The 59,597-nt window shown below is 46.6% G+C and overlaps 2 protein-coding genes across 2 annotated transcripts; one reads left to right on the forward strand and one right to left on the reverse strand.

Moving 5' to 3' along the window:
* Window positions 1-2,179: 2,179 nt before the first annotated feature.
* On the reverse strand, window positions 2,180-2,953 carry LOC103191200 (transmembrane protein 100). Its single transcript, XM_007912164.2, has one exon. It carries the CDS (start codon window positions 2,951-2,953, stop codon window positions 2,573-2,575), a length of 381 nt encoding a protein of 126 aa, XP_007910355.1. The 3' UTR covers window positions 2,180-2,572.
* A 10,016-nt stretch (window positions 2,954-12,969) lies between these two features.
* LOC103191444 (ankyrin repeat and fibronectin type-III domain-containing protein 1-like) lies at window positions 12,970-55,754 on the forward strand. Its single transcript, XM_042342575.1, has 20 exons — window positions 12,970-13,238; window positions 15,009-15,128; window positions 15,235-15,369; window positions 22,751-22,917; window positions 25,739-25,950; window positions 33,576-33,616; window positions 45,096-45,297; window positions 45,645-45,855; window positions 46,878-47,072; window positions 47,249-47,362; window positions 47,804-47,901; window positions 48,122-48,212; window positions 48,427-48,534; window positions 49,092-49,191; window positions 49,841-49,973; window positions 50,651-50,767; window positions 50,883-51,098; window positions 52,076-52,242; window positions 55,144-55,291; window positions 55,512-55,754. The coding sequence occupies exons 2-20, from the start codon at window positions 15,025-15,027 to the stop codon at window positions 55,752-55,754; spliced, it is 2,802 nt and encodes a 933-aa protein (XP_042198509.1). The 5' UTR covers window positions 12,970-13,238; window positions 15,009-15,024.
* Window positions 55,755-59,597: the final 3,843 nt, after the last annotated feature.

Consider the following 59,597-nt stretch of genomic DNA (forward strand, 5'->3'; position numbering starts at 1 on the left):
TGGGCAGGCCAATTTGGATGTTCTATGTGATGAGTCCCTCTCTATGTATGTCCCTTTTTATATGTGCTTAAATGGAGAGGAGGTTATTCATCTGAAGGTAGTTATAACAATTTTTGTATTTGATAAATTAATATTTATGTTAGGATTCAGAGAATGTCATTTTCGGGCTCAAAAGACCCCTTTAGCCACGCTCATTGATTTTACAATGTGAACAGAATGTGGGATAACACCAGGGGAAGAGTTTTGTTTCCCTCATTCTCAGGAACAAGTCACGATTCAGCATTTTCAGTTCAAGTAGGAGTACCAGTGGAGTCCTGTAGCGTAGTGGTTAGAGCATGCACCTTGCAAGCGAGAGGACCTGGGTTCAATTCCTGGGCAGAGTGAAACGTTAGGCAAATTTCATTACTCCACATACCTCTGTTTCCCTGGCAGTAATAGGAACCTGGTTGTTAGTCGATTGGTGTATCGCTTTTCTGGGGACATGAGGCACAGTGGCTTAAAAGACTCACAGTAAGCCCACACCCATTCCCACATGGCATGACTGCTCCCATACTGACTGAGGAATCTGCTCACAGGGCACCACTACCACCTGTAGTGGTGTTTCTAACTATTATAGCATTTCATCCCATACTGATCAATTAACAGTGTGCAACACTTGTCAGTCCTCTTTCAGTATTATAGAGATATTGTAGCAGTACAGGAGGCTAAACTAATCCAAACTCATCCACTGGATCTGGCTATCACAAATATCTTGCCCATGGAGTTCAGTAGAGAACCCAGGTTAGTGATGTCAATATACAATACAAGGCTTAGAGTAAGCCAATCACTCTGTATAGTAATATTCACAGAATCATGTCTCCTTCCTGCACAGGTGACATTGCAGTGAACATTTTCCTGCCTTATACTGGCAACTGGTCTATATGTGGACTCGTCAATTGTTTTCATTGCAGAAAAGAAATCCATGGCTGAGTCTTATGGGTGAAAAGGATACAGAAGGCATTGCTTCCTAGCAATGAAACTTTTATTTAGTGAGACTGTGTACCGTTTAAATGGAAGCTATTTACAAAATACTAGTGGAGCAGAGAAACATCGATTCCCATTGCCCTTTGAGATACAGCAGTCTTGAACCTCACAGGTAAATATGATCAGACAGAGTGAGAGAGCGAGGAGCCACTCAAACAATATCCGCTGCTGCAAGTCTAAGAAATGCTTTATTTTATAGATGTATTTCTCATTTTCCTTTCTCACAAAAACACAGCCTACCGGGTCAATGTGTCACAGAATTGACAACAGTAAGTGATACTGTCAGTCTGGTAGTCACCTGGTCCTCAGTAATCCACTTTTTTTCTTAATTTAGTATGTTAAAAACAATCATCTAATTAGCATTTTTTTCCTAAAGATCTAGCTTGTTTGTTAGCTCGGGTCATGACCCAACTGTGCAGCGCCTTGGGACGTCCTCCTGACGTGAAAGGCGCTTTATAAATGGAATCTTGTTGTTGTTTGCTCTCTATACATTGTTTGCACTTTGTTTTCAGAAATAGTAAATTACCCATTTTGCGAATATCGCAAATTAACAAGCTTTCAATAATTGCAATTGGAAGTCAGAGTTAGCACATCCAGTCCCAAAGTCTCACCTTCACACAAACTAATTTAGCAAAATACAAAATATCTGCTGATGGGCAGGGCTTTGTAGAATGGAAAGAATAAAACTCACGCTTGCACACACATACACACCAACACACTTACCCATGCAGGAACACGCACATGCATGAACGAACACACAACTATAAATACAAATTAAGCACAACAAAAGCCAACAAGAAACGCATGAAAATAATTAGTAAAATGGATGATGGGCATGTGTAAGAAATAATCTACACTGAAGGTAGTACAAGGAACTATAAAATGTTTGACAATGCAACTAGACAAGTTCCTTTAAATGAAGATGATCCCGGGTTATTAAGTGATGACACAGACGTGAGGAAAGAATGGTTTAGGTTTGGATGGGTGGCCAGGTGGACCAGTGTCCAGTGCTGCCTGAAGCTGTGTTAGAAACTCTTACATCACAACTCACATTCACACCTTCACACGTATGTCAGAAACTCTGATTGACAAGCTGGAAGTGAAGAGATTCATGAGATTCGTCCAAATGCGGTAATGTTGCTGATGGGAGCAAGCAATGGCTCATACTCCAGAGTTGGTGCATCAATAAATTAGTACACAACAGGGTTCCTTCCTTCCAGACGCCCGAGTTCAGGTGCCCGTGCCCTCTCTTGGCGGCTCCAATGCTGAGACGATCAATAAACCTCCAATAGCTTCATCCAAGCAGCTCCAGATATCCCATCCACAGATAGTGGTCCATAGTGAATGTCGGGTCGGTCAAGACCAGATAGATAGATAGTTTTGTAGGTATAAGAATCAAAGATCAAGCGATGTTGAACGCATCCCATCAATCAGAGGACAGATGCGTTTGCTGCAGCCGTGAGCGCTGTGTGAGCGCTTAGGCTCTTTTTACACTTTCATTCTCCTTAGATTCGGGTGAAGTTCTTTCGAAAGTTTGAAGTGTGTTTTTCTAGACTAAGAGCCCTCTGTTCGCCATGAGTGCGGTCTGGCTTTCCCTGCGCTGAGCCTGCTTTCGGCACTGGCGGGTTCTCCAGCACACGGCGCTGGCCCCCAGCAGCAGCAGCCCGGAGCCGAGCAGCACCAGCCCGAGGATCGAGATGATGGAGCCGTGAGAGTTGAAGCTATAAGCGACGGCGGTGACCACCACTCCAGAGATCAGGATGACCAGCCCGAAGGGGATGGTGCAGCGGGAGCAGGAGGTCTCGGCGCCGCCAGTAGCTGCACTCAGCTGCCCCTGACTGGCGAGCAGTCGGGCTGCAGCGGGCACCGGGCAATCACAACCCTTCTCCGGGGCAATGGGAAGGGCTGAGACCCCCGACTCCTCAGTCATCTTGTCCCCGGCAGGTCCCCTCTGTCCCGCCCTTCTCGTTTATTTCTTCCCTTGAAATTATTTTCTCCTTTTATTCCGAAGCCTCAGTTTGCACAGAGCCAAACACCTGAATCAGACAGAAAATCGCAGTCAGTGTGAGTGTGTGTGTGTGTGTGTGTGTCCGGCCCCAGCAGCAAACAACCAAGGCCCATTACTGGGTATCGGACTGAGAGTCGGGTTACTGAATAATATTCATAGCACTAACTACATTTAGCAATATTATTTAAGAGACGATTTTAATATCGACACAATATACCATCAATATTATTTTAAAAATATCGTTATTATCTATTTTAAAGTCATTTATAGGTAATGGTGATCAATAATAGGCAAATAACGAGAATATTAAAATAACATTGAGTACAGCAACCCCTATACATTAGCTCTAACACCTTATGGCTGGTGAACAATGTTACTAATTTAAAACCGAAATAATTTATATTTAATACAAAAATTGATACGATTAATAACCCCAATAATATTCATAGCGATAATGATATTAGCCAAAGTAAACAGGTTGATAGCGTTATATCAGTAATAATATAATTGGTGTCTGTCATGACATTCGTAATTTTAAGAATAAGATTAGTAGCAATTAAATATCAATCAATTATTAACATCAATGGTCATATCAATAAATTCAGTAATAACGGGAATTAGAATAATTTCGGGAGAGGTTCGTAGAAATTGAGCAACAAAAAAAGCTATTAGATGTCAATTGTTGAAACATTTGCAATGTTTCAAATGAAAACTTTTTGCGACTGTGAGTGCGGACAGTGATCTCCTCTCCGCTGCCGACATTAACCGTCCTTTTGAGAAGCACTGTGACTGGAGGGCTCGTAAACCTGCACCAGCACTGTATTCTGCACAGGAAGACTATGGTGTCTGGGTTGCAATGCAGTGTCAGCTCTTACCTTGATGGGACCAAGTCTCTCTGCAATGTTGCTTTGCTGTCAGTTCCTGCAGCCACGGAAGCTGTGTGTTGCGCTGAGGGTGAAGAGACGCGGCTGAGCGCTTAACGCAACAGGCGCTCAGATTTGTTTCAGGTGCATTGAACCAGAGGAGAGCTCCTCGCCTCCCCTCTGAGCACAGGCACAGCCGCCCTCCGCACCGAGGAGTCTCAGTCAGTGCGGTGCGAGTGAGAGCGCACAGCGACCGCTGCACTGGCGCCTCGAACAACAGTGAGCAGTTGGGACGGCAGTCCCCAGAACTTGCTCTTTCCTTCATTGAGAATGCAAATATTTTACAACTATTTAATACACGTTTATTGTTATTTAAGATAAGATTCCGGTATTAATGCTGATTTTACAATATTGACCAATAGAAGAATCTTTTTCTGCACTCATGATCCTGGAGGTCAGTTCCACTGGGATTTGGAGTTAGGTTCCTGGGGTCTCAGGATAGAAGAGGAAAGTTCCGGGGTCATTAGTGATATCAGGGCAGAATTCCTAATCGCGGGCTTTCAAACCTTTCGCGCAGTCGGTGCCCAGAAGGGCATTAATATCACGTCTTTATTTACTCACCCAGCAAGAGGCTGGGATCATGGCTTCTCATCCACCCATACCATCAGAACTATCAATCTATACTGAACAATCACTGACACATACCCAGTCAGTCACTCAGTTACATCCATTTATCATACACACCACGTCCTGCAGATTGCTGTAACACTCAGGCAGAAAGAGACACGTACACACAATAAGACTTATGGAATCTCACATAACACACACATTCATCCACTTGACACGTATCCACTTATTTTCACTCACAGTCGTTGAATTACTTGCATTCACATAATCGCACACTCTCTTGCTGAGTCAGGCACAGACACGCAACATATTAAAGACACTTTTTTTTGAAAATATATATTTATAAATATAATATTTAGTGCAACAGAAATCCAAAACAAAAGGCACAAGCAGGACATACACTCACAGGGAAAAAAAAATCCACAAATCATGTAAACATAGCCATACAGTATATCCCATACGCACTAATATTAATTCACCATAGATACTCTGTCATCCTGTTTGACATGACAGGTAATTGCTGTTAAGTGTAGTGACTGTGTATCTGTAGACAATGATAAGAACCTATTTGTTCATCTCAAACTCCCGCAGGCAGCCATGAAGTGAATGATCAATTTAGCTGGAGGATACAATACAATACAAAATTACATTTGTAAAGCGCCTTTCACATAGGAAGGACTTCCCAAGGTGCTGAACAGTCAGGGATTAGGACCTGAGCGTGGTGGGGTGGGGCGCGGAGGTGGGAGGTTGGGATCAGGGAGGGTGGAGGGCAGAGAGGGAAGGAGGGTGGCCGAAAACACGGTCGAAACCCTTGAAGTGTGCCTTGAAGGAGGCAAGGGAGGGAGCAAGGCGAAGGTAAGGTGGGATAGAGTTTCAGAGGTTTGACAGCATCAGCATGTAAGGCTGCACTCTCCACCTCTCAAAGCCATCAGGAACCTCGGCGTTCTGTTCGACCCTGAGCTGTCCTTTCTTCCTCATATCTGCGCCACAACCGGCACCGCCTTCCATCTCCTCCGGAATATCGCCAGACTACGGCACTACCTCACCCCTCACGCGGCTGAAACTCTGGTCCACGCCTTTATCAGCTCAAGGCTGGACTATGGGAACTCTCTCCTCGCCGGCCTTCCCGGCCCTCCCTCCACACTGCAGGTCATTCAGAACTCTGCAGCTCATGTACTGTCCCGCACCAGACACCGCGCCCACATCACTCCCACCCTCACCCTCACCCTCGCCCTCGCTCGCCTCCACTGGCTCCCCATCCCCCAGAGGATCGATTTCAAGATCCTCATCCTCACTTACAAGGCCATGAATGTAGATAAATGAAATCTTGTTGTTGTTGTTGTTGTTGTTTGTTGACCAGGACAAAGTCCCTTTTCATATTGCGTCATAGGATCTTTAATATTCACGTGAACAGGTAGATGGAACCTAAGTTTAATGTCTCATTTGAAGATGGTAATTCTGACAATTCAGAGCATCCCAGAACTGTACTGGAATGTTAGCTCAAGTCCCTGACTCAGACAAGAGTCCTACCAGCTGAGCCAACCTAAACCTTATATTCAATATCAGTGCATATCAAAGTCACTTCACCCAGCAATGGGAGAATTTACCCCTTTAAAATTAAGATTCACATCAAACATTGAAACAGAAATTGTGTCCCAGCTTCTTAGCTCAGTGGTTAGAGCACTCGCTTTGCAAACGAGAGACCTGAGTTCAATTCCAGGCAGAGGGCGAAATCTTGGGCAAGTTTCCTTACTCCACACAGAGCCTAATAATAATCCCTCCAAAAAAAAAACAATGATAAAAAATTGGTCACTTTCAATCCATGACTGTTTGTGGGACATTGCTGTGCGCAATTGGCTGCCGCGTTCACCCACAAATATACAGTCAATGCACTTTACAGTATATTCTGTGAAGCGCTTTGGGACGTCCTCCCGACGTGAAAAGCACTATATCAAATGCAATGATTATTATTATTATTATCATCATTTACCTCTGTAGCTGACTGAGTCTTTGAAAATGAAGTGTTGAAACCAGTGACTTTTAGGATTGTATTTATCAGTGTGACAGGCTAAGAATGTATATGTCAAAATCTTGGAATCTTCACTCTTCACTCACACATTATAAGACAGAAAAGTAAACAGCAAATTGAGTACATTCTAAAAAGAGAGACATGATCAAAGAGACACGACTTCCAATATGCCATGCCTGAACTGGGAGAGCCGGTTGGACAGTGAAGAGGGGGCTTTACGCTGTTTATAATCTTTGATGCAGATGACTGAGAAGTACTGGATGGAAAATCTTTCCTTTTGATGACCTCAAAAGATTGCAAGAAATCATCTGCTGAGAGATTTAGAAAGTGCCATCTCCATTTTGTCTCCACAAAAGGTTTCTCCTCCCGCCCCCACACCGTCTTATGCAGTGTTCCTCAGGGCTCTGAACTTGGTCCTCTCCTCATCAACTTGCACATACTCCCTCTCGCTGACATCATCCGCAGACATGGGGTCAACCTGCACATGTATACGGATGATACCTAACGCTATCTCTCTGCCTCCACCCTTGACTTCAGGACAACTGCTGTCCTGACATAATGTTTGTCAGACATCAAGTCCTAGATGAGAACTAACTTTCTACAGTTGAACTTTAACAAGAATGAGGCGAACGTCAGCACCTCCACACCTCAGGCACTGGCAGCATCACCATCCATGGGTGCACACTCCACTTCACTGAGCCAGTCCAGAATCTAGACATCCTGTTTGACCCTCAACTGTCCTTTTACCCACACATCCATGCCTTCCCCCACCTCCGCAACATCACCCAGCTGTGAAACTGCCTCACCCCTCAAGCTGCTGAGACCCTCATTTACACTTTCATCTAGGCTGGACTACATCAACTCTCTGCTTGTCGACCTTCCCAATTCTTCCCTCCACAAACTGCAGATATTCCAGAACTCTGCAGCTTGTGTCCTCTCCTGCGCCAGGCTCCGTGACCCCATCATCCCCACCCTCGCCCAGCTTCACTGGCTCCCCATACCTCAGAGGATAGAGTTCAAAATCCTCATCCTTACCTGCAAGGCCCTCCATATCTTATAAGAAATTTCTTCCAAATTAGGTGAATTTAAGAATTTTCCACAATTCTGTGTAATCTACATTTTTAAGCCAAAATAGTCTTACAGGCTAAATCAAGGTGGAATTTGGGGCCTGGAGGACCCCAGGCGAGATTCTGGGAGGGAGTGGAGTGGTTGGGTGCTTCCCCTCCTGAGGCTTTGTCACAGAACTTCAGTTAAAAATCAGGAGGGAAAAAGCAATTTATAAAACTATGAGCCAAGGAGTCACTGGGTGGAACTTACATGTTTCCTGTAATAAAACCGGGAGTTACTGCAGAAATCCTCCTACATCAAACTCTCCACAATTCACTGCCGTTATACCTCCATCGTTACCTTTTTGATGTTAAAATTAAAGAACTTTACTCCAGATCAGCAGCACCCTTGTATCAGTTCTGCACCTTGTGTCCTAAATATCTTGCTTTGTGTCATCACTCCTACTCCAATCACCTGCCTGATTCCATTATTAGCTACCTGATTCCGTCCCCATATTACCTTCCCCCCGTGCCCCTGGTTTGCGAAGGGGTAAATCAGTCAGGGTTCCTTCACCTGATCTATAACCAGAGACCCTTTGCTGGAAGTTATGTGTATGAAGACATATGAGTTGAAGATCATGTTTGGCTATGGTGCCCCTTTGGTCAAATATCCCTGTAATAGAGTGGTGTGAAATTATATTTGGAGAATGGTCACTTGAACAAGAGAATGCCAGTGGAACTGTGGCCAATCATGAGTCCACACTGTTAGGAAAAGAAGAGGATAAAAGTAAATGTACCCTGGAAAATAGATGAAATAATTATTTTCTGTTGTGAGACCGAGTCAGATTCTCCAGTGAAGACAATTCTGTGTTGTCCACTTGTAACCAAGTGTTTCTTTAACATTGCCAGTAAAATCTTGCCGTTCGAATATTGATATCAGATGTGACTTGTGTGTCTCAGGAACCAGTGGCAGCGTGTTTCTCAGGCCCACTGTAGACATGTTTGAGGAGTTTGAGCTTGCTTTGTGCCTCTACTTTTTCCCACACTCTGTTTGCCTGATTGACTTGTCAAGAACCTCCTGCCCCATTAGATGCTGGAGCATGGAGCAGATGTTTCCTGCCAGAGACAGCTATGGCTTCCTTGTGCTGATCCATTGGAAGACACTGTGACTAGTGTTTATAAAACATCTGTTTGTGAGGTTGCTGAGAATCATAGTACACTCTTACTGAGCCCTGTGGAACAGTCAGGTAATGCAGCAATTAGGAGCACAAATTCACTTTCCTCTCCCTGGGGCAGGGGAACGCAATAGGGTGGGGAAAGTCGCAGCCCCAGGATGGACGGAATGTACTGAGGAAGAAGTGGTGATGAGTGTTAATCAACAATAACAACTGGCAAATGGAGTCAATAATAATTCTTACACTTATTATAGCGCCTATAACGCTGAAACACTTCTAGGATCTTCACAAGTAATTGCAATATTTATAGGCAAATACAATAGCTAATTTATCCACAGCAAATCTAACAAACGGCCATGTTCCCCAGGACATGGGAAAAACTGCCTTCTCTTTTTGAATAGTGCAATGAGATCTTTAACAACCATCTGAACTTAGCTTAATGTCTCATCTGAAGGACAGCCCTTCTGACAAGCTAGTGATCTTGTGTACTAATTTATTTTTGGACAAGGAGTCTACAAGAAGTGGGCCTCATTCCGTGTATGTGGGAAGGTGTGTGGAAGCAGGTAGGTGTGAATGAGAACTATAAGATCAAAACCAAAAACGCAAAGGTAGTTTAGTAGACTTACACAAAGTTATTAAGATTTACAAAGCCAAAATAAAAATGGTGGTTGATGCAGAATCCATAACAATTAGATAAATTAGACACCAATAACAAAAACAACTTTTATTTATATAACGTCCTTCACGCAGAATAGCGTCTTGGAGCTCTTAACAGTGTCGGAGCCTGATCCCGAGCCAGGGGAGGCAGGCGGTGACCATAAGCACAGTCAAAGAGGAAGGTCTGCAGGCATGATCTAAAAATAAGGAAGGGCGGGGCAAGGTGGAGGGAGTGAGTTCCTAATTTTCAGGGTGCCGTGGCTGAAAGCATGGTTGTTGACGGCAGAGCAGAGGGACGAGGGACTAGCAGGAGGTCGGAGCCAGCCATGAGGAGGCGACAGGTGCTGGAGTGGGGAGTAAACAGATTGGAGAGGTAGGGGAGGTGACAGGGCATGAAGGGATTTGTAGACAAGTGTGAGGATCTTGAAGTCGATCCATTCGTGATCAGGAGCCAGTGGAGCCGGGTGAGGACTGATGTGATAGGTTATGGAGTTTAGAACAGGTAAGTATATGGGCAGTGGAGTTTTGAATTAGTTGGATGTTGTGGATTGTGAAGCTGGGGAGACCAGCAAGGAGGACATTGAAATAGTCGAGGAGGGAGGTGACAAAAGCGTGGATGAGTGTTTTGGCTGCGTTGGGTGAGAAGTACAGTCGGGGTGGGGGGGATGGGGTGGGGTCAATGTGATGGAGGTGGAGGAAAGTGATCGTGGTCAGGGACCAGATGTGGGGGGTAGGAAGTACAGTTGAGGATCAAAGTCATCCGCCTAGGTGGCAAAAACAGTAGAGCAGATTAGTTTTTAGAAGGGGAGAGACTAGATAGTGTTAGTGTTCAGAGGGACTTGGGTGTCCTATAGAATCATAGAATCATACAGCACAAAAAGAGGCCATTCAGCCCATCGAGTTTGTACTGGCTCTTTGAAACGAGCAATGTAATGTCTGTCCCACTCCCCAGCCCTTTCCTCATAACCCCACAAACCCGTCCTCCTCAAATACCCATTCACGGCGTTTTTAAAAGTTGTTATTGAATCGGCCTCGACCACCCTTTTTGAGGTACCCCTGTACACCAGTCACAAAAAGTTAGTTTGCAGTTAGGAAGGCTAATGGTATGTTGGCATTTGTTGCAAAAGGGTTAGAATATAAGAGTAGGGAAGTCTTACTGCAACTGCACAGGGCCCCGGTGAGACTGCACCCAGAGTATTGTGTGCAGTTTTGGTCTCCTTATTTAAGAAAGGATGTACTCTCCTTGGAGGGGGTACAACGTAGATTGGCAAATAATCCTTGCATTTGATATAGCGCTTTTCACGTCGGAAGGACGTCCCAAAGCGCTTCACAGAACACACTGTAAAGTGAATTGACTGTATATTTGTGGGCAAACGCGGCAGCCAATTGCGCACAGCAATGTCCCACAAACAGTCGTAGATTGAAAATGACCAATTTATTATTGTTTTTGGTTTTGGAGGGATTATTATTAGGCTCTGTGTGGAGTAAGGAAACTTGCCCAAGGTTTCGCCCTCTGCCTGGAATTGAACTCAGGTCTCTCACTTGCAAAGCGAGTGCTCTAACCACTAAGCTACAGGACAGGAGTTTATGGAATTCTCTACCGCAAAGGGCTGTAGATGCTTAGTCCTTGAACATATTCAGGACTGAGATTGATAGATTTCTTGTGGATAGAGGGATTAAGGGATATGGGGATATGGTGGGCAGGTGGAGTTAGAATAGATCAGCCATGATCTTATTGAATGGTGGGGCAGGCTCGAGGGGCCGAATGGCCTCCTCCTGCTCCTAATTCTTATGTTCAAACCTGACGCCTAGATTATGCATAGTTTTGTTAACTCTTAGGGATAGGCTAGAAAAATTGAGGAGGTCAGAGCCGCAGGAGTGAAGATGTTGAAGGGAGCCCAGGAGTCTTGTTGACAAGGAAGTTTGTGCTCATCTAGCCTTGATATCTTACAAACAAGTTGCCAGAACATCAGCAGCTGAAGAAGTTGGGTGTCATCCACGTACATGTGGAAATTGACCTTGTGTCTGTGGATGACATCACCGAGATGGAGCATGTCAGTAAGGAAAAGAAGGGTTCAAGGATGGAACCTTGGGGTACCCCACAGGTTACTGGGCAGGGGCAGGAGGTAAAATTGTTTGCGGAGATGAAGTGATGTCAGTTGTTGACAAATATTTTTAAAGGGAAAGTGTAAAAGGGTGTGGGATAGGCTCGGAGAGTGGAACTAAATAGATAATACTTTTAGAGAGCCATCACAGGCACGATAGCCAAATTGCCTCTTTCTGTGTTGTAAAATCCTGCAAATCCCAACTCAGCGTTCATGGAATCCAGATTTAGGAGAAAGAAAAGGTGATGTATTTGTGCCCTCTGCTGTACAACATGGTATTAAGCAGCTTCCACATGACTAATGAAAAGCAGATCAGCTGGTAGTCAATACCAACACATGTCTATGTGGTTGTGGAACCGGCAATGGTCCAAACCTCCCACTCCCTGGAATTCCAACTCCTAACCTGAAACAGCTGCATGTTCAACAGGGCTTTCTTAGCAAACCCATGATTGGAATTGTGTAACCTAAAATGGAATTTCGGTTACAGGGCTCCACAGGGTTTCAATCAAAGATTATACATCGCAATTGGCTGCCGTGTTTCGCCCACAAAATATACAATCAATTCACTTTACAGTATATTCTGTACTTCGAAACGTCTTGAAGATGAGATAAGGCACTATATCAAATGCAAGGATTATTATTATTATTATTATCCTGGAATTAATGTCTGAATGTATTTATTAGAAGGATAAGGAATTCTTTAATATTTTAACCTATAAATTCACATCAATATAGATGTAGATGCAGTAATCTGAATATTAAAACTGATAATTCCCACAGCTCTTATTGCAACACTCTCTGATATGCCCAGGGGCATGACTATCAGGAGTAAACCTTCCTTGTACTTGTGAATGGAACATTTTTTGGTTTCTATGGGTTCTAATAATCTTGTATTTGGTATAGCGGCAATAACACATTCTAATGTGTATATGAATGCAAGTTGTTTTTGTACAATGTTGACGGTGTCTCAAAGTGTTTCATAAAGTTCTTGTAAAGTGTAGTGACTACATATTTGTAAGCAAATGCAGCAACCAGTTTGGGTATAGCAACATCCCACAAACAGCTATGAAGTGAATGATCAATTTTATCTGGAGGATTGTTGGCCAGGACGCCTGGAGAAACTCCCTTCTCTTTTCAAATCATGCTATGGGAGCTTTAATGTCCATCTGAACAGACAGTCAGGACCTCAGTCTCGTTCAAGGCAGTTGAAGGAAGAGGAGAAAAAGCAAACCAGTATGGGTTAGTGAAGTCTCTACTCTGAAGTAAAAATGCATTTGCTTAAATCGGGATTACTCCTGGAAACAACAGTTTGTCTTGGGCTCAGATGCTGAACGTCTGCTTTAGTCTCAGCATTTGCCATTTTTATTTCAGATTTTCAGCATTTTCTGATGATCAGACTCTGGCAGCGTTACATGTTGTTAATCGTGACTGCAGAGGAAGCTGAGTTTGCAGAAAAGAAAGATGCAGTCGGTCGCTTCGCCGCAAAAAATCATGATGCAATCGCACTTTAAATTGAAATCAATGTGTCAGGACCTCACACTGACTGACTGACTGACTGACTGACTGGCAGAAGGATGTAAAGAAAGCGCCGCTTTGCTCATTCAGTCTCTGTTAACCAACAAACTAAATGGAATTTCAGTGACAGTATTCCGGGGAAGAGCACAGGAGACGCGGTTGGGATTGAGTGTGTGGAGCAGCGGATACGGTCAGTAAACTTTCTCTCTCTCCCCGGTCCGGGCGCCGTTGACAAATAAATGTCTTTCAACTCGAAACCATTTGCTTTAAACCTGAAAAGTAGACATCCCTCCCCTATGTATATCTCTTTTAAAAATGACTTGTTTTCTGTTTGTAAAATAAATGCTTTGAGCCCCGATCTCCCCAGGAAAAGGGCGTTCACCCAATGAAAGTTTTCCACATTTGATCAGAACAACAACTTTTTTTTTGCCGAGGAATCGCTCTGCTCATCATCTCGGCGGTCAGGGAGTCCGGTTTAAGAGCAGAACAGACATATCTTTAGTCCATTCTAAAGGAGATCTGCCCTCCCGAGCAGCACTGGGCGTATCTGAGAGGCGCTGTGAAGCAGCAAACTGCAAACTTTCTCCAGCACCGCTGACACAACATAAGGCGTACATCACTGTACAATAACAATATCATAATCATTATTGCCGTTGATCTGCCACCTTTAACTTGGCAACATCTCAAATCGCTTCACAGGAAACTAGTCAAGCGTAGTGACTGTTTTTGTAGGCAAACACCAATTTGCGCACAGCAGAGTCCCAAGAAAAGTCAAGAAGTGAATAATGGAGTTTCTCTGGCAGGACACTTTATGGGCGAAACTCCTTTTTCGAATATTATTGTGGGATATTTGATATGTACCTAAACAAGCTGATGTGATGTAGGTTAATGTCTTGACTGAAGGCCGATGTCAGCACCCAGTGGATGGCAATAAATAATCATGCCCTGTCTGTTAACAGTGTATGTTACACAATATACATTTACTCCCCAAACCAGCTAGAGACCCTCAAACATAACCTGACCTTATTAGGGAGTATAATGGCGCAGACCATGTGTGACTGTGTATATTACATAATAGCATGCTGTGCATTGCTGGATATAATACTAGTGTGTATACTATGTAAATCTGAATAATCGGAATCACTGGAACCACCTTTGGGAAAGGAAGAATATGATTTCCAGGAGATATGTTGAGCTTTGTACCTATTTGAATAAGATTTTCCTTTTTTCTTTTGTTAAAGTTGAAGTGGAAAAGTTTGCCTTTCAACTCTTTTGATGTGCAGCGTTAGGGTTCTCCAGGTAGCACTACGTGTGTGCTGTGGGCATTATGCTCATATATGTTGAAGCTGCTGTTTTTATTAAGCAAAAGCTGAGAGAGCAAGGCTTGTGTGTCAAAGTGTGTTTGAGGGTCTCTAGCTGATTTGGGAAGTAAATGGATTAGCAGACTCTCTTCAGTAATCCGTCTCCTCATTCATCGCATATTCCAGGCACTGCTGATGATAGCACAGCCAGCCTGCTCATCAAAAGGACCTGGAAGGGCAGGGAATCCTCCCGCTCAGCTCCTGTTAACCCTGCAAGCTGAAGCCTTAATGTGTAGGCTGGTCCTAGCTGGACAAGCAGTGGGAAAGCTTGCCAGACACCAATATCAATGGCAAGCTATGCGGTTTTAGCTGGTTAGACTCTTAACCCCAACACATACACTGATTTCCCCAAGCCTTGGCTGTTGCCAACCTGTGCCTGATACTTTTTGGAATTAGGTAAACAGGATGTGTCCCTGCAGGGAGAGAGAGCACATTCCATTCCAACAATCTATATCTGGGATTTCTATTTGTAGGTGGATGCATGGAAATCTCAGCTTGGTTTGGAAACTCTTAAGCACAGTCATAGGTTTCCACGGGTGTCGGACAGCTGGTTGACCAAAACAAAAAATTAATTGATTATTGTTCTCCTGTTTATGCAGCTGATGTGTTTCAGGAATGTCTATCAAGACGACAGCGAGGCTATGTTCGTTGAAGCGAGGAAACTTTGGCCATGACCTGTCAGACCGGTTCAGGGACCATGGCATGCTGAGGGATGAAAGGTAAATATGAGTATAAATGCCAAGAATTGGTGTTTTCTTGCTCAGCGCATGTTTATCTCAGCATGGTGCATCACTACACCAGTCTTTCCTTCTGTTTTATTTGCAGGATGCTGCAGATGCTGAGCCAGTTCAGACTGGCCGAGCTGGAGACTTGGCTGTGCACACCAACACCAGTCTTACCGCGGAGTCGCCAGGAAAGCAGACCAACATACGGTTCAGCATTTCACTATTACTTAGACAGGTAGGCACTAGCAGGAGTACAAATTATGATTGTTTATTTGTTGCTGTATCCTCACCTGCATGGTGTGTTTAATAGCAAAACACGAACACTTGTGACCACTTGTGAGCTTTAAACTCCTCCATGACATATCACCGGAGAGGTATAAAGAGCAGCACAACATCTCAATGGCAATTCATAATTGAAACAGTGAAAATCTGGAGTGAGATCCTTGTTTGGGGGTGATTAAGCACCAGCCTTGTGTTGTCTGCCTCAATTATTAAGGGACCTTTTTAGATTTGAAGTTTGCATGTAGAATAATAGATCCCATCAGTAAATTAAAGGTAGGAATTTTATCAAGCAGATCATGGTTTATATATAGACTAACTAATCCACAGACTGAGTTACAGGCTGGAATCTAATTGAAAACTTTGGGGAGGAACTGAAGGATTGTTGAGAGGAAGAGTCTCCTCCATCCAGGTGAAGACACTGACTGGCTGGTGCTCACAGCTACAACACTGCCTTCCACTCAGCCAGTTCAATCATTCCTCCTACACCAACAATGTAAATACCATTAAATATTTCCACTCGACTGAATCCTTTAGAATTATCTAAGGTTGTGACAGATTTTGTAAATATTCTAACAAGCCCATTGATTCATACATTTGAGTTGAACGGTGTAGTATGAAGACATTTCTGTACCCATAACACCTCTCAGTGGGATGGCTTCCTGCACAGCCACTGGAATGTATGCAGTGCAGTTTGTAGCCTCTGGGTAGCGCTGTGGTAACATGGATTTCTTTGGAGTTTGCAGCCAAGATGGTTGAATGATAAATAAAACCAATGCTATATTCCAACTAATTTATTTACCTAGTGATGCAAACTGAAATACTGAACTTTATAAGTAAGAAAGTTTTGAAATAAGGAAAGTATGAAACACGATCCTTCCATCCAAGCTCACACAACCCTGTGCCAAAACCAGATACATGGTACAGCGAAAGGTACCTAACACTTCATCTCCACACATGGTTTCTCCTCCAGCCCCCACACTGTCTGTGTGGCGTTCCTCAGGGCTCTGTCCTTGTTCCCCTCCTCTTCAATATCTATATCTTGGTGACATCATCCGCAGACATGGGGTCAACTGCCACATGTATGCAGGTGACATACAACTCTCTCTCTCTGGCCCCACCCTCGACTCCAGGACCCACTGCTGTCCTGACAGAATGTCTGTCAGACATCAAGTCCTGGATGAGAGCGAACTTTCTTCAGTTGAATGCCAACAAGACCGAGGCTCCTGATTGGCTCCGGTCAGCACCTCCTCACCTCAGGCCCTGACAGCATTACCATCCATGGGGCTCACTCCCCCTTACTAAGCCAGTCCAGAACTTGGCTTCTTGTTTGACCGTCAACTATCCTATCTACCCCACATTCGTGCCATGATCTGCTCTGCCTTCCCCACCTCCGCAATATTGCCAGACTCCACCACTGTCTCACACCGCAGGCCATCGAGACCCTCATACACGCATTCATTACACCAAGGCTTGACTATTCAAACTCCCTGCTTGTCGGCCTCACCAAATCCTCCCTCCATAGGCTGTAGACCATCCAGAACTCTGCAGCCCGTGTCCTCTCCTGCACCAGGCTCCGTGAGCCTATCACCCCTATCCTTGCCCGACTCCACTGGCTTTCCATCACACAGTGGATACAGTGCACGATCCTGATCCTCAGCTTCAAAGCCCTTCATGTCCTTGCTCCGCCCTACCTCTGAGACCTCCTAACCCCCTACCATCCAGCCCGCTCCCTCCACTCAGCGGGCTCTGGCCTGCTTCACATCCCCCACCTTCTGCCACTTTGCCCCCACCCTCTGGAACTCCATTCCGCAGTCCCTCCGCCTTGCCTCCTTCAAGACCCATCTCAAGGCCCTCCTCTTCGACCGTGCTTTCGATCACCTTGCTTCACCCCTACCCTCCACCCTCCCCAATCCCAACCCCCAGCTCAGGTCCAAAACTCTGACTGTCCAGCGCCTTGGGACGTCCTCCCGATGTGAAAGGCGCTTTACAAATGTAATTTTGTTGTGGTTGTTGTTGCCAACCCATCTCTTGAGTGTGGAGCACCTACATGATGCAGCTGAATTTTGAAGAAATTGTAATCTGTAACATATGAGTAAAGGCCTGGATGTGGGGCTCTGGCCTTTTGCTGTTCTACAAGATGTTAATGTCTGTCAAAACGACCAGATCAGGCAGTCAAGATCTCGGTTTAACATCTCATCTAACAATGCAGCACTCCCCCAGTACTGTGGGGTAGCATCAACCTTGACTGTAAGATCGTGGCTTAATTTGGGTTTCCAAAGGCAAGAGTATTATTAACTGAATCTATATTCTTGTGTTCAGTATTGAATTCAAGCGGTTGGAGAGAAAGAACATGAGTTCCACAGTGCTCTAACTTTGGGTTTTGGAGTATGAGAAACTCCTAAGTGTGTCATTCTTTATAAATATGATTACTTTCCATTTAAAATCCACCACAACATTTGTACAGAGGGCGTGCTCTGTACATGAGGAGTAATAACTGGAGAAAAACTGCTTCCCTGACTGTATAAATGAAAGTTTTTGTTATTGTTGCTGTTGATTGTGTAGATTTCTAATTCTGTAATTACTTTTAATACCAAAATAGATTTAAAATCTCTTTTTCTGAGAAGGGAGTTGATGGGTGGATTGGTTGTAATCTTTTGATTGTGGGGTTGCAGTGTTCCAGATCTGTAGCTTCTGTCAGTCTCTGGGTAGGCAGCAGATCAGGGACCCAGGAATCTCATTGTGCTTTTACTGCACTCCTCACAGCTCGGTCTGATGTTATTGATCGCTCCAGGGACGGTCGCAGCCTAAAGCCTAATCCCAGTAACTGGATCAGGGAAAGACAGGATATTATATACATCATAGTTTTTAAACCGTTTTTTTTCTGCTGTGGAACGAAAAAACAGTTGGATTGTTATTTTCCCACGGAGTATCCTTCCTGCTAATGGAACGCTGCTTCTCCCACCTGCATTGCGCACCACGAGGAGTTCCTCCCTATCCCCGTTTCCCATCAATTTTAGCACAATTGTTGTGCTAAAAGATTTCAGTGGATGACGTTCTTTTTGGTCACTAATTGTAGCATTTCTGGGATCCCAATTTAACTCACTCAATATCCTGTGATGTAGTCGCAATAACAATTCCAGCTGCTAAGCAAGAATCCAAGATGGTAGCGCATAAGATCTTAGAACTGGGTTTGTCATAACCATTGCGGCCAAAGTCAAATCTGCAATCAAATATCCACATTTTGGAGTCCTGTAGCTTAGTGGTTCAAGCACACGCCTTGCAAGCGAGAGGATGTGGGTTCGATTCCTGGCAAAATGTTGGGCAAGTTTTCATACTCCACATGTCTTTGTTTACCTAGCAGTAAATAGGAACCTGGTGGTTAGTCGATTGGCTTTTCTGGGGGTAGTAATCCCTTCCAAAAAATAAAAACAAAATAATAATAATTTGATCATTCAATTCACGCCTGTTTGTGGGACGCTGCTGTGTGCAATTCGTCCACAAAATATACAGTCAATTCACTTTATAGTATATTCTGTGAACCGCTTTGAGACGTCTCAAAGATGTGATAAGGCTCTGTATCAAATGCAAGAATTATTATTTTTCACCCCATGGCTTCAGAGAATTATACTAGGAGACAAGTAGACATGGAAAAGAAATACTGCATTGAGTTCCAAAGTGTTCAGAGCTACACGGTGCTGGTCTGAACCCTGCAGGTCAGTGTGAGGCGTCTCACTGTCTGACTCACAGTGAAATGGAGAGGACCTGAACACCCGATACACTGAGCAAGGCTGAGCCTGGCCTAATCTCCCCAGCATGCTTTCCACCAGAGATACACCAGACCCGGGTATAATACACTCCTTATTCTGTACTGTCTATGAGGCCGTGTTAATGGGAATACAGGGGCAATATACTTCTTATTCTGTACTGTACGTGAAATTATATATTTTAAAAGGGAATTAGACAAATATTTGAAAAAGAAAAAATATGAGAATGTATGGGAATAGGGCAGGGCTTGGGCATAATGGAGGCTCTTTCAGAGATATCGCAACCACAATAGGCCAAATGGCCTTGTTCTGTTCTATGATTTTAAGAGAACCCTGAGACTTCAACACAGACACAGCAATGTTATGCTGAGACTGAAAGTAGTGCTGAGCTCAGTTCTGTTGGCAGCATGGATTACCCTGGGCTGCTCAGCCGTAGTACAACAGTGCTGGAATGGTTGGGTATGAAGTGAGGGATTAAAAAGAATGGGCTGATGTAGATAAATGGAACTGGTATCTGATTACTTTGCTGTTTGCTGATCAGATGGTGTGTGGCTTGCTGAGCTGGAAGTTGGGACGTGCCTCTGATTGCACTTCCCGTCCCCGCTCTCACACTATGATACGCTCACAGTCCTGTCTGAGGTGCTGCTTCTCACGTGTCATGTTCAGGAATACTTTACCATTCCCAGTATCATAGAATCTTTGCAATTACACCATCAGAGGTGGCAATTTGGCCCACCGAATATATTCTGCAGTAAATTTACAGCAGTTATCGCTCTTGTTACCCCCCTTCCAATATTTTCTTGAGTGATTGTTCTCTCTCCATCTCCATTTCTATCCATTTCTCTTACTTTTCTTGACACATTTGCCTAAGTAACATTTGCTTAATTTCTAATCAGTTGCATTTCATAAAACGATTAGTTGTTTGTTTTTATCTGAAAGAGCCTATGTAAATGCAAATTATTATTATTTTCCTATCTCTCTGTCTATTTCTGTCAGCATCATCTCTCCCTGTCTCTGTTTCTCAGTGTTTCTCTGCAATTGTCTATCCTTTCTGTCTCTTTCTGTGTGTGTCTCTTGCTCCTTATCTGTCTCTCGATAGAAGTGATGTTACCTTTAGAGAAACTTGTTACGTTTTTTCAACGGAGATGGAGAAGAGGGCCAGGCACTTACAGGAAAGGATCGTGGAAAAGTCGGAGCTATACAGTGACTGAGGGCAGGTACAGTAGCTGTGGATACACAAAGTCTGTATTGTATAGTTCTGTGCAGACTGTGATCATGACACAAAAATCCATTTAAAACGATTATGCATATTTATTACATTTCAGTGAGGAAATGGTTGCAATGCCATTAGCTGCAGTTTCTTATTTTTAGTGTCTCCCCAGAGTGTGATGAAATTCTGCTGTAGATGTATTATTGTGACTTACTGTTCATTACAATGGAATGTAGAAAATGTTTCAATTTCGAGGAATACAGAGAAGCAAAGAGAGTGTTGGTTACACAGGTTCTGATGCCCAGAGAGACCAGGGAGAAAGGGAGGAACAGATACAGGTGCTCAGCTGGACTAGTTGTGTCATTAATTGATCACTAATAGTAAATATTTAAATTCTGTGCATTAATTCTTCATGTAAATGAATGCAAGTTGATGTTGTACATGAAGATGCTGGTGTAAATTGGGAAATTAAAGGGAAAGCAAGTATTAATTTTATGCCCTAAATTCCTATGTGGAGTCCTGTAGCTCAGTGGTTAGGGCACTCGCTTTGCAAGCGAGAGACCTGAGTTCAATTCCAGGCAGAGGGCGAAACCTTGGGCAAGTTTCCTTACTCCACACAGAGCCTAATAATAATCCCTCCAAAACCAAAAACAATAATAAATTGGTCATATTCAATCTACGACTGTTTGTGGGACATTGCTGTGCGCAATTGGCTGCCGCGTTCGCCCACAAATATACAGTCAATTCACTTTACAGTGTGTTCTGTAAAGCGCTTTGGGACGTCCTCCCGACGTGAAAAGCGCTATATCAAATGCAAGGATTATTATTATTATGAGTTTTTAAGCGCCTGTTTTGGAGAGATATGTTGGGAAAGTCCTTCTGAAATACATCACTGAGAGGTTGCTTATTCTCTGGAGCTCAGGCTGCCACACTCCTCACAGCTCTGTGATCTTTGTACTTTGCGTTCTTTGTACTTTGTACTTGTAGTGGTGTTCATAAGTCTTCATCATGTCCAGAGGGCAGTTATCACCTCACTTTGCTCTGGGGTTAGAACCTCTCTTTGCAGATACCCTCTGATTGTTTATGGCCCTGTGTCTGATTTTTACCCTGTTAGAGACTAACACTGACAACTAAAACTCCATTACACGTGTGAAGGTTTTCCTGTAAAACAATGGGACCAGTGTCAAAATCCCTTTAGTGAAGTAATGTGTGGCCATTAGAATTTCAAACCCATAGCAATCGATTTTTCTGTTATAAAGATTTAATGAAAAGGTTGCTATTTTAAGCAATCAATACAGGAGTCCTGTAGCTTAGTGGTTAGGGCACTTGCCATTGCAAATGGGAGGACCTGGGTTCGATTCCCCGCAGGGCAAGTTTCCTTACTCCACATACCTCTGTTTACCAGTAAGTAGGAACCCGGTAGTTAGTCAATTTGGATGATTTCTTTTATGGAGATAATAATTCCTTCAAAAAAAAATACTAATTTGGTCACTCAATCCACGACTGTTTGTGGGACGCTGCTGTGCGCAATTGGCTGCCGCGTTTCGTCCAAAAATCCACAGTCAATTCCCTTTACAGTATATTCATGATAGATATCAGTGAGAGAGAGACATAGATACAGTAGAGCAAGCAGTGTATGTTTAGTCCGGATACTCTGAGCAATGTCCAGTGAAAATTTATTGGAGTTCTTTGGCTTAAGAAAAGAAGAATCATAAAATGAAATTCTAAAAGTGATTCAGCTTCACTGATCAAAGCTCTGTAGATGGCATGTACCGTCCCACTGATAATTAAATATGTTCAGTTTTTGTGCATTATAAATCATGCGCTTTGGATGGATTGCGGCCCTCTCTCCAGTAAAGGAGAAGCAAACACAGGATTGGACCTGCAGAAATCCAGAAGTGATCACTGGAGCTGAGGACCTGGGAGGGATTAGGTTTGGTTTGGGATTAAATTTGGTTCTGTTCTCTGCTATGTTGTGCATAGTTTCAAAAACTGCCAGGTAAGCACATGGAGCAAAGTGTACAGAAATGTGATGAGTGATAATCCCATTTAATGATGAAAGAGTATTTACTAGTTTATTTTTTGATGTGCTCAAAAAACTTGTGTTTTATTTTATAACAAAAAGTTGCATTTTTTCCATTAAAAAAGGTTTCTGTTTCCTCTCAGGCATGGAACCCTCCACCCTGGGTTCTCTCAGGCTTGCACTTGCTCTGGTCAATTCTTTGTTGAGCCTGTTTTCTTTCAGGTCTAAGTTGTCTCAGCAACTGAATAAGTCCCTTTAACATGTGTTCTTATGTTCAATGTTCATACATTAACATTTCAGCTGCTCTTTTCATGTCTGTCGCTCTCACCTTTATCAGGTCGACAGAAGGAAAGGTGATCTCCAGGAAGTCTCGTACCTTACCCTCCGTTCCTATGGGCTCTGCATTACCAGGCATCCTGCAGAAAGCACCATGTGAGAGCTCTACTGGAAAAAAGAGACGCCGTCTCCCTCCCACACCTGGAGGTCTGCACTGGAAAAATGCAGGTAAAGTACTGGACTGGGCACAAAGGCAGAAGCAAATAAATATAATAAGATCCTGAGGGAGCTGTACTCTGCTTCTAACAAGTGCTATACCTTAAATTTGATATAGTGCCTTATCCCATCAAAACATTGTAATCTGACGTGGGGATTTGGCGACAGACAGTGCAGAGGGAGCTTTACTCTGTGTCTAAACCACATTTTATCTAACCTAGGAGTGCTGGATGCAATAGTGTGAAGTTAGGAAGATGATCAAATTGTTTGATGCCTGCTCGCTGGGTCTCTCCAGGCTACAATAAGAAATCATTCCAGTGCTTTGCAATTCACGCGCTGGCTAGACTGGACTTAGCTGAGGGATTGTTTCCTTGGTGACGATTCAGTGGCAGGAAAAGGAGCCATTATTGGTATTTAACATATTTGTGACTCATTTACCAAATGGCTTGAAGCTGTAAGAGGAAGGCATGGAGGTTGGATTCTGCAAGGATTAAATTAGATGAACTGAATGTTCACTTTCTGTACTTCCTGTGCCAGGCGGTGGGACAAGGTATAACTGGGGATTTGGTGAGCTGTATTCAAGTTTATGTCCAGTTGCTGTGGTGACAAAGTAAATAGTTAATGTGTTTGGGTTGGGTTTCTGCTGCACTCGGGTAACGTTGACCCATGTGTGGGAGCAGAGCTCAGGCTCCAGCCTCTGATTGTTACTGGGCACGAGCCTATCTTGGAGCCACATTATAATTTAATAGCAGATACTTAAGGAATGTGAGCGTTGAACTAAAGCGGTTGCATCATTGTGTGACAGCGGGCACAGTGGTCACCCTTTCGCCTCTGAGTCAGAAGGTTGTGGGTTCAGCACCTTGGGATGTCCTCCTGTGGTGAAAGGCACTATATACAAAAGGTCATTTGTTGTTGTTGTTGTTGTTGTTCAAGCCCCACATCATCTGACACTCTGATGCTATTGGGGATTGTTGCATTGTTGGAGGTGCCATCCTTCAACTGAGACGTTAAACCAAGGTCTCACCTGCCTGTTCAGGTGAGCGTTAAAGACCCCTGGCACTATTCAAAAAGAGAAGGGAATTTTTCTCTCCCAGTGTCCTAGCCAACAATAACTCCAAATAACAACAACAGCAAGATTACATTTGCATCGTGTCTTTCACGTCGGGAGGACATCCCAAGGCGCTGGACAGTGTACAGCATTTCAGCTGGAGTCAGGGGGGAGAAGGGAGGGGAGGGGAAGGGGGTGTCCGATGGCATGGTCGAAGAGGAGGGTTTTGAGGCTGGACTTGAAGGAGGCTAAGAAGGGCGTGAAGCGGAATGATTGGGGGCTAGAATTCCAGAGGTTGGGGGCAGAGTGGCTGAAGGCTCTCCCGCCAATGGTGGGGCGGGTGGGTCGGGGGACATGGAGCAGGCCAGAGCCGGCTGAGCGGAGGGAGCGGACGGGTTGGTAGGGGATTAGGAGGTCATGGAGGTAGGGTGGGGCGAGGCCATGGAGGGCTTTGTATGTGAGGACCAGGATTTTGAACTGGATCCTCTGAAGGATAGGGAGCCAATGGAGTCGGGCGAGAGTGGGGGAGATGGAGTCATGGAGTTTGGTGCGGGAGAGGACATGAACGGCAGAGTTCTGGATTATCTGCAGCCTGTGGAGGGAGGAGTTGGGAAGGCCGACATGCAGGGCGTTTGCATAGTCGAGCCTGGAGGTGATGAAGGCATGAACAAGAGTTTCAGCGCCTGAGGGGTGAGGTAGTGGGGGAGTTGGGTGATGTTACGGAGGTGAGGGAAGGCTCACCAAGCTCCGTGACCCCATCACCCCCCACCCTCGCCCGGCTGCACTGGCTCCTCATCCCTCAGAGAATAGAATTCAAAATTCTGATCCCCACCTTTAAGACCCTCCATGGCCTTGACCCTTCCTACCTTTCCGACTTGCTAACCCCTTATCAACCTGTCCATTGCTCCGGTCAGCAGGCTCCGGTCTACTCCATGTCTCCCGCCCGGCCTGCCCCACCATCGACGTTCGGGCCTTCAGTCTCTCTGCCCCACCCTCTGGAACTCCATCCCACCTCCCTTCGCCTCACTCCCTCCCTTGCTACTTCAAGGCATGCCTCAAGCCCCTCTTCTTCGACCGTGCCTTCGGCCACCCTCCTATCCTCTCAGCCCTCCAACCTCCCTGCTCCCAAACCCCCCCACCTCCCCCTCCCGCTTGGGTCCTCATCACTGACCAGTACCTTGAGATGTCTTCCTGATGTGAAAGGCACTTTATAAATGTAATATTGTATTGTATTGAGAGACGCATTTTGTGAAAAAACACAGATTAAAACTATAGGCATATACTTCCTGAACGTGTAGTTACGTTTAAAACACTAAAATGTTAATGTGAATAGTACAGCACTTACCAAGAATGTATCGCAGGAACTCAGGTTAGGGGGTGGCGGGGGGTGTTTGTGGTGGATTCTGTGGAAAAAGTAAGGCAGCACTTTTCTAGTCGCCCACGTTTAAAGCAGTTTTACAGCAGCTGAGACTGTAGTGATTCCAGTTTATGGCCAAAATACAGAGCAGAACACATTGAATGCTGCCAGCCTTCAATAATAGTTATCCTTGCATTTGATATAGTCCATGACACCCGCATCTATTATGAGATGAAGTATAGCATTAAGCATAGAGTAGTTTACAACAACAAATTGCATTTATATAGCGCTTTTCATGTTGGTGGGGGGTGGGAGGAAGAGCAGAACAGAACAGAGTGTGAAACACTCCGAACCTGCGTTGACAGTCCCCAGGGTATCAAGATGCTATCAATTGCCAGTTGCTCATCTCATTGTTTCTTTACTCACAGATGCCTGGCAACTGGGTGAGCAGCCCAAAGATTGGTCTGCGTCGGCAGATGAGAAGGATTCAAAGCAGCAGCTGAAGCTGTGGGCACACTCGGGCAGAGCCACACTGAGGAAAAGCATCTCTGCTGACGAGTCCTTGTTTCAGCGGCAACCAGAGAGACAGAAAACCGCCAGCAGGACAGGAAAAGGCAAGATCCAGTTTAGGTGCAAGCATGTGAGTCTGCTGTTTGGCTGTCAGTTACACATTTCATTCCGAAGCCTCTCACAGGCTTAGCATTTAAGGTCATGCAGAACTTTAGAAAATTCTTAAATTCAGTCTTAATTTGGAAGACTGTTCAGGATTCAGTGTCAGAACGTGAATCTCCTCCACGCACCTCATTAATATTTAACAACAAGATTGTCTTGTTTAGAAGTTTTTCAAAATATGTTGTCTGCCCATTTCTCTTGCTGCCGCTCTTGAGGCCATTGACACATGATAGGGAGACTTCCCCAACTTCCCTCGGTCCAATGTCTAATCCAAGCTGCCTGGGATCATGTTGAAGTCCGGACAGAGAAACTGGCCATAGCGCATCGTTCCTGTCCTCAACATGAGCTTCCAGTAGAAGTCATGGGTCATCTTCATTCCGAGTCCAGTGGTGGGGGTGGGGATGAGGCCAGTTGTGCTCACACTGCTGCTCTGGTCAAACTCAGTAACTCAGCACAGACTGGGCTGGAACAGGAGATCACTGCTTGGTTTGGGTGAATGTGACTGTGTATGGGAGTAGATGGCCGGACCATTTCTGTAAGATATATTCTGGATATTTACTTTAAGTTATAAATAACTTGGGTATTGAAACTCACATACTTTCCCTTCCGTTTTTATTGCCTGCCATAGTTGCATTCCTTGGAAGGTGCTTGGTGTTTACTTCATGACTGCACTCAGACTCTCTGTCCCGGTTTCTCTTTCGTGGTCTCTGGCAGCCTACGTAAAATGCTTTTGTGTCTCTTCTCTAATTCAGGAATTCACTGCTGCTGCCAGTTTGATAGGCACACAACACAAACAAGTTCCTTAAAAGAGCTTGCATCATGTTCGGACAGGTTTAAGAGAGATGAGTTGCAATTCCAGGTGGTGTTGATAATGGGCTTCAGCCACCAGATGGAGCTAATGTGCTGTCTCGTTGGCCACAGCATCAATGTTTAAACCAGTGATTGCAGGGAAACTGCTCGCAGTTTGAATAGTTTTCCATCTGAACCGTAAAAGTAGCAATTACACTGTCTCACCGGAGGCCAATGTGACTGTGAGCTGTGTATTGTTTATTCAGAATCCATATTCAAGAAAGTTGACCGACTTTACCTGGCAACTGCAGACCCTTCAGCCTGACCTCAATAATTGGAAAAGTTATGGAGTCAACCATCAGAAAGTAAATGGAATATTACCAAAAATAACTGAATAATTGATAGACAGCATGAATTCTGATCTGGTGAGACTAATCTCATACACTTTTTGGAGGAGGTGACACGCCAAATTGACTGGAAAATCCTATGACGTTGTGTTCATGACTTAGCAAAAGTTTGCATTTGACAATGTCTAACATGAAAGATGCCTTCAAAACCTTATGTCACTGTATACAAAGGCCAAGACATGGACAGTTGGAAAATAGTTGTCAGAAGATCTAGAACAAAAGAGTAGAAGTATTAAATGTGGTGACTCAGCAGCTGCTTTTGCGATCCCTTTTGTGTTCCTGTATACATTGAGGACCTGGGTTTGCAGAGCCAATATAAAGTAGTAAATTTGCAGATGACACCAAATTGGGGGAAACTGTGAATCAGAGGAGGCAGCAAAGGTCCTACAAACAAAGCTTGATAAGGTATGCACATGGGCTGATGACTGGAAAATGAAGTTCAATACAGGTAAAGGAATGCACTGCAAATAGGAAGTAAAAATAGGAGGCGTGTGTGCTTCTTGGGTGGGTTAGAACTTGCCAAGGGGGAAGCTGAAAGAGATCCTGGCAACTTAGATGGCTCATGGCTCATGCTGAGAGTGTGAGGCAGCAATAAATAAAGCAAGCAGAATGCTTTATTGTATAATTAGTTGAGTTCCGATCCTCAGAAGTCATACTTGAGTTGTATAGTGCTCTGCATGGCTGACTCAGCTACTTACTGAGTCTCTTTGAAGTATTATAAATGCAGAAGATTTTTCTAAAAGTTCCAATTGCTGCATGTGGAGTCCTGTAGCTCAGTGGTTAGAGCACTCGCTTTGCAAGCGAGAGACCCTTGGGCAAGTTTCCTTACTCCACACAGAGCCTAATAATAATCCCTCCAAAACCAAAAACAATAATAAATTGGTCATTTTCAATCCACGACTGTTTGTGGGACATTGCTGTGCGCAATTGGCTGCCGCGTTCGCCCACAAATATACAGTCAATTCACTTTACAGTGTGTCCTGTGAAGCGCTTTGGGATGTCCTCCTGACGTGAAAAGCGCTATATCAAATGCAAGGATTATTATTATTATGTAGCGAATTGTGAGCAATGCTCTTTGCCGATGAAGAAGTTGTCTATTGAGACAAAAAAGGATTGTGTGTTCGTCACGACGCTGCCTTCCTCTGTACGTGCTTGCTTTCTTCACTTCATTGTGCTTCACCTAGACAGCGAACACCTGTTGCTACCAGTAGCCAGTTCACAATGCCATGAATCATTGAATGCCTGTAAGCACATGTTCTTGCCATTAACTGCAATCTCTTCCTCTTGCAAGTCACCTCTCCTATCAAGGTTGTAAGTCATTAGCCAATCAATCCTGTTCATTCATTAAGTCTCACCATTTGTCTTCTCTCTGTGAACCAATTCAACCAACCGCCTATGACTATAAACCCATCCAACCGAATATGGAACATCCAAGTATTCCTAATTCTGATAGCTGCACCTGCCCTCACTACTGCCATAGCCGAGTTTAGTAACTCAGCACAGTGATTGTCCATCGTTTATTTAAATATCCATCGTTTTTCCACTTTCCAAATCTTACGATCTCCCACTCCTCCTGGTAACTAGATAAAATGCTATCAATTTCATTTTCTACATTTTAGCTCATCTTATAGTTCACAGATGTCTGTCTGTGTGTCTGTGTGTGTGTGTTTTTTGAGGAGGCAGGGCTGGAGCCTGGCTACACTGGCTATAAGTACAAACCAATATACAATTCTCTCTCAAGCTGGTATGTTGCTAGCTCATGGTACAGAGCTTCTCTTCACATCAACTTTTATTAAATATAATGTTTTAGGACATTTCTTCAGCCCCTTAAATACTTGGGACTGTTCTATTACATTCAAGACACAGGGCCTGTGATTCCTGTAAACACAAACCCTGTGTCGTGTTTATGACTTGCAGGGCTGCACTCTTAATTATCCTATGTTACTAGCTTGTTGATGCTTGCTGAGTGCACCTCCTACAGGTAATGCTGTGGTTCATGAACTCCAATAATTTTTACTTGTTCTGTTCACAGCCTTTTCACAGTGTGCCTGAGCTGTCTTGATCTAACTGAGATGTGATTCTATAAATTGTGACCAGCAGCAAACACTGTGCTGTAGTTTTGTTCTCACACCTGATTAGAGGAGCAATGAAAACATTCAGACTATATCTGGAGTGTAGGGGTCGAAGTCCTGTGTTTGCCTCGCTGGCGAGCCTACTGTGCTGAGTTAAGCTACTGCTCTGATTTACAGGCTTTAGCAATGGATGTGATTGTTTAAAACTTTTTTTAAGCGTGTTCATACCATATTTTACAACAACAATGAAAGTGATACACTGTTGGAGACCTTGGGTACAAACATGTCTGGCACACAATAATGAAACTATTCAAAGATTATACTAGCATTGTTAGCACAATATTAAACCAAAACTACTCAAAGAAATGCGGGAAACGGGAGCTACCCATATCACATATCAGTGGCCCAACACACCCAGATCAGAAATGGTGTGTCTGAGCAAAGTGGAATTTTTTTTAACGAAACAGATTGTTAGGATGTGCAATGCCCCGCAGAGAGTTGTGCTTGAGGCACGATCCATGTTAGCTTTTAAGAGGCCGTGAACAGTTATTGAAAAAGAAATCATTTGCTGGGTATTAGGAAAAGGCAGGAAAATGGGACTGAATGGCTTTCAAAGACAGTGGGGATGGACACAATGGGTTGAATGGACACGTCGCACAGTTCTATGTTGTGTGCAAGACCCTAGACCCACCATGTGGAGATGTCTGCTGTGTGTAATAACAACAACTTGCACTTATATAGCACCCTCCATGCAAGGAGTGTCTCAGAGCGCATATTGTGTCAAACGTGGAGTAATGCCTGGCTGTAGAACACAACAGCTAGGGCACATGTGACCGGGATTAGTGAGAAACAGAGAGCTGGGGGGGCACTGCATGGCAGTGAGTGTGCAGAAGCTGCTCCATATAAATTGTGACAAACCTACCTTGAACGTGTGACACACACACAGGTTGCAAAAAATCTGAGTCACTCTCTCTCCCCTGCTCACTCTCTCTCGCTTCCCCACTCACTCACTGTCACTGATAAGAGTTACTGGGGTCTGTGTGGGTGCAGTTGAGTAGACAATGAGGAAGCTACCACAACTCTACGGAACATATCACGAGGAATCTCAGACTCACAGATGCCCTGTTTTGGAACAGACCAGAATAGCACAAAGTACCAGCTTTATGAGATTAAATATCTTGTTTTGTCTGACCACAAACATCAATTCACACTGTTTAAATGTGCTCCTGATCAGGCTTAAAGCAAGAAATATTCAATCAAGTATATTTATTTTGTTTTGGACAACCATAAAGGTCTAGACAGTAGGTCAGCTTTTCTTGTTTGTAATTCTGCAGTCTATTGTCGAGTTATATAGTGAGTGGGATTCACAAGACTGAGTGTGGCCCCTGTCTCAGGGCTGTCATATCTCGGTGATTTACTGATTTACTAACGTACGCTGTGCTCTCTGAGCTTATAGTCCACTAAAGTGCACAATTTTAAGCCGAGTCCTGCTGAACTAGTGTGTCTGCCAGTGGTCTGGCAGCACTGTAACACCTCCATTAAACATTGCTGACTTGTATCCAACTCCAGCTGCAGTTTGACAAGAGCAAAAGCTTTTACCATTAATTGTACAGTTTTTTTAAATGTAACTTTTTGGAGGTAATAAGAGGATCCTGAGAAATAATAATCCTTGTATTTTATATTGTGCCTCATCACGTCAAAACACACCACCAAGTTGTCTTAGTGTAATGACTGTTATTTGTAGACAAACATGGCAGCCATTTTGTGCACAGAAATGTACCACAAACAGCTATGAAGTAGACAAGCAATATTAGTGTGTGGGGATCGCTGGCTCAGGGACCAGGAGAAACTTCCTTCTATTTTCCAATAGTTTCATGGCATCTTTAATTCCCAACTGAACAGCAGACTGGAGCTCGATTTAACATCTCAACTGGAGGACGGAACCTCCATCAATGCAGCACTTTTTGCCCAGTACTGCGCTGGACGATGTGATCAGAGTCCTAATATGGAGCTTGAACCCACAACCTTGTGACTCAGAAACGAGAGTGTTTCCAACTGAGTGGGCGGTTACCTAGAAATGGAGAATATTGTGAACTCCAAGGTTAATTGCAGTTTAGATTAGATACAGAGTAGAGCCTCTGTATGTGTGCATTTCTCTTGTTCTATCCCCTTCATCTATACCTCTTCCTCATTTGTGTCGCTCACCTTCATCTTCAATTCTCTACTTTTTTCTCTCTTTATATCTTGCTCTTGTTATGTGTGTCTCTCTCCTTTATGTTGACAGGTTTTATACACTTTGTGTGCCACATTGCTCATTTGAAGAAATTGGTGGCTGAAGTCTCACTAGGTTGTATTTCCCGCCATGGTTTCTATTCCCTGGGGGTGTTCTGTTGTGTGGCTCTGTACTTGTTTCCTCAACATCACCTCCTGCAAAAAAAAAAAGCCCAAGGCCGAGACCACTGAACATCACATAACATTACACCACAAAATAAAGCACAAAAGATTTGGAAGAACAAATCTAGCAACAGATATTGATTTTCTGTGCCCCCCCCCACCACTGTCTGTCTGTGCCCCCCCACAACTGTCTGTCTGTGCCCCCCCACCACTGTCTGTCTGTGCTCCCTCACCACTGTCTGTCTGTGCTCCCTCACCACTGTCTGTCTGTGCCCCCCCACCACTGTCTGTCTGTGCTCCCTCACCACTGTCTGTCTGTGCTCCCCCACCACTGTCTGTCTGTCTGTCTGTCTGTCTGTCTGTGCTCCCCACCACTGTCTGGACAAGAGACAACTTTCTTCAGCTCAATGTGCGAAAAACCGAGGCCCTCCTGATTGGCTCACGTCAGCGCCTCCGCACCTCAGGCGCCGACACCATCAGCATCCAAGGCCGCACTCTCCACCTCTCAAAGCCATCAGGACCCTCGGCGTTTTGTTCGACCCTGAGCTGTCCTTTCTCCCTCACATCCGCACCACAACTGGCACCGCCTTCCATCACCTCCGGAATATCGCCAGACTACAGCACTACCTCACCCCTCACGCGGCTGAAACTCTGGTCCACACCTTTGTCACCTCAAGGCTGGACTATGGGAACTCTCTCCTCGCCGGCCTTCCCGGCCCTCCCTCCACACTGCAGGTCATTCAGAACTCTGCAGCTCGTGTACTGTCCCGCACCAGGCCTCGCGCCCACATCACTCCCGCCCTCACCCTCACCTTCGCCCTCACCCTCGCCCTCGCCCTCGCCCTCGCCCTCGCTCACCTCCACTGCTCCCCATCCCCCAGATGATCGAATTCAAGATCCTCATCCTCACCTACAAGGCCATTCACGGCCTCGCTCACTCCTACCTCTCCGACCTACTATCACCCTACCTACCTGCCCGTACCCTCCGTTCCTCCGGCTCCGGTCTGCTCCACGTCCCCCGCCCCAATCGCCCTACCATCGGTGGTCGGGCCTTCAGCCTCTCAGCCCCAAGGCTCTGGAACTCTATCCCCCAGTGCCTTCGCCGCTTCCTCCCTCTCCTCCTTCAAGGCCGGTCTCAAAACCTTTCTCTTTGACCTTCAGCCTTCAGCTCCCCTCTCGACTCTCTTCCCCCTCCTCGCTCCCTCCCTTCCCTCCCCTCACCCTGACCATTTCCCCCCTCCTCGCTCCCTCCCTTCCCTCCCCTCACCCTGACCATTTCCCCCCTGCTCGGGTCCTGACCCAACTGTGCAGCGCCTTGGGATGTCCTCCTGACGTGAAAGGCGCTTTATAAATGGAATCTTGTTGTTGTTGTTGTCTGTCTGTGGTGTCCCAGCCTCACAGCCTCTTGCTGTGACTGTGTGCTCTCCTTGCGCTGTTTCTCATACCTACAAATCACTATGAGTATTATTATTTTGTAAGAGGTTGACATTCCACAGTAAGAGCAGCAGCTGACGCTGTCTCTACCCGCTATGGCAGGACGGGTTTGGATAATAATAATAATAATAATCCTTGCATTTGATATAGCGCTTTTCACATCGGGAGGACATCCCAAAGCGCTTCACAGAACACACTGTAAAGTGAATTGACTGTATATTTGTGGGCGAACGCGGCAGCCAATTGCGCACAGCAATGTCCCACAAGCAGTCGTAGATTGAAAATGACCAATTTATTATTGTTTTTGGTTTTGGAGGGATTATTATTAGGAGTGTGGAGTAAGGAAACTTGCCCAAGGTTTCGCCCTGACTGGAATTGAACTCAGGTCTCTCGCTTGCAAAGCGAGTGCTCCAACCACTGAGCCACAGGACTTTGCTAATAGGGATGGGAGTGTCTCACCAAAATTAATTGATGTATATTTTTATATTATTTTTCAGAGTGTGGGAACTACAGACAGAAGAGATTTTCATCACAAGACGTAAGTTTTTTCTTAAGATGCAATTGCAGATAAAATCCCTGTCACACACCTGTTGCAGTGGGGAGATTGTGAACAAGAGGCCAATGCCACATCTCGATGATAGCACTGTGTTTGTCAACTCTTGACTTGACTTCTCAAATGCCCTCTTTGCTGGTCTCCCCAGCTCCACCATGCAGAAGATCCAGCTGATCCTAAACTCCACCGCCCACATACTCACCTGCACTAAACTCCGTCCCCCCATCACCCCAGCTCTAGCCAGGCTCCCTATTATCAAACAGATCAATTTCAAGATCCTCACACTCGTTTTCAAGTCCCTTCATGCCCTGGCACCTCCCTACCTCTCTGACTTGCTTCCCCATTCCCCCTTTTATCTCTCCAAATCTATTAATTTTAATGTTTTGATCTAAATCAGAAGTAGTTTAGTTGTTGAGAGCGTTCGCCTCGCAAGCAAGAGGACCCGGGTTCGATTCCCAGGCAGGGTGAAATCTTATGCAAGTTTCCTTACACCGCACGCCTCTGTTTACCAGCAGTAAGTAGGAACCCGGTTGTTAGTCGATTGGCAGATCGCTTTTCTGGGGTAATAATCCCTCCAAAAAAAGAAATAAAATAATAATAACTTGACCAGTCAATCCACGACTGTCTGTGGACACTGCTGTGGGCAATTGGCTGCTGTGTTTTGCCCACAAAATATACAGTCAATTCACTTCACAGTATATTCTGTGAAGCACTTTGAGACGTCTCGAAGACATGATGAGGCGCTGTATCAAATGCAAGAACTATTATTTATTATAGAAGTGTTGATGCAATTGTGGTATTGGTTGGATAGAAGGAGTTGCTGTGACCTGACATTGTGAGGGAGCTGGAGTGACAGTCCAAATACAGGCAGTGACACAGGGCACAAGCTGAGAGGAGCTACTGAACCTGACAATGTGAAGCAGTTCCCAACAATGGCATCCAGCAACATTTAAATCAATTATTGGCTGGGAATTGTGATTGTAATTAATAATCTAGTTTGTGTTGAATTCCGTGGGAAAGTTGTTAAGAGAAGGGTCTGAATCTCTCCCTCTGGTTCTCGGGGCAACCTGCTGGTTATTCTCTGTATATCTGACCAGCTCCCCACCCAGCCAAGTATTTCAGGTCAGTGTTATCAGTTCTGCTGCCTCAATGATGCCAGCAGCAATATCAGATTGTGAAAGCTAGCAAGTATCCTGCGCCCACATACTGTGTGCTCCTGTCCTTGTCCAGCTGGAAATGGGAAGAGGGACATCAGGTGGAAAAATGGACATTCCCAAGAGAAAATCAGGAGCAGGGATCACCCCCAGGGCATCCTATCGCAAAGTAGGGTAAGATTGCAACCCAGGCACCAGCAGGGAGAATTTATACAGGCAATAGGAAGATTACACATGGAGAATTCATTTGTTTGACAATGTAGCATTGGTGAAGCCTAACTGTGGATATTGCTTCTTGTTGCTTTGCATACAATCTACAATGTTAGAAACTGTCTTGTTCTAAAGGTTCAGGTTAAAATGGGCAGCAATTATGAGTCACTGTAATGTGAGGCTGTAAAGTTCAGGAGGTGGGTCGTAACTAAGTCACTGAATCTATCACAAAGGCAAGTTTGTACTAAGCCAATTTATGGGCCTACAATTTCCAAGACAACAGTGAAACACTCAGCCAAGGAGAGGTCCACAGTTACTGCCCTGCCAATAACCTCACAACAGGCTGCTGCTGCTCCTGTGACTGGGACGCTCATCCATCTTGCCCGCCATTACAGTGACCACCCATTCTCAGAGCTCCTGGATTTTCCCTTTGTAGTCACCATTCAGTGGGGGTTGCTGTACCCGCTAAGTGCTGTGTGATCAGCGTGTGGGACGAGTATCATTTGCATTTGTATTTGATTGAAGTCGCTGTGGTCCTGGGAGAGTGGCTTTATTGCCTCTTCCTTACAATGGGTTTACGACTGATTCGTTTAATGCTTAAAACACATTTGTTTCCCAGCACCGCTGCATGATTGCTGGAAACAGATGATCTGCACCCTTGATTAGACAAATTCCCCAGTTAGTGGGCCTACTGCCCTGCTAACAGGCTGACTCACACCCAATGCTGTAATGGAGTATTGTTTACAACTGGAATGATTACTCTACATAATCAGGAAACTAAACAAATAATCTTTCTTTGGAGATGCTGTGCATGGACTCATTGGGCACACTCTTCTCTTGTTCTCCTACTGTTTCTCTCTGCTCTCTTCTTTTTGTTTTCTCGCACCCTCTCCCACTCTCTCCAATCTTTCAATCTTTTTCTTTCTCTTCCTTTTATTTTGTCTTTCTTTCTCCCCTTCTGACACTTCTTTCAATAATTTTTTCTTGTTCTCTCTGTCCTCTTTCCTTTCTCTTTCCTTCCCTCTTTCCTTCCCTCATCTTTTCCCTCATTTCCTTCTCTCCCTCTCGTCTTCCAGCTGCTACTCTCTCTCTGTATTTCACACAGGATTATAATATTATTATTATTTTAAGGATTATAACTTCCTGTTGTCAAAAAAGAAAAACAAATATAAATAATTGGGTGTGAATGTTTACTCTTTTCTCTTTGACCGTGCCTTCAGCTCCCCTCTCGACTCTCTACCCCCTCCTTGCTCCCTCCCTTCCCTCCCCCGACCATTTCCCCCTTGCTCGGGTCCTGACCCAACTGTACAGCACCTTGGGACGTCCTCCCGACGTGAAAGGCGCTCAATAAATGGAATCTTGTTGTTGTTGTTGTACTGATTGATGTGCCAGAGACCAATATAGAGTATATCCAGGATCTATTAAGTTGGCTGCAGAATGGGAGGAATGTTTCCTTTAGTACCTGAGCTTCCATTACACATCTTCCATTCCCTTTGTCACTGGCTGAGAAACGCCTCACACCCCTTCAAAGAACAACTCAGAGCCTATCGGCCTGAGCGTTACCTCACCCAAGCAGCACAAGCCCACAAAGGAATCCTGACAATGGAGTGTAGTTTGAGTGTGAGTGGGACAGCTTGAACTCCTCCGTTGCTAGATGATGAATGATACATATGTGTATGTGTGTGTTCCAACCTTAGTTGTGAGTCTCAAAAGCACTATTTGTACAAAAAGATGGAGTTGCTAGTAATGTTATCACAAAGCACTAGGTGCTTTGCAGGGAATTGGGACACCCAACTATACAAAATACATTGACATACCGTACACACACATTATATACACATTATACACACAGTATATACACACATTCATATGCACACTCTAAACATTCACATGCTCACGATGTACACAACACAATATATGCGCACTCTACACATGAGTACACACACGTGTACCCAAACACTGAAAGTACACCGTATTTCTGCACCTATCTGCCATTTGTAACAGGAGTAAGTGAAATATGAATCTGGAAAATCCTTTATGAGGCTAAAGCACTCTATATGTTGGGCTCATTGAACCTATCAACTGGCTATGTTGTCCCAAAGGCTGCAAAGCTGCTATTTCATGCTGTGATGTCGCAACAGCCTGTTGCTTTGTCAGTGTTTCCTTGTGTCCTCTCAAATACACCATTTCTTATAATAAACTGCAAACAGGCTGGACACAGCAGCTGAAGAGAGCATGACTGCAAAGCTGGCCCCTCCTAAGCACAAAGAATCACCCAGTGGGATTGATGTGAGTCTCCTTTATGCAAACGACAAACAACATTGAGTGAAAATTCAGTCTCGATGCCGCTTTCTCGCGGCTAGCAAGTCTGGCTTCAGAAAGAATCACCCGTGAAACACAAAGCCAGCACTTGGTTACTCCTGACAGCCAGTCTTTTTAGTCCCCACATTGCACTTCCATCATTAGTTAAGAGTTCTTTTTGTTGGGCACAATTCTGGACTTCACGAATACTCCATACTTGCACTGCACAACCATGCTGTTACCATAGATTAGAGGCCAGGGTCACTGACTAGGGCACCTTGTGAGCTGGGAACAGGGAGAACATCAGCAATGCCAGACACTAAATGAAAGTTGGCATCTGTCCCACAGACAGAACCTGAGAGCTAAAGTACTGGACTGGGTACTGGACTGGGGTAAGTAACGTTTTGTGGCTTTTTGCTGTGCCTCACAGACCACAGCTCCTTCAGTTTTATATTTAATGGGTCCTACAGAATGTCTGGCAAATTTGCTTTGTGCAACTCAGTAATCCCATCCCGAAGCTTTCGCTTATCACTAGCATATGTTAGTACTGCAGTGGGGATAAATCACTGGTGCGACCCCACTTGGAATATTGTGAGCAGTTCTGGTCACTGCAATATAAAAAGGATATTGCAGTGATTGAGAGAATACAGAGGAGGGCAACCAAAATGATTGAAGGGATGGAGTGACTGGACTTCGAGGAGCGATTAGATAAACTGGGCATGTTCACATTGGAGAAGAGAAGGTTGAGGATGATATGATGGCGATCTTTAAGATTCTGAAGGGACAAGATAACGTAGACGATGATACGCAGTTTTACCTTATACTGAACAGTAGGACCAGAGGACACGGCCTGCAATTGAAGAGGGTAAATTCAGAACAAATCTGCGCAAACATTACTTCATTAAGAGAGTAATAAACTTACGGAACAGACTCCCTAGGGAGACAGACGGTGGCAGCAGAAAATGTGATTTGTTTCAAGAACAAATTGGACAGATTTCTGCTAGAAAATAATAATATAATAATCCTTGCATTGATACAGCGCCTTATCACTTTTTCAAGACGTCTCAAAGCACTTCACAGAATATACTCTCATATTTTGTGGGTGAAACATGGCAGCCAATTGCGTACAGTAGTGTCCCACAAACAATCATGGATTGAGTGAGCAATTTTTTTTTTGAAGGAAGTATTATCTCCAGAAAAGCAATCTCCCAACCGACTAACAACCAGGTTACTACTCAGTAAACAGAGGCATGTGGAGTAAGGAAACTTGCCCAACGTTTCACCCTGCCCGGGAATAGAACCCAGCTCTCTTGCTTGCGAGGCGAGTGCTCTAACCACTGAGCTACAGGACTCGTCAGTATCTACAATATCTCAGGACACAGTATATAGTTTGGGACACGACATATCAGGATGGTGGAAGGCAAACTAGATGGATCTTGGTCTTCTTTCTCTTAACAAATTTGTATGTTCTTATGATGGGGTAGAATGTTACAGTGAGGCTATATCATCAGCTTGTTCAGATGAGAGGTTTGGGGTAAACCAGGGAGTGTTCCACTAAGATTGATGGTGAGGTGTATATCATCACTTTCCATTCACTCTTGTTGTGCTGGATGGTCAGTTCCGATGGAGATGATTAAATTGTGAATGGAAAGATGTGTAAACTTGTGGAGTCCTATAGCTCAGTGGTTAGAGCACTCGCCTCACAAGTGAGAGACCTGGATTTGATTCCCAACAGGGCAAACCCTTGGGCAAGTTGGGCAGACGTCTGATAATATTCCCTCAAGAAAAAAAACAATAATAAATTGGTCATTTCAATCCACGACTGTTTGTGGACACTGCTGTGTGCAATTGGCTGCTGTGTTTCACCCCCACAAATATATTCTGTGAAGCGCTTTGAGACGTCTGGAAGACATGACAAGCATTATATTAATTGCAGGGATTATTTATATATTACGAATGGGCTAAGATGGGAAAGAAGGGAACTGTGCAGGAAAGGGCAGTACAGTTGAATTATTAGGTAAATGGTTTGAGTGATTTGCTCAGATTGGGATTTGAGGTTCACCCCAAGAGATTGAGTGGGTGATCACAATAGGTTAGGATTAGAATGAACTGTGCAAGGAATTGGTTTAATGAGTTGGATGAGTTGAATGTTTCTGCGTCACGTTGTGCCAGAAAGTTGTTCCTGTGTTGTATCCTGATATTTAGATAATATCTAAAAAGGAGTGAAAAACAAGGAATGAGGAAAGGGCAGGTAAATCTCATGGAAAAGATTGCTCTTAAAAAAACAACACACACATGAGCTGAATGACTTTCTGTGCTCTAAATTTATATAGTTCTAAGTTTGTAGCTTTCCTGACCAAATAGTTTTCTTTGTGAATGAGGTGCACATGTATTAATGTTTGAGTGTGTTCAAGTGTTTGTATAATTATTGAATTGTATTATTTTGTATGTTAGCTTGCTCAATTATTCTTTTTGTAGCTAAAAGTGATCTTCAATTCATGGATCCACTGAGCAAGTGTGTGTGACTGAAGAGCAGAGGCTGTAACACAGACACATGTTTTATACAAAAACACTGCCTTTCTCAGGCTGTTCCCCTGCAGCTAACATTTAGCAGCCAGATTCCATGACATTTCCCTAAACATTAATGCTGAGGACAACAACAACAACAAGATTCCATTTATAGAGTGCCTTTCACGTCGGGAGGACGTCCCAAAGCGCTGGACAGTTGGGTCAGGACCCGAGCAGGGGGGGGGAAATGGTCAGGTCGAGGGGAGGGAAGGGAGGGAGCGAGGATGGGGGAAATGGTCAGGGTGAGGGGAGGGAAGGGAGGGAGCGAGGAGGGGGTAGAGAGTCGAGAGGGGAGCTGAAGGCACGGTCAAAGAGAAAGGTCTTGAGACCGGCCTTGAAGGAGGAAAGGGAGGAAGCGGCGAAGGCACTGGCGGATAGAGTTCCAGAGCCTTGGGGCTGAGAGGCTGAAGGCCCGGCCACCGATGGTAGGGCGATTGGGGCGGGGGACGTGGAGCAGATCGGAGCCAGAGGAACGGAGGGTACAGGCAGGTAGGTAGGGGGATAGTAGGTCGGAGGGGTAGGAGGGAGCGAGGCCGTGAATGGCCCTGTAGGTGAGGATGAGGATCTTGAAATAGATCCTCTGGGGGATGGGTAGCCAGTGGAGCCGAGCGAGGGTGAGGGCGAAGGTGAGGGTGAAGGTGGGAGTGAGGGCGAGGGTGGGAGTGATGTGTTCCCGAAGCCTGGTGCGGGACAGTACACGAGCTGCAGAGTTCTGAATGACCTGCAGCTTGTGGAGGGAGGGCCGGGAAGGCCGGCGAGGAGAGAGTTCCCATAGTCCAGCCTTGAGGTGATAAAGGCGTGGACCAGAGTTTCAGCCGCGTGAGGGGTGAGGTAGTGCCGTAGTCTGGCGATATTCCGGAGGTGATGGAAGGCGGTGCCAGTTGTGGTGCGGATATGAGGGAGAAAGGACAGCTCAGGGTCGAACAGAACCCGAGGTTCCTGATGGCTTTGAGAGGTGGAGAGTGCGGCCTTGGATGCTGATGCTGTCAGCGCCTGAGGTGCGGAGGCGCTGACGTGAGCCAATCAGGAGGGTCTCAGTTTTGCACACGTTGAGCTGAAGAAAGTTGTCTCTTGTCCAGGACTCGATGTCGGACAGACAGCTGTCAGGACATCGGGGGTCGTGGAGTTGAGGGTAGAGGAGGAAAGGTAGAGTTGGGTGTCATCCGCATACATGTGGAAGTTAACCCCATGTCTGCGGATGATGTCACCACAGGGGGAGCATATAGAGGGTGAAAAGGAGGGGACCGAGGACAGACCCCTGAGGGACACCGCACGAGACAGTGTGGGGGGTGGAGAAAAAGCCATTCGTGGAAACATAGTGAAGACGGTGGGAGAGGTACGACCTAAACCACTCAAGGACAGGGCCTTGAAGGTTGAGGTGGGAGGACAAGCGGTGGAGGAGGATAGCGTGGTCGACCGTATCGAATGCTGCCGATAGGTCGAGGAGGACGAGGAGGCAGAGGGAGCCCTGGTCACAGATGGTCAGGATGTCATTGGTGACCTTGACCAGGGCAGTTTCTGTGCTATGGGCAGCACGGAAACCCGACTGAAGGGGTTCGAATAGTGAATGGGTGGAGAGGAAAGAGCGCAGCTGGGAGGCGACAACTCGTTCCAGGACCTTGGACAGGAAGGGGAGGTTGGAGATGGGCCGGTAGCTTGATAGCTGCGACGCATCAAGGGAGGGTTTTTTCAAGGTGGGAGTGATGGTGGCAGTTTTTAAGGGAATGGGAACAGAGCCAGAGGAGAGGGACAGGTTGACGATGTCTGTGATATGTGGGGCAAGGAGGTGGAGCTGGGAGATAAGGAGTGGAGTGGGGATGGGGTCAAGGGAGCAGGTGGTGGGTTTCAGGGATAGGATGAGTTTGGTGACAGAGGGTGGGGAAACGGGTATGAAAGTGTGTAGGGGAGGATGGGTATGAGTTGGAATGTGGGAGGGAGGGGGTGGGGGGTGGGTGGATGTTGAAGGGGAAGTGACCGCGGAGCGGATTCCCTTGATTTTGGATTCAAGGAAATCCAGCATCTCCTCGCAGTGAAGGTTGGAGGAGAGTCAAGTCAAGTCAATATACAGTCAAGTCACTTTACAATATATTATGCGAGTCTCAAGTGCTTTGAGATGTTGCAAAGATGTGATATATATCAAATGCAAGAATTATTATTATAACACTGGTAAGTTTATGTAATAAGAAGTGCAGTTTGTGGAGTGCATCACATCAGCTGTAGCTTATATTGGTAACTACCCTGGGATGGACTACAGTCCATTTAATTATGCACCTGCTGATCTGCTTCATTAGATGATGGAACGAACTGCTAGTTCCTCATTAGCAGCTGTCTCCTGATTAGCAGAGTCTCTGTGCTGCAGCAGTGAGCGTTAAAGGTCAGACACTGTTAGATAAAGTTCAATTAACCAGAGCAAGAATCTCTTTCAGTAGCTGACCTTTCTCCTGTTGCTTACTGATCAGCACCTCAGACCTGGAATCAGAGTAAATTATCATTGTTGTGGTTTTACAAACTGTATACCCACTAACCCTTCTCACATCAGCCCTGTTTACGCTGATCCAACTCATTCTTACCCTGCACTGCCCTGCAAAGAGGGTGACTGTGAATATTTGGTGAAATGTAGCCTCTCTGATAAAACTTTTTTGCTGACTTTCCCAGTAAACTTTGTGCGTGGTTAAAATCTCAAATCTCAACCAGTCTGCTTGTTAGCTCCTAGATCACAAACGATGTTTGTGTGGAAAGGCAGTCATGGTTTAATGCTTGCTGCTAACCTCTCAGACACCATGATTATTACACAAACTCTGTGCTGTTGCATTTCTTCCCACTCATTAAGGACTCTTTAGTTCCCAGACCATGTGAGTAGACAACTTTATGTTGTGGCTTATTTAGCCATGTCTCTGTGCCTAAATTGCAACTGTGCTTAATTGTAACAAATCCTCGGTTAGATTGAGGGGGGAACCCTCACAGGATTGAGGTACGAACAGGAATGGTCTTCTGTCTGGACTCTTGCGTGTGGGAAAACAGATCCACTGCAGACCCAGGAACCTGTTGAATCAAAACCTGAGAGAAAGTGGAAGAGAGAGGGACAGATAGAAAGTTGTGAGTGGACACAGTATAAACCAAAGATAAGGGGATCCACTCAGCTGCCTCTGCCCTTCTGAACACTCCCTCCCCCCTCCCCCACTCACACCCCAGCCCCTATACATCCTTCCCTCCACACCTTCCTCACCCCTCTCATCACCACCATAATCCACATGAAACCAACCATCTGCTCCCTCGACCCTATCCCTACCCCTCTCTCCTTGCCTCCCAGCACCACCTCCTTGCCTCTTACCCTTAAACCTCTCCCTGTCCACTGGCATCGTTCCCACCCCTCTAAAAATAGTCGTCATCACTTCTATCCTTAAAAATCCTCCCTGGACTGATTCCTGCTTTCAACTACCACCCCATCTGCAACCTCCCTTTCCTCTCCAAGGTCCTGGAACGAGTTGTTACTTCCCAGCTTCGCTCCTTCCTCTTCCGCCACTCCCTTTACAAACCCCTCCAATCGGGTTTCCGTGCCACCCACAGCACAGAAACAGCTCTGGTCAAAGTGATAAATGATATTTTGTCCATCTGCGACCAGGCCTTCCTCTGCCTCCTCGTCCTCCTTAACCTCTCTGCTGTCTTCGATACAGTTGACCACTCTATCCTCCACCAACTCCTCTCACCTCAACCTTCATGGTTCTGTCCTTGCATGGTTTAGATTCTACCACTCACACCATCTCCACTTCATCTCCACAAACAGTTTCTCCTCTAACCCCCGCACTATCTAGTGCAGGGTTCCTCAGGGTTCTGTCCTCGGTCCCCTCCTTTTCAATATCTATATACTCCCCCTTGGTAACATCATCCACAGACATGGGGTCAATTTCCACATGTATGCGGATGACACCCAACTCCATTTCTCTGCCTCCACCCTCGACTCTGAATGTCTATAAGACATCAAGTCCTGGATGAGAGCTAACTTTCTACAGTTGAACATCAACAAGACCGAGGCTCTCCTCATTGGCTCGCGTCAGTACATCCACATCCACTGATAGCATCACCATCCATGTTGCACACTCCATCTTGCTAAGCCAGTCCAGAACCTTTTTTGACCCTTAACTACCCCATACTCCGTGCGATGACCCACTCTGCCTTCCCCCACCTCTGCAACATCGCCCGGCTCCGCCACTGTCTCACACCACAGGCTGCCGAAGCCCTCAAACATGGTCATAACATCCAGGCTAGACTACGCAAACTCCCAGCTGTTGGCATCCCCAAATCCTCCCTACACAGGCTGCAAATCATTCAGAACTCTGCAGCCTGTGTCCTCTTCCACACCACGCTGTGTGACCCTATCACCCCCATCTTTACCCAACTCCACTGGTTTCCCATTACACAGGGGATACAGTTCAGATCTTGGTCCTCACCTTCAAAGCCCTCCATGGCCTTGCTCCCCTCAACCTCTCTGACCTCCTAACCCCCCCTACCATCCTGCTCGCTCCGTCTGCTCAGCGGGCTCCGTCTGCTTCACCTCCACTGCCTCGTCCGCTCCACCATTGCCGGGCAGGCCTTCTGTCACTCTGCCCCCACCCTCTGGAACTCCATCTCCTTCAAGACCCTCCTCTTTGACCGTGCCTTCGGTCATCCTCTATCCCCCCCCCTGCTCTCCACACTTCCCAATCCCAACCCCCCGTTCGAGTCCGAAATGCTGATTGTCCAGCGTCTTGGGATGTCCTCCCACGTGTAATTTTGTTGTTGTTGTTGTATACCTTGGATATGTGGGACAGTTCCTAGGTGTGTGGGGAATAGAACAGAAGTCAAAGAAAATTTTGCTTCATTGAGGCTTATTTATTGTGAAGAATCAGATACCTGAACCTTGCTCCTTGATATTTGCTGCTGAGTTCATCCGGATCGGCACAGAATAAAAAACATTGATGTAGCAGTCCATGAGCACAGCTGATGGTCAGCCCTGGTGAGCACTTCACTAGATGATTATTGAGGAATTAGTTCGAGAAAGTCTACCAAAATAAATAAACACTTTACAGAAATAACATTCCTTTTAATCTAAACAGTTGCTTCTTATTAGTTTGATTTCTCTGGAACCCAACTCAGTAGGACAGGAAAGGCCAGCAGTGGGGCCATTTCCTGGGAGCCTGGCTGGGTGAGGAGTACTGAACCCAGATGATCTGTTTCTGTGTTTCTTTCTTCAGGAGTCTGAGACTCAAGATGACACAGCAAATGCAGAACCTGCAATTGATACACACAAAGAAAACCAGCATCCCCTCGTCACCAAATGCAGCAAAGCGCCTCTATCGCAACCTTTCAGATAAATTAAAGGGTAGTCACTCCTCCGCAGATGAAGCATTCTTGACTGGGAAGATGGACAATGATCGGCTGAGAAAGTCGTGCATGGTAATGGTTGCTGTTACTCAGTTATTTTCTTGGTTAGTTGGTAATGCATTTGCTTCTGGGTCAAAAGGTTATGAGTTCAAGCCCTACATCAGTACTTTGAGCTCATGGGTCTAGGCAGTACTGGAGGGAACCCTTCATTGCGAGAGACACTATCCTTTGAATGAGATATTAAACCAAGTCCCATCTGCCTGTTTAGATGAATGGTATCCCTCCAGTTTAATTGCTCATCCAACTAATGAGTTTGATGTGCACAAAATGGCTATCAAATTTGCCTCTAAGAATAATCAGCACACTTGATAGAAGTTCTCTATGTTCTATATTGAATGTGTTTCTTTGCTGAATGGTAGAATATCCCATGCAACAAAGCTATATTGGAGGCAGTGGAGCAGCAAGACCTGGATGCGGTGCAGGCAATGCTCAGACAACACAGCGCTCAAGATCTAGATCTGAATACACCCAACAGCGAGGGGCTGGTGCCTCTGGATATTGCCATCATGACCAATAATGTGCCGGTGGCTAGGATACTCCTGAAGGCAGGAGCAAAAGAGAGCCCCCACTGTAAGTACATTAAACATCATTTTGTGGCCACCAGTCATGAGCTGGGCCAATAGAAAAACAAACCTGCAATCTTACGACCCCACAGGTCAGCTGGGTTCAGTGGAATCTGAGAAAAACCCTTCCTCCCAGAGAAGACCACTTCCCTCCAAGAAACCCCCCCCCCCGAGAAAACACCCTCCCCTAAGAAAACACCTGCCCCCCCAAGAAAACACCCTCCCCCTCAAAACACCCTCCGCCTCCCCAAGAAACCCTCTCACCCCAAGAAAACACCCTCCCCCTGAGAACCCCCGCCCAGAGAAAATACTCTTCCCCAAGACACACCCCCGCCAAGAAAAGGAGAAAACAAATCTTGAAAAAACACCCCCCGAGAAAATACTCTCCCCCCGGGAAACAACAACAACTTGGATTTATATAGCGCCCCCCCACACTAGATGGCATTTCACCCTCCCCCCGAGAACCCCCCCACCCCGAGAAAACACTCTCCCCCTCAAAACACCCTCCATCTCTCTGAGAAAACACCATCCCTCCAAGACTTCCCCAAGAAATCTCCCTCCCCCTGAGAACCCCCTGTTCCGAAAAAATACCCTTCCCCAAGAAACCCCCCACCGAGAAAATAAAAAAAAACTCCAGAGAACACCCCGCAAGCAAAATACCCTCCCCTTCCCCCAGAGAAAACAGCTTCCCTAAGAAACCTCCCTGAGAAAACACCCCCGAGAAAATACCCACCCCCCAAAAAATACCCTCCCCCGAGAAAACACCCTCCTCCAAGTAAACACCGTCCCCCAAGAATTCCCCCAAATAAAACATCATAAAACACCCTCTCCCGAGAGAACAGTCTCCCCCCACAAGTAAACACTCTCCAAGAACTCCCCCCAAATAAAACACCCTCCCCCGAAAAAATATTCTCCCTCTGAGAAAACACCCTCCCCTGAGAACCCCCCACAAGAAAACACCCTCCCCCAAGAACACCCCCAACTGTGTGTTCATTGTGTAATCCGTATTTCTCATATTTGGATTCCTAGTTGTCAGCCTGGAGAGCCGAGCCCTGCACCTCGACAGGTTAGTGGAGGAGGCCCAGGAGCGAGGGGACGAGCTGTCTACTCAGCTGCACAATGAGGTCCTGAGTCTGGAGCGGCCAGAGACTGAAAAGCTCCTGAAAGCGTGGGAATGGAGGCACAAACTGTACCAGCGCATGAGAGCAGGATTCCAACATGCAAGTCAGTGCCACAAAGTACATGCTGCTCAGTGTGGGGACTCAACCAGTTTGTCAGTGATTATTAAATGTCCAGGTGGGGTTGGAAGAGGGAACACGAACGGTTGACTGTCACTGATGTGGTGCGGGTTGTACAACAGTAACACTGTTATCTAACCCGCCTGTTGTTTCTTCACCCAGAGCCTCCTGACACACCAACCAATGTCCAGCTCTCTGTGACCAGCAGCACCTCACTCACTGTTACCTTCGAGGAGCCTCTATGTGTTAACTCTGCTATAGTCACAAGATACAAAGGTATTTGCACCTCTGGGTGTGGCCCTGTGTTCTGATCTGTGTTGGATATTACTGGAAATTAGTAACAGACATTTCAGCTTTCCTGACCATTTTTTTCTGGTCTCCTTGTTTGTCTGGCATGTGTGCTGTATGTGAAAGGTTGTGAAACTTTGGAACAATGCATAAATATTGCAGGAAAACAACTGCAGCTATATATTTGGGAAAGCCCTGCTGGATTGCTGGGGCAATGTTGGGGGAACATTGGAGTAACATTGTGGGAATACTGCAGTAATGGCAGGGGGAAACTAGAGATTCTGTGGAAATGTTGGGGAATGCTGGTAAATGTCTTGAGAATCCTGCAAAATGTTGGAACATTAAGGGAACTCTAGCAGTGTAATTACATACTCATTTACATTATTATTTAACGTTTCTCAAAATAATTCAGATTTATCTCTCTCTTAGTGGAGTGGAGCTGCCACAAGGATTTCACACCTCTGTGTGGAGTCATCATCATGCACAACCTGAGCACTCTGAACTGCCCAATCACAGGGCTGCTGACAGTAAGTCTAATCTATGAAGTCTTCTCCTCACTCTGCCCAGTGTCTGCATTGGCAAAGACAGTCTCAGCAAAGTTCATTCCTAACCGCCAATGCTACTATGATCAGAGTCTGCAGTCTGTTGAAGCTCAATCACACAACACAATTGGAACCCACAAACCTGTCTGTCTGTGCAATGTGCGTTGATGCTGTCAGATAACTAAGTCTTTTTCGTGCCCACTAGGGCAAGGAGTATTATATCCGCGTGTCAGCGGCCAATATGAAAGGCTGGGGAGCACCGCAGGCTTCCACTCCACCATTCGCTGCTCCCTCAAGTGAGTGAATCATTATTCAGAGAATAATCTTATTCTGATCCAGTTAACTTTACTTATCAGAAATGTTGTTGGTCTAACTCTAACAGAAGGCTGTTGGGGATGTGTGTTAGGGCACAGGTTGAGTAGGTGAAAGTGGTAATGTGGTTTTGAGTGGGTAGGATTGGGTGTAAATGGGTGAGTGTGCTGCGTTCAGTAATCTCTGTTTATGCCACAGATTGGAAGGAGATGGCCAGGAAGGAGGTGAGGCAGGAAGAACACATAGAAGCTCTGGAGCAGTTATTGGATCTGGTCCGAACCGCACACCAGAATTACAGCACCAAAGGTGAGCACGAGGGCTGGGGTGGGGACCCTGCCCAAGAACCCCTCACACTTTATTCAATTTATTTAATTGTTGTCAGTTTTGTGTCAAGTATGTTATTCTTTAGTTTCAATCATTAAACATATTGCTGGCCCTATTATTATGAGAAAAATACCAGCATTTTCTAATATTCTAAATTCCAAGTATGACCAATGCAAAAGGGTGTTCGTCATGTTGCATAACAAGCACTCGCTCCAAGCACACTGTGTCTATCTCTCACTGTGTGTGTTTTGGTGTGTGTGTGTGTCTTTTTATGGCTGTGTTTGCTGGGGAATCATTATGTGCCGGACAATTTAGTACTAAACATAGTCTGTGATCGCTATCACAGAGGATACCGCACATCAGACGCTCCGTTTAAACAGAGATAAGGGTTATTTGAATTGTCGCCTGATTTTCCCTCCTCACTCAGACTCTCTCACACTCATACTCTCTGTTACACATTGTTGTTCAGACAGACTCGCACACAAACAGAGATATACCTATTCTCTACTAACACTAATTTAATTGTTTGAAATTTCTAGAAAACGCAAAGGTGCAGAATTGCAGCCGCAAACAATCTGTCTCCAGGAGCCTGAAACATCTCTTTCATTCATCCAACAAATTTGTCAAAACGTTGCGAAGGTTTTTGTCTTTTTTACAGCAGGGGAGGAATGTGGGTCTTGAGACATTGTAGGCAGACACGGCTGATGGTGCTCAGGGTTAATATTCCGGGCTATTCCTGTGCGCAATTGGCTGCCGTGTTTCACCCACAAAATATAAAGTCAATTCATTTTACAGAATATTCTGTGAAACGCTTTGAGACTTCTCAAAGACTTAATAAGGCGCTATCAAATACAAGGATTATTATTATTATGGTTTGTCCAGAAAAAGGAAACTTCACCTAATTCTTCATAGCGCTTCCTGAGGGTGAGGCAACGGTGCTAAATGTGGGAGGGTGATGATGCTGACATTGTGATAGGCCCAATTTCAGGAACCAGTGGGAGGGTGAAAGAGATAGGAATAGAATTCCTGTGCATTATATTAGCCCCAACGTTTCAGCATTTCCTCTGCATACTCCCTTCTAGTGTCACCTACATTGCAGTATGTCAGTTTGTAGGGTCTTCTCAGTGGGATTTTCTCAGGCCTTTGGGGGAGGAATGGTTCAGGACACAATGTTGTCTGCTCCAGCACCTTCAGTAACCTGGAAAATTGGCCCAGGGAGGGGGGAGTGTTGAGCTGACCCTGGATAATTCAGTGTGATTTGTAACCATGCTTCTCTTGTTCTTCCAAGAGGCATTTACATGGCAGCCGCCTTTTATTACAAGGACAGCATCTTAGTGAGCAGTGAGGAGCAGCTGCCAATTGTGGAGATTGATAGCTCCTACTCCAGCACCCTCATGCAGGATTTTCTCTGGTTTGCCAAGGTATTGAGATTAATATTCGGTTTTCTAATGTTACTCCCCCCATAATGATTCTTAATCCACAACATTAGTTTATTAAGTAACTACTTTATTCTCTGCTCCCAATAATCCTGTGCTCCAACCAGAAACCCACAATCTGGTTCCTTTCCGAGGATCATTTTATACTTTCTGCTTCTATTTCATTGGCTCTTTGTTAATTGTATTCAACTTATTAAAGGGACATCCTACAACTGCAGCTAGCTGACAGCTGCCCACTTTTACAGCTACTTATTTTCTTCATATTTCCTGGGCTTCACTGTCCGTGGAGAGCATTCTCAACAGTAATGTAGGCTGTAGCTTTGTGTCAGATGCACCTCTGTGAATCTGCGTTTAGCTGTGTTGCAGGAATGTAATGGTGCTCCATTTGTCATGGCTCCTTGAGTCACCTTGATCTACGCTCCTCAGGTTCACTGCTCTCTCTGAGGTGGGTGCAGCTCTGACCTCAAACAGAAGAACTGACTGAATCAAGAGGAGCAGAATCCATTCTTAGTTAGCGATTCCAGGACCGAGCGGGACTCACTCAATCTTCACCTCACAGCCTAGCTTGGCCACCTTGGGACTGATTATGCAGTGTGTTCAAATTTAAAGAATTTATCTTCTGTTCTAAATATTTCATCGCTAAGTTGTGTTGTTTATTGCAGCTGTCCTGCTCTTGGGAGGATGTTCAGTTGTTGCGTCAGACACTGTCCATCTCAATGTCCTCCTCGTCAGCACTGCAGGTCAGACACAAGATGCTGGTAGCAGCTGCTCAATTACAGGTCAGTGACTTCATCATAGTCTTTGTGTAACCAGGTAAGGACTGCCACAGCAGTGTCTCTGTGCCCATGCATGGTCTCTGTACCCTCAGCAACTCTTTTGTTCTTCCTTCTGCAGACATTGCTCTGCACCCAGAACCTGGGCCGGCTTCACTATGAGCCCATCAAGGACCGACATGGTAATGTTCTGCTGGTCACAGTCCGGGAATTTGGAAGTTGCTGTCCCTTCCTCAATGCAAAGTGGATCCATATCTCCAAATTACAGAACCAAAGGAAATCGCTCTCCACTCCTGAGGAGCCCACTGCTCTTGATGTATTGCTCATTACTATCCAGGTCTGACATCCAGAAGTTAATTTTTTTTGTCAACTGGGTTTGGATACTCTTAGCATGGTGATGCGGAAATCATGATGATGCAAGAGAATTCCATGCATTCCACCTACACATGCAAATCCCAGAGATGCATTGTTGGAATGGAATGCGCTCGGTCTTCCTGGAAGGAAGCATCCTGCTTACCTAATTCCAGAAAGTATTATGCATAGGTTGATAAGAGCGAAGGCTTGGAGAGCCCAGAGTATGTGTTGGGGTAACTACTGGAGTCTAACCAGCTAAAACTGTATAGCTTGTCAGTGATATTGCTGATTGGCAAGCTTTCCTGCTGCTCGTCCAGCTAAGACCACCGTTAGGGCTTTGGCTTGCAGGGTTAACAGGAGCTGAGTGGGATGATTCCCTGCCCCTCGTGGCTGGTCTGCCCTTACAGGTCCTGCTGATGGGCTGTGCTGTCATCAGCAGTGTCCTTGAATACTGTGGACCTGCCTGGCTCAGGAACCGGACTAGAGACCACCACAGAGGGCTGGCTCAATTCCGACATTCTGACAGAAGTTAATCTGCTGAGGTTAATCTGCTCAGGAGGAGTCATTCTGCTTTGAGGTGTTAATTCTGTTGTGGGTTGTGTTGCAGTTGACTACTGATCTCTGGGCTCTGCCTCTATATCTCTAAATCCAGTCCAGATATGTGAATACTCAGGTCCGTAACTCTGTCTGTCCAGGGCCTTGGGACGTCCTCCCGACATGAAAGGCGCTTTACAAATGTAATTTTGTTGTTGTTGGGTGTTGAAAGTGGGATGGATTTGATGGAATCTGAGTAGCTTCAAGTGTGCGAATGCAGAGTCCACATCTAATGCTCACTCAGAAAGCAACCAAGAGAGGTGGTATAGTGGGGGAGTTTAACCACAATAGCACTAAGTTGAATGCTTGTAATTAGCCCTGAAAACACAGCGCAGGAGATCATTCAAGCATTGTGCTCTCCTGTAGGACGTGCTGTCTTACCAGCAAGGCAGCCTGCAGCGACTCAGCCCTGGTCTGTACTTGGGCTATTTAAAACTTTCCAGCTCTGTGGATCAGATTAAAGTCCTCGTTCCTCAGAAATTTCCAAATGTTCTGTGCCACACAAAGGTGCGAGAGAATGACAATGTTTCCAGGTAAGTAATAATAATAATAATCCTTGCATTTGATATTGTGCTTTTCACGTCTTCTAGACATCTCAAAACACTTCACAGAATATACTGTAAAGTAAATTGACTGTATATTTGTGGGCGAAACGCAGTAGCCAACTGCGCACAGCAGTGTCCCACAAACAGTCGTGGATTGAAGTGACCAATTTATTATTATTCATTTCTTGAGGGATTATTATCAGGCATGTGGAGTAAGGAAACTTGCCCGAGGTTTCACCCTGGAAGCTTGCCCAAGATAGCACCGGTCATAACCAGTACCAAGCCCAGTGCTCTTTTCTCTCTAAGTCTTTTATTATATTTATTCGTACAGTGTTATCAACAATCACTGCTTCTGATATAAATGTGCCTTGCTTGCTGTCCTACCTTCCAGCATGATGGGGTGAAACTCCACAAATTGGTCATATTACTTCCTTTTCAACATGAGGAGGTCACAGTGTAATTGTACTGCTGCATTCTCAATACTTTGTTGCTTCAATTAATGCCTTTGAAGTGTTTATCGTAGAATTATACAGCACAGTATATGCTGTGTATTGTGTATTTGTTCAGTCCCTGAAGTATCGCCTCCTTGAAGGTTTCTCATTGTTCGTTAGCTGTTTTACCTGCCAATCTTTCTTTCCAGTCCCTTTTTAACTCACTGAAATTAGCCTCTTCCAGTTAAGTATCTTCATCTTTGATTGTTCCTTATCCCTTTCCATAAGTACTCTAAACTTAATCATGTTGTGATCACTGTTGTCCAGATGCTCTACTACTGAAACCTACTCCACTTGCCCCATTTCATTCCCCAGAACTAGGTCCAGCTCTGCTTCCTTCCTCGTTGGGCTGGAAACAAACTGATCCAGAAAGTTATCCTGCACACATTTCAGGAATCCTTCCCCCTCCTTGCCCTCTACACTGTTATTTCGCCAGTCTATGTTAGAATAATTAGAGTCCCCCATTATCATTACTCTATTGGTTTTGCATCTTTTTGAAATCTATCGTCAAATGAAATGAAATTCGCTCATCTATCTCCTTCCCACTATTTGGTGATCTATAGTATACACCAAACAGAGTAACAGCTTCTTTTCTGCTCCTTAACTCTAACCAAATAGATTCTGTTTGTGGGGCCTCTAATACATCGTCCCTTTCCAGGGCTGTAACTATGTCTTTAATCAATATTGACCCCGCCCCCCTCCCGTTTCCTTCCCTATGAATAAATTGTAGCCAGGAATATTCAGCTCCCATTCCTGCCCTTGTTTGAGCCAGGTTTCTGTTATTGCCATAACCCCATGTGGCAACTTGAGCCGCAGCTCACCAATCATATTTGTCATACTCTGGGCATTTACCCACATGCACTCCAAGACTGACTGAGTCTGTTCTGCATTTCTCCCCTGTCTAATCCCTCCTTTTTCTAGACTACTCCTGATTACATTGCTATTCGTCTCTCCCAGCCCTCTATGTAACTTCTTTCTCATCTCTGATGCTCCATCCTGATTCACTTCTTCCCCTCGAAATTAGTTTGAACCCTTCCCCACAGCACTAGTTAACCTTCCTGAGAGGACATTGGTCCCAACCCTGTTCAGGTGCAACCCATCCACTCTGTACAAGTCCCCCCAGCCCTAGAACTGGTCCCAATGTTTCAGGAACCTGAAGCCCTCCTTTCTGCACCATTCCTCCACCCATATATTCATGTGTTTGATCCTGCTATTTTGATACTCACCGAGGCACTGGGAGTAATCCAGAGAGCACATCTTTGAGGTTCTACTCCTTAGCTTTTTCCCTAGCTTCTGATACTCTCCCTGTTGGATCTCAGCCTTTTTTCCCTATGTCATGGATCCCAACATGGATTTTCCCCTTCCCCCTGTAGAACATCCGTTCCATGATGTCTTCAACCCTGGCTCCAGGGAGGCAACATACCATTCGAGAATCACTTTTTTGGTTGCAGATACGCCTGTCTACTCCTTTCATTATTGCATTCCCAATGACAATTGTATTGACACTCTTCCCTGTGTCCCCTTGTGCATCCATTTGCTTTTGACTCCCCTCCCCAGAGGTGTCATTACCCTGACTGGTATTCAGTACAGAGAACCAGTTTGTGAGTGCCACACACTCAGGGGATCCCCTCTTCCTTACCATGCCGGTCGGTCATCCGCTCACTCTGTGGCTGTGGGGTGACCATCTCCTGAACCGTTTGATCCATGAACTCTTCAGCTTCCCGTATGCTATGGAGTGACACCAGCCTCTCCTCAAGCTCAGAAACTCTGCACAAGTTCGAGAATCCGGAGGCACTTCCTACACACGTATTTGTCCAGGCCACAAAGCATCCTGGAGTTCTCACATAGCACACATTGTGCATGCAACAGGTCTTAGCTGCACTATTCCCAGACATGATTTATATTATTTTAATATAAATATTATATATTTTATAATTATGCACCTCTTTCCCCCCCTGCACTTAATTCCCACTCTCACCAAATTCCTGCACAGAATTCCCTGTTCTGTCCTCACTCAGATATGTCCTCGCTCTGCTTGAGAGCAGATAAATTTTTATCATCTCTATGGATATATTCACATGATACCTGGTCTAGTACTGCCTTTACACCCATCTCAATGTTATGGTGGAATGTGGCCGATCTGGGAAATAAATTGAAATAATACAGTACTTGTTTTCTTCTACTTGGATGAGTACCTACATTTCCACAGGTCACTAAGGGCTCCTAGAGCCAGGAACTTGGTACTGCAGCATTATCTCGACTTCTCTAAACTATCTTCAGGGTTAAAGCTAATAACATGGATGGAGACCTGAAATTTTCCTGGTGTATCCTCAAGACGAATTGAGCCAGAATCTCTCAAAATTAACCACAATCTTAAAGCTCTGCTCTCTCCCCCCAGGGAGGAGTGGGAATGGCTCCAGAGACTGTCAGAGTGCAAGGATGTGAATGCCACGGATCGTGTTCCTGATGCTCCGACACCGCTGGGATTGCAGCTGCAGATGGCAGTGCGCGCACTGCTGAAGCTCATCAATGTGCCTCCTCGCCAGGTATCTCACCTCACACTCACCTGTGCGTCCCGGAGCGACACGTTCCCACCTCTGCATCTGCCCACGTTGAGCAGTTCTGTTCTGTGTGAAACTACCAATAACATGGAAATCGACCATCTCTCTGATATATTCTGCAGTGGCTGTGATTCACCTCATTGCGCCCCTCACAGATACACACGTGTACAGGTGTGTGTGTGTGACTGTTATTCTGTGACTGTAGGCGGGACACATGCGCCTCTTCACTCGGGATGTGCTGGAGTTGGGCCACGACGTCTCCTTTCTGCTGCTGATGCCGTCCGCAGATGATGTTTGTAACCCTCCGGGACAGTCCCCGCCCCGCGGCCGCTCCGACACTCTCCACCTCCCACTACAGATGTTTGAACTCGGTAACGAGACCTCTCCTTCAGCGCCTGTCAGCGCGGCTCCGGGAGCAGTAATGTGTAGCGGCCGTGTGTGTCACTGAGGGCGGTGGGGGGTGGGGGATTGTGAGGTGGGGTGGGGGGTGGGTTGGTTGGGGGTGTGTGGATGGGGGGGGTGGGTGGGTGTGGGTGGGGGGGTGGGTTGGTTAGGGGGTGGGGTGTGGGTTGGTTGGGGGGGGTGTGGGTGGGGGGTGGGTTGGTTGGGGGGTGTGTGGGTGGGTGGGTGTGGGTGGTGTGGGTGGGGGGGGGGGTTGGTTGGGGGTGGGGGTGTGGGTTGGTTGGGGGGTGGGGGTGTGGGTTGGTGGGGGGTGGGTTGGTTGGGTGTGGGGTGTGGTGGGTGGGGGGGTGTGGGGTGTGTGGGTGGGGTGGTGGGTGTGGGTGGGGTTTGGTTGGGGGTGGGGTGTGTGGGTGTGGTGGGGTGGGTGGGGGTGGGGTGGGGGGGTGTGGGGTGGGGGGTGGTTGGTTGGGGGGTGGGGTGTGTGTGGGTGGGGGGGGGTGGTGGGTGGTGTGGGTGTGGGTGGGGGTGTGTGGTGGGGTGGGTGGGTGGTTGGGGGGTGGGGTGGTGGGGGTGTGGGTGGGGGGGTGTGGGGGGGGGTGTGGGTGGGGGATTCTCTCGCCACCAAACCGTAACGGCTCTGATGTAATTCCAATAAAAGCAGCGCTGGTGCCGCCAGAGCCAGAGCGTGAGGGAGACCCTCCCCCTGTCCCCGGGGAGACCCTCCCCCCGATACCCCATACCTGCCGCTCGGCGCCCCCTGCCGACCCGAGCGCGGCCCGCACCCGGCGAGGAGACGGCTTTAAGAGGGCAATTTTGGTTACCTGTGAGTACGAGAGTGTGTGAGAGCTTCAGGCAGTGCGAGTGTGTGAGGGAGTTACTGTCTGTCTGTGAGGGAGTGTGTGAGGGAGTTACTGTCTGTCTGTGAGGGAGTGTGTGAGGGAGTTACTGTCTGTCTGTGAGGGAGTGTGTGAGGGAGTTACTGTCTGTCTGTGAGGGAGTGTGTGAGGGAGTTACTGTCTGTCTGTGAGGGAGTGTGTGAGGGAGTTACTGTCTGTCTGTGAGGGAGTGTGTGAGGGAGTTACTGTCTGTCTGTGAGGGAGTGTGTGAGGGAGTTACTGTCTGTCTGTGAGGGAGTGTGTGAGGGAGTTACTGTCTGTCTGTGAGGGAGTGTGTGAGGAGTTACTGTCTGTCTGTGAGGGAGTGTGTGAGGGAGTTACTGTCTGTCTGTGAGGGAGTGTGTGAGGGAGTTACTGTCTGTCTGTGAGGGAGTGTGTGAGGGAGTTACTGTCTGTCTGTGAGGAGTGTGTGAGGGAGTTACTGTCTGTCTGTGAGGGAGTGTGTGAGGAGTTACTGTCTGTCTGTGAGGGAGTGTGTGAGGGAGTTACTGTCTGTCTGTGAGGAGTGTGTGAGGGAGTTACTGTCTGTCTGTGAGGGAGTGTGTGAGGGAGTTACTGTCTGTCTGTGAGGGAGTGTGTGAGGGAGTTACTGTCTGTCTGTGAGGGAGTGTGTGAGGGAGTTACTGTCTGTCTGTGAGGGAGTGTGTGAGGGAGTTACTGTCTGTCTGTGAGGAGTGTGTGAGGGAGTTACTGTCTGTCTGTGAGGGAGTGTGTGAGGGAGTTACTGTCTGTCTGTGAGGGAGTGTGTGAGGGAGTTACTGTCTGTCTGTGAGGGAGTGTGTGAGGGAGTTACTGTCTGTCTGTGAGGGAGTGTGTGAGGGAGTTACTGTCTGTCTGTGAGGGAGTGTGTGAGGGAGTGAGGATCACAGTGTGAATCACACATTATGTAACCACACGCGCCGCGCTCTCAGCTATTGTGATATCAGCACAAATATACGGATATTGTCGGATATCGATCACTCAAACACTAACTCCCGGGGGATGCCCAGAGATTCAGAAAGTGTCAGTGAGCAGAATTGATTATTTGAGGCGGTCACGCGCTGACCCCCAAATGATCAACGTGTACACACAGAGATGATGGGCAGAGACAGCTGTACAGTATCAGCGCCGTTACATTCCGAACGTTGCCCTTTTAAGAGTGACTGCCCCCCCCCCCCCCCCCCCGAGCAGTGGCGCTGATTGACAGCGTCAGTCTGAGCTGCTCCCGGGAGCGGGGCCTGGAACCGGGACCCCGACACTCTCCCATCTCCCACCACAAGGTTTATCAGAGGGTTGGTTGACTGTTGCGCTTTATCCCGTTACCCGGTGCTTTGGCCACAGAATAGAACTGTGTGTAACTCAGGGCTGTGTGTGAGGGGGGGTCAGGGCTGTGTGTGAGGGGGGGGTCAGGGCTGTGTGTGTGGGGGGGGTCAGGGCTGTGTGTGTGGGGGGGTCAGGGCTGTGTGTGTGTGAGGGGGGTCAGGGCTGTGTGTGAGGGGGGGGGTCAGGGCTGTGTGTGTGGGGGGGGTCAGGGCTGTGTGTGTGGGGGGGGGTCAGGGCTGTGTGTGTGGGGGGGGTCAGGCTGTGTGTGTGGGGGGTCAGGGCTGTGTGTGTGAGGGGGGGTCAGGGCTGTGTGTGTGGGGGGGTCAGGGCTGTGTGTGTGGGGGGGGTCAGGCTGTGTGTGTGGGGGGGTCAGGGCTGTGTGTGTGAGGGGGGGGTTCAGGGCTGTGTGTGTGTGTGAGGGGGGTCAGGGCTGTGTGTGTGAGGGGGGGTCAGGGCTGTGTGTGTGAGGGGGGGGGTTCAGGGCTGTGTGTGTGTGTGAGGGGGGTCAGGGCTGTGTGTGTGAGGGGGGTCAGGGCTGTGTGTGTGAGGGGGGGGGTTCAGGGCTGTGTGTGTGTGTGAGGGGGGTCAGGGCTGTGTGTGGTGGGGGTCAGGGCTGTGTGTGTGAGGGGGGGGGTCAGGGCTCTGTGTGTGTGAGGGGGGTCAGGGCTGTGTGTGTGGGGGGGGGTCAGGGCTGTGTGTGAGGGGGGGTCAGGGCTGTGTGTGTGAGGGGGGGTCAGGGCTGTGTGTGGTGGGGGGTCAGGGCTGTGTGTGTGAGGGGATGTCAGGGCTGTGTGTGTGTGGGAGGGGGTCAGGGCTGTGTGTGTGGGGGGGGTCAGGCTGTGTGTGGTGGGGGGGTCAGGGCTATGTGAGTGTGGTGGGGGGGGTCAGGGCTCTGTGTGTGTGAGGGGGGGTCAGGGCTGTGTGTGTGAGGGGGGGTCAGGGCTGTGTGTGTGAGGGGGGGTCAGGGCTGTGTGTGTGAGGGGCGGTCAGGGCTGTGTGTGGTGGGGGGAGTCAGGGCTATGTGTGTGTGGTGGGGTGGGGGGGGTCAGGGCGTGTGTGTTGGTGGGGGGGGTCAGGGCTATGTGTGTGTGGTGGTGGGGAGGGGGGGGCAGGGCTGTGTGTGTGAGGGGGGTCAGGGCTGTGTGTGTGAGGGTGGGGGGTCAGGGCTGTGTGTGTGAGGGGGGTCAGGGCTGTGTGTGTGAGGGGGGTCAGGGCTGTGTGTGTGAGGGGGGTCAGGGCTGTGTGTGTGAGGGGGGGTCAGGGCTGTGTCTGTGAGGGGGGTCAGGGCTGTATGTGAGTGGGGGTCAGGGCTGTGTGCGGTGGGGGAGGGTCAGGGCTATGTGTGTGTGTGGTGGGGGCGGGGTCAGGGCTGTGTGTGTGAGGGGGGGTCAGGGCTGTGTGTGTGTGGTGGTGGGGGAGGGGGGTCAGGGCTGTGTGTGTGGTGGTGGGGGGGTCAGGGCTGTGTGTGTGTGGTGGGGGGGGGTCAGGGCTGTGTGTGTGTGGTGGTGGGGGGGGTCAGGGCTGTGTGTTGTGTGGTGGGGGGTCAGGGCTGTGTGTGTGTGGTGGTGGAGGGGGGGGGGTCAGGGCTGTGTGTGTGGTGGTGGTGGGGGTCAGGGCTGTGTGTGTGTGGTGGGGGGTCAGGGCTGTGTGTGTGGGTGGGGGGGTCAGGGCTGTGTGTGTGGTGGTGGGGG

This window comes from Callorhinchus milii, unplaced genomic scaffold (assembly GCF_018977255.1).
Source record: "Callorhinchus milii isolate IMCB2004 unplaced genomic scaffold, IMCB_Cmil_1.0 Scaffold20, whole genome shotgun sequence".
Taxonomy (NCBI): domain Eukaryota; kingdom Metazoa; phylum Chordata; class Chondrichthyes; order Chimaeriformes; family Callorhinchidae; genus Callorhinchus; species Callorhinchus milii.

Excerpts from the sequence above, each read along its gene's own strand:
- LOC103191200 (XM_007912164.2), bottom strand. The coding sequence starts at position 2,953 with ATGACTGAGGAGTCGGGGGTCTCAGCCCTTCCCATTGCCCCGGAGAAG.
- LOC103191444 (XM_042342575.1), top strand. The coding sequence starts at position 15,025 with ATGTCTATCAAGACGACAGCGAGGCTATGTTCGTTGAAGCGAGGAAAC. Across the intron at positions 48,213-48,426 it reads ACCATTCGCTGCTCCCTCAA|ATTGGAAGGAGATGGCCAGG; the intron begins GTGAGTGAATCA and ends TTTATGCCACAG. Across the intron at positions 48,535-49,091 it reads CCAGAATTACAGCACCAAAG|AAAACGCAAAGGTGCAGAAT; the intron begins GTGAGCACGAGG and ends TGAAATTTCTAG.